The sequence below is a fragment of the Psammomys obesus genome, unplaced genomic scaffold (assembly GCF_907164565.1).
Source record: "Psammomys obesus unplaced genomic scaffold, mPsaObe1.curated_primary_1811, whole genome shotgun sequence".
NCBI lineage: Eukaryota > Metazoa > Chordata > Mammalia > Rodentia > Muridae > Psammomys > Psammomys obesus.
The window spans coordinates 8,780,859-8,852,947 of NW_026591872.1; positions in this window are offsets into that span (position 1 = coordinate 8,780,859).

Here is a 72,089-nt window from a genome sequence, read left to right on the forward strand (position 1 = left end):
TATCTATTTAAAATAGATATGGTCCTAAAACAGTTAACTACAGAATGATCGAGAATTAGAGATTATAACTTTCTGTGTTACAGGATACAGTTTAGAACAGATAACTATTCAGATATGTTGGACCTTAAGTTTGTCAGAGATCTAATGAATATAGCATCTAATGTACATAGGTTTTATTGTGACAGAGAGTCCCAAAATACTGACAGTAACTCCACAAGGACTCCGAGAAGATTTGGGCACAACAACAGAAGACTTAAACTCTGGGTTATGCTATGCTAATCACTAGGCAAGACTGCCCCAACTGGCCCAAGACTAGGGCCTAGCCTAAACTATGGACAAATCTGTGGACACCTGGAGAATCATTGTTTCACATTGCTGAAGGCAAGGTGATGTTACTCTCTCATGTTCTTTTTTCCACAGAAAAAGTCTCCCATCTGTGCCTGATGGTCAGACTGCCTCTGCTCATGATATCATGAGAAGACAGTAGCCAGGGACAACTGCCTAGGTGATAGACTAACTAGTCATCTCTGTCATTTTGATTGGTACATTTATTTAGATTATAATTTATCCTTCTCAGGTCTCTGGTCACATTGATGGTTAATAGAAGCTAATGGTAGCTTTGCAGCTAAAGAACAGACAATTAAATCCACTGTTATTTCATTGGCCAATTCATTAGCTAGTTTGAATTACTAGGTACTAGATCTCTTATTAAGAAAGGCAAAGAAGTTTATCTTACTCACAGGCTTCATGTTAATTACCTGTGTCTTGTGGTAAATAAATGGATAATAAGATGTAAAGTTAATGTAAGGATCGAAGATATGAAAGTTTAAGTTATGAGGATCTAAAAAAGTTGAGGCTCTAGGAAGATTTTTCAAAAGTGGTAAATGTAAGGAATATTGTAGGGTCTTAATAGGTATTTTAAGGTTGGTAAATGCAAGTTGTAAAGTGTTTGTTGGTCTAAGTAAGCGTTTTAAGGTATGTGAATACAAATTGTAATGATATAAAGTAATTTAAAGTATATAAAAATTGGAGATATTTCAGATTCTCCCCCCATGCTATTGTTATGCTTATGTTGTATGCTTATGATTTCAAAGGTTCAGAGTTTTTACATTGGGCAATAGAGTTCAGATAAGCTGATGGAGCACTGACTGCTTATTTTTCAGGCACAAGTTTGAGATTTTAATTTCTCTTTGGTTGTCTCCTGGAGAAAGACTTAAAAGTGCTTTTCATCATGATAAAGACATCTCTGTCTAATGTGTATATCTCTCACCCAAAATGCATAGCTTTTACTAGGTCTTAATAGCATGAGTCTAGTCCTGTTATCTTGCAGACACCTGTTACCTGCTTTTTCTAAAGTATGGATCTCAATAAAATAATGATACTAATATACTTACTTTGTAAACTAAAATTCATATGAGTTTCAGAAAATCAAAAAAAGTCAGAAGACCTGCATCTGCCATAGGTCAATTGTACAACAGATGATTTTTTTTTCTTAATGTTGGGATTCCTCACTTTTCCCATTTACTAGACAAATGTTAACTTTTGTCTCTGAATTTATCTCAGAAGAATTTCACCTGGCTGACAGAATCCATTCAGGAATCATCTGTGGACTGCAAGCTGAAATCTGGACTTGCTGAAAGCTGAAGTAAAGCAGTCCAGCCTAAGTTATGGTTCCCTGTCTCTTCAATTGGATAGCTAATTAGATGGTGCCCTGTTGCTTAGATTTTGAAAAGCTTCTCAGCCTTTCTTGGTCTCCAATATTTCCGCTCCAATGTCAGCCTGAACAAGCTACACAAGAAGAGAAATTTGAAGTCCTTTATCCTACCTAACAGGCTGAAATGCTGTTAGGGGTGCCTTGGTAAGATGAATGAATTTCTAAAATGTCAATTGCCTTTCCAGAAAATTGGGCCTTCTGGCTCTTCTAGTCATGCTATGTTCCCCTTCCATGATTATGCCTAGAGTTTAAAAATAGTCTCAATACCAGCCTTTGAACCCATCTCAAAGATTTGAGATTCCATCCAGAATGAGGGGGGAATGAAAAGACCAGCCCTGGCTCCCTTCCCTGAAAGTCATCGGTCCCAGGGGCGAGGTTTTAGGTCAAAATTTACAAGAATAAGAAAACCGTAAAATTCCCTACCCAAGGAATATTCTGGAGGCAACCACAACAATGGGACGGTATTTTATCTCAGAGTAGGGCATCTGTGCTGGGCAGACCACCGGCCTAATATTCTTGAGGCCTATAGATTGCTCACTCAATGATAGTTATGTTAGTTACCCAATCACTTTGCAACAAGATTGCCCTTGCTGAATATCATCCAGTCCTGTAACTGCTAAACTGGGAATTCCAGGTTCTTTTTCAAGCCCCAAATAAAAACCCTGCTCAGAGGTCTCCTCTCTGATCCACTGCATTTGATGATGATGACTGAACTTAAGCTGGAATATCTTTGCTCTTGTATTTGTGGTCTGGTTCATGGTGGTCTTTGAGGACACAATAGGAGATGGCTTCAAATGTGGCAAACCATCCACCCTGGTAAAGAAAATACCCTCACTTCATGACAGACAGAATTCTGCCACAAAAATGGGCAAGCTTAAATACAGGAGAAGTCAACTGCTGAATTTAGCTAAGATAGAATAACCAAGTCCTAAATCATTCCTGCTTCATATATTTGTCTGTCAAATATACTGAACAAGAAGGACGAAAATGATACTTCAATGTAAAGAGTTTTGGGTGACATTCAGGCAGCAAACTGTCAATTTTCTAATTTTTAGAAGCTGCTAACTTGCACTTCCTATTTCTTCAAGTAACTAATTTTATTCCTTCTCAAGTCCCTGGTGTGGTTAAAGACAAAATAGTTATAATTCCACAACTAAACTTAAGTCATTTAGAATTTAAGAAAATGTTTTTATATAGATACTACCAATAAGCATAAAAATTAATTTAGGTATAGAACTCTAAACTTGTTAAGGTAGGATAGATTATCAAATACTTTTTCCAAGGTGGCCAAATGCACATGGACTGGACATTGCAAATGTAAATCATACTTAATAGTTTTCATAACTGTTGTATAATTATTATTGTATTTAAAGAAAAGTAGCCTTTTATTGGACTTAAAGGGGAAAACTTTGGTATAATGTTCTTGTGGAATGTATAAAATTTACCCTTATTCATGCAACTGCTGATTTCTGTACCTCACTACGTGTTTTCAATCCAGACATTGCACTATGATGATTTTTCTAAGCATCACTTATTTCAAGATTGTGTAAACATGCTACCATTTGTTCTCTGTATTGCCAATAAAACAAAAATCCAATGCTCAGAAATAGAAAGAATAGGGTGGGAAATCCTGGTCCAGAGGGGAGGAAAAAGGAGCTGCTGGGAGGAGGGTTAGAAGAAGAGAGATCTGAGGGAGAGGACATGGAAACACCAGGAAAGAAGAACTGAACCTGTAATATGAGAAAAAAGCAAGTACAATGTCGGAAACCTGAATGGAAGAAAACTTTGCAGGCTTGGAGGTTTAGGATGGAGCAATAATTGTCTAGCATTGTGTTCTAAGTTAATGAAATAACTCCTAGTCTCTGTGTAGTAAAGGATAACCACTGTCTCACTAAAAAATTAATCGATAATTTGAACTTAATTGGAGTTAGCTCTTCTTTGAATGTTAGAATTCTGTGCTAAAACCACCTGGTCCTGGGCTTTCTTTGGAAGGGAGACTTTTGAAGATTGCTTCTATTTCCTTGGGGGAAAAGTACTATTTAATATATTTACCTGATCTTGTTTTAATTTTGGTAAATGGAATTTATCAAGAAAATTGTCCATTTCATTTAGATTTCAAATTTTGTGGCATAAAGGATTTTGTAGTAAGACCTAATGATTAGATTTTGTCAGTGTCTGTTGTTATCTTCCCCTTTTCATTTCTAATTTTGCTGATTTGGAAAGTATTTTTTATATTAATTAAAGTTTATTTAATTTGTATCCTAGCTGTACCTCCCTCCTGAATTCCTTCCCAATCCCACCCTCCCTCCCACATCTCCTCCCTGCCCCTCTCTAAATCCACTGATATGGGAGGTCCTCCTCTCCTTCCATCTGACCCTAGTTTATTAGGTCTCATCAGGACTGGTTGCAATGTCCTCCTCTGTTGCCAAGCTAGGCTGCTCCTCCCACGGGTATATGTCAGAGACAGTCCCTGTTCCCCTTACTAGGGTACCTACTTGGATACTGAGCTGCCATGGGCTACATCCAAGCAGGGGTTCTAGGTTATATCCATGGATGGTTCTTGGTTGGATAATCAGTCTCAGAAAAGACCCCTGTGTCAAGATACATTTGATCCTTATGGAGCTCCTGTCCTCTCCAGTCTTACTAATTCCTCCTTCTTTCATATGATTCCCTGCATTCTGGCCAAGTTTTAGTTAAGAGGCTCAACATCTGCTTTGATATAATGCTAGGTAGAGTCTTTCAGAAGCCCTCTGTGGTAGGCTCATGTCTTGTCTCTTGTTTACTCCTACTTCCAATGTTCATCCCATTTGTCTTGAAAAACACTTAAAGAAATGCTAAATGTCCTTAGCCACCAGAAAGGTGCAAATGAAAACGACCCTGAGATTTCACCTTACACCCATCAGAATGACTAAGATCAAAAACTCAAGTGACAACACATGCTGGAGAGGTTGTTGAGAAAGGGGAACCCTCCTCCATTGCTGGTGGGAATGTAAATTTGTACAACCACTTTGGAAATCAATCTGGCACATCCTCAGACAATTAGGAACAGTGTTTCCTCAAAATTCATCTATAGCAAGCCTAGACATATATACAAAATATGCTCAAGTACACAATAAAGACATTTTCTCAACCATGTTCATAGCAGCTCTTTTTGTAATAGCCAGAACCTGGAAACAACCCAGACTTCCCTCAACGGAGGATTGGAAACAGAGACTGTGGTACATTTACACAATTGAATACTACTCAGCAATTATAAACAAGGAAATCACAAAATTTGCAGGCAAATGGTGGCAACTAGAAAAGTTCATCCTGAGTGAGGCATCCCAGAAGCAGAAATATACACAGTATATCCCCACATATAAGTGGATACTAAACCCATAAGATAGGATATACATACTAAAATCTGTACACCTAAGGAAGATAAGCAAGAAGGAGGTCCCTGGGAAAGATGATTTGGAAAGTTTATTTCTGCCTTTTAGTTTTTTGTTTTTTTTTTTCTCTAAGGGTTTGTCTATGTTATTTATTTTCTCAAAGAATCAGCTCTCTCTTTCATTGATTCTTTTAATTGTTTTTTTGTTTGTTTGTTTGTTTCTAATTCTTTGATTTAAGCTCTGAGTTTGATCATTTCCAACTATCTATTGGTCTTGCTTGTATCTGCTTCTTTTTTTTCCCCCTAGGGCTTTTATGTGTACCTTTAAGTTGCTTTTATTAAATGTCTTAAACTTCTTTCTAGATCACTTACTGCTATGAATTTTCCTTTCTGCACTGCTTTCATTGTGTCCCATAAGTTTGTGTAAATTGTGCCTTCATTTTCATAGAATTTTAGGAAGTCTCTAATTTCTGCTTTCATTTCTTCCCTGACCTAGCTGTCATTGAGTAGAGAGTAGTTTAGTTTCTATGTGTATGTATGCTTTTTGTTATTTCTGTTGTTGCTAAGGTCTAGTTTTAGACCACTGTAGTCTGATAAGATACAAGGGATTATTTTGGTCTCATTATATCTCTTGAGGCTTGTTTTGTGCCCATCTATATGATCAGTTTTGGAGAAGGTTTCATGAGGTGCTGAAAAGAAGGTATAGTCTTTTGAGTTGGGGTGAAAAGTTCTGTAGACATCTATTAAGCCCATTTGATTCAGGTCCTCTGTAAGTGTCATTATTTCCCTATTTAGCTTCTGTCTAGATGATCTCTCCCTTGGTGTGAGAGGAGTGTTGAAGTCTATGACCAATAAGGTGTTGGGATCAATGTATGATTTAAGCTTTAATAATGTTTCATTTACAAATGCAGGTGCTCTTGTATTTGGGGACTAGATGTTCAGGAATGTGATGTCCTCCTGGCGGATTTTTCCTCTGATAAGAATGAAGTGTCCCTCCTCATCTTTTTTTTTTTTTTATTGATTTTGGTTGAAAATCTATTTCATTAAATATTAAGATAGCTACTCCAGCATGTTTTCTGGGTACTTTTGTTTCAAAAAAAATTACAGCCCTTTACTTTGTGGTAGTGTTTATCTTTATTGCAGCAGAATATTGCATCCTGTTTCTACTACCATTCTGTTAGTCTGGGTCTTTTTTATTAGAGAGTTCAGTCCATTGATTTTGATAAATTATAGTGACCAGTGATTATTAGTTCCTTTTATTGTGGAGTTGGTGGTGTTACTCACTTTCTATGTTTGTTTGTTTGTTTTTATTATTTTATTATGAAATTATCTACCTCCTGTATTTCCTTGGGTGTAGTTGATTTGTTAGTTTTGAGTTTTCCTTCTATTATCTTCTGTAGGACTGTTTTGCTGTGTAAATATTAAGTTTAGTTTTGTCATGGAATATTTCATTTTCTCCATACATGTTGACTGAAAGCTTTGCTGGGTATAGTAGTCTGGGTTGGCATCTGTGTTCTCCTAGAGTCTGCATGACACCTTCCCAAGCCCTTCTGGCTTTCATAGTTTCTGTTGAGAAATCTGGAGTGATTCTGATAGGTCTACCTCCATATTTCACTTGCCTTTTTTTCCATTGTTACTTTTAACATTTTTTATTTGTTCTGTAGATTTAGTGTTTTGATTATTATATGCCGTGAGGAGTTTCTTTTGTGGTCTACTCTATTTGGTGTTCTGTAGGCCTCTTGTAAGTTTATGGACACCTCTTTCTTTAAGTTGAGAATATTTTCTTTCTCTGATTCTCTTGAAAATATTTTCTGGACTGTGGAGCCTGGAATCTTCTTTTTCATATATTCCTATTTTCTTAGATTTCATCTTTTCATCGATTCCTTGATTTCTTGTATGTTTTGTGTTTGGAACTTTTCTTATTTTTTTCTTTTTCTTTGAGAGATATTTCAATTTCTGCAACTGTATCTTTAGCATTGAGATTCTTTCTTCCATCTCTTGTATTCTGTTGATGATGCTTACCTTTGTGGTTCCTGATATTTTCTCCATGTTCTCCAATTCCAACATTTTCTCTGTGTTTTCTTTATTTAATCTAATTATTTTTTCATGTCTTGCACCATTTCCTTCATTTGTTTGAATGTGGATTCCTGTCTTTCATGATGGCCTCTATTTTTGTTGTTGTTGTTTCCTCTCTGTATGCTTCTACTTGTGCTTCTCTTGTTTGGCTCTATTTTTACTACTTCTTTGAGAGCTTTGTTTGTTTTCTTTTTATGTGCCTTCAATAACTGGATAAGCATAGGTTTGAGATAATTTTCCTGTGTTTCCAGTGAATTAAGATGTCCTTTCATTTTTGGAGTTGCTGGTGAAGCCATGATGTCCTTTTTTTTTTTTTTTTTTTTGGATGTGTTCTAATGCCGATCTGTAGTCTTCTCTTATTGCTTACCTTCATTGTTTGTTTCTGGAGTCTGTACTACAGACTGGGTCAGTCTGTTTCTGGTTGCTGGAATATTCTTCTGGGAGATGAGAGAGGACTACCATTTTCAGAGCGGATATTGGTGTTTCAGCTGTAGCAAGGGAGGGGGTTTCCCAGAGGCATGTGTGCAAGTGTGGTCATATGCATGCATGCAAGCATAAGAGTGTGTGTGGCAGTGTGCCTTGAGGGAGAGCTTGTAGAAATTATAGATTCCTGGAAGGGTGAAGGGTAAACACACGTGTGGGTACTGGCACAGTTTGCAGGCACAGTACGCATGTGCATGTTCCCTGGATGCCTGAGTGACCGACAGTCCTATCATACTTACTTCCAGGTATTCAGATCTGTCTGTATTGCACCAGTAATTGTTTACCTGGACTCTACTGGGAGACCAACAGAACAGGACCTTTCGTGTTAAGAATGCTATTCTAAGGAACCGTATATCCCCCACAGTTAGGGTGTGGGTGGGAAAGATCTGATGTCTGACTGATGGAGTAAAGGGATCCTGGATCTGGTGCTCTGCATGCACTCTCTTGAAGGCACACCCACTTGACTTGCTAGTAGGCCAAATCAGAAAGCACAGGGTTTTTTCCTGTTTTCTGCTCTCAGATTTGGGCCAGCAGGGGCAAAGGAAATTGTAGGAGATCTGTCAACTCAGTGGTGTCCTCTTTCTGCTTTATAAGGAGACCAGTACTTGGAGCAGCAGCCTCTGTCATCTCAGTGGCAGAACATGGAGACTCCTGCTTTGGGCAGCTCCCTATGCTGTCTCAGTCACTAAGCAAAGAGTCTCATGCTTGGGGCAAATGCCACCACCTGTAGCTGCAGATCTGGGTGGCCTAGCAGCAACCTCTGCTGTTTAGCTCACAGAGCAGGGATGCTTGTGCTTGGGGCATGAGGAAGAGCAGGGGTGTCGAATATTATCTACTCCTAGGCCCTGGAGATATCCACAAGTGTCCTGGATCCAAACTTACCCAGCTCACAGGTTGTCCCCTCTCTCCCAGGAAGCCTCAACGTAGATGTTCTGGCTTCAGCTGCACCCCTCTGCCACTCGCCAGTTTCGGAGTTTCTGATCCTGTGCCCCTAAGAAATGGTGCACACTAGTCCCAGCCATCTTGGACTCAACAAATATGATATCCTTATTCTGACATTATGAGTGCAAATGTCTGTATAAGGATAGACTTTGTTAATAACATTATAAGTGCTTTGGTATGAAGTCAATAATTTGTAGAAAGTTTAAAATAAATATCATTCTACTCTTTCAGTTTGACTTCTATTTTTGTGATAAACACTATGACCAAAAGCAGCTTGTATGAAGAAAATAACTACAAAAATGCATATAAACACAAGTGTGCGCACACTTCTCCATTTATATACTGCCCGTTTTTTAGATGACAAAAAGTTATTTCTAGTTAAGATTTTTCATCCTGGGGGGGGGGCCGAGCCAGGATAGTGACTAGCACACACAGTTTCAGAGCTGTGGAAGAGCTAAACGTCTGAGTTGGTGAGTGGAAGGACCTCTGAACCCAGGAAAACAACAGTGAGGCTTTCTAAACAACAGGGAACATCGCAGGAGGTGAAAACTTTGGTCTCGGGTCACCAGGGAACTTGTTTGGAGAAGGAGAGAAACGACCCTTTGATCTCCCAGCACTCCTCTTCCCCAGACCTTCCTCCTCCTCAACACAGCGGACTCATTGAGATTCTCAGAGCAGACCTAACTGCCTGAGGTCTGCAGCCGCTGAGGCGGAGCTCCAAGCCCTTTAGCGGTAAATGCCAGCGGTACCCGTCTCGGAGTCCCAGATCCTCGGGTGGCTGCACCATCCTCCCAGGGCCCGAGTTTGCTAGACGCCATACTGGCTCTGCAGGATAGTGATCTCTGACGGTACGGCCCTGCTTCTTTGATGTGCTCTGCCAGCTCTGTGCTTCTGTCACTGCCAGGTTATGAGGTCCTACTGCAGCTGGGCCAAACCAGAGAGCAGAGAGCCCGGATATCCCGATCTCTGCCAAGTGACCTGCCTGTAAGTTAGTTCAACCTTGAGAATCTGCAAATCCCCAGAACCTGGGTCCTTCTAAACAGAAGCCAGGCATCGAACCCCTCCCACCCACATACCCACTCTGGGAAACAGAGGGTCACTTGGGACATTGAAGCACCTGCTATGTGGGTACAATTGAGGAGTTAAGGCAGTTAATCCCAGAAATTGTGCCACGACCATCACTAGCACTTGCTACATATACAGTGCAGAGCCCTTCTCACTCACTCTAGGGTTTAACATTATCTATCACTCTTTTCCCCTGAGACACACTTCCACGCACACTTCCACACACACACACACAAACATACACGAACACACACACACAAACACACACACACACACACACACAGGCACGCACGCCTGCATTTGCCCCGTTTGTGCCTGCATACTTTTCTCCCACAGGTACAGCTAGTCATGTGCTGAGGACACAGGACCTCTCTCAGCTTCCTGAAGAACTCTCCAGATGCCAGAGAGAGACAGTACCAGTCTGAACTGCAGAACCCTAAAACAAACAGGGAAGGTTTCAGATAAGCTAATGACCAGGGGTAGGCGAAAAAACACTTCCAACATAAATCAGGACAACATGACTTCAACAGCAACCCCCAAAATTGACGGATACTCCAATTCAACAGAAGCACAGGAAAATTACTTTAAATCTACGCTTACCCAACTATTTCAGGCTCCTAAAGAGGAAACAAACAGCTCTCTCAGAACAATAACCATGCAAATTCAGTCAGTTAAAGAAGAAATGAACAAATCTTTAAAAGACTTGGCCAGTCAATTAGAGGTAAAGAAAAAAGAAATAGACAAAATTCTTAAAGAAATACAGGCAAACAGAGCCAAAGAAATAGAGGCACATGTAAGATAAAATTAGTGGCATATAGGAAGGAAATGCACAAAAAAAAATAAAGACCACCATAGAGAGACAGGAATCCACATTCAAACAGATGAAGAAAACAGAATTAGACTCAATAAAGAAAACACAAACTGAGAAAACACTTGAGCTGTAGAACTTAGGTAAAAGATCAGGAACCACAAAGTTAAGCATCACCAATAGAATATAAGAGATGGAAGAGAGAATTTCTGGAGCTGAAGATATGCTCACAGAAATTGATACTTCTCTCAAAGAGAAAGTAAAATCAGAAAAGTCCCAAACACAAATTATCCAAGAAATCAAAGAGGCCATGAAAAGACAAATCTAAAAATAATTGGAATTGATAAAAATGAAGACTCCAGGCTCCAAGGTCCAGAAAAAATTTTCAAAAAAATCATATAAGAAAAATTTCCCAACTTAAAAAAGAGATGTCCATAAATATACAAAAAGCCTAGAGAACACCAAATAGACTAGACCAGAAAAGAAACACATCATATCACATCATAGTCAAAACACTAAATCTACAAAACAAAGAAAAAATATTAAAAGCAGCAAGGGAAAAAGGCCAAGTAACATATGAAGGTAGACCTATCAGAATCACACCGGACTATTCATCAGAAACTATGAAAGCCAGAAGGGCCTGCACAAGTGTCATGGAGACTCTAAGAGATCACAAATGCCAACCCAGTCTACTATACCCTGCAAAGCTTTGAATCAACATAGATGGAGAAAACAAAATATTTCATGATAAAACTAAATTTCTGCAATATCTACACAGCAAACCAACCCTACAGAAGATAATAGAAGGAAAACTCCAATCCAATGAAAACAACTTTACCCATGAAAACATGGCATACAGATAATATCCCAACAAAAATGAAAAGAAAACAAGCAATGAAAAAGGGTAAGATCACCGACTCCATTACAAAAGAAACTAACATGTATTGGTCAATATTATCTATCAATATCAATGGACTCAACTCACCAATAAAAAGACACAGACTAACAGAATGGGTGCTTAAACAGGATCCAACATTCTGCTGCATCCAAGAAACACACCTCTGCAACAAATATAAACAATACTTCAGAGTAAAAAGATGGAAAAATGTCTTTCAAGCAAACAGACCCAGAAAATAAGCTGGGGTAGCTATCATAATACCTAATAAAATAGACTTTCAACCAAAATTAATCAAAAAAGATGAGGAGGGACAATATATTCTCATCAACGGGAAAATCCACCAAGAGTACATCACAATTCTGAACATCTATGCCCCAAATACAAGAGCACCTACATTTAAAAAGAAACATAACAAAAACTTAAATCAAACATCGATCCCAACACTTTGATAGTGGGAGACTTCAACACTCCACTTTCACCAAGGGACAGATCATCTAGACAGAAACCAAATAAGGAAATTAAGGCACTTACAGAGGTCCTAAATAAAATGGACCTAATAGATGTCTACAGAACTTTCCACCCAAACATAAAAGAGAATACCTTCTTTTCAGCACCTCATGGAACCTTCTCCAAAATAGACCATATAGTTGCTCACAAAACAAGCCTCAACAGATATAAGAAGATTGAAATAATCCCCTATATTCTATCTGATCACCATGGAATAAAGCGGGACATCAACAACAATGGAATTAGAAAAAAGCCTACAAGCACATGGTGACTGAACAACTTGCTGCTCAATGATAGCTGGGTTAAGGAAGAACTAAAGAAAGAAATAAAAGACTTCCTAAAATTCAATGAAAATGAAGGTACAACATACCCTAATTTATGGGACACAAAGAAAGCAGTGCTCAGAGGAAAATTCATAGCACTAAATGCCTTCAAGAAAAAAATTTGTGACATCTCATACAAGCAACTTAATGGCCCAAATGAAAGCCCTAGAGAAAAAAGAAGCAAATGCACCCAAGAGGAGCAGACAGCTGGAAATAATCAAACTCAGGGCAGAAATCAATCAACTAGAAACAAATAAAACTATTAAGAGAATCAATGAAACCACCAGCTGGTTATTTGAAAAAATCAATAAGAAAGACAAACATTTAGCCAAACTAACCAAAAGCAGAGAGAAACTACCCAAATCAGCAAAATCAGAAATGAAAAGGGTGACATAACTACAGACACTGAGGAAAACCAAATAATCATTAGTGCGTACTACAAAAGCCTATATGCCACAAAATTCAAAAATCTAAAAGAAATGGATAATTTTTTGATAGATTCCATTTACCAAAATTAAGTCAAGATCAGGTAGAAAGATTGAATAGTCCTATTTCCCCCAAGGAAATAGAAGCAGTCATCAACAATCTCCCTTCCAAAAAAAGTCCTGGGCCAGGTGGATTCAGTGCAGAATTCTACCAGACCATCAAAAATGTGCTAACTCCAATTCTCTCCAAACTATTCCACAAATAGAAACAGAAGGAACATTACCAAATTCATTCTATGAAGCCACAGTCACATTAATACCTAAACCGCAAAAAGACCCCAAAAAAGAGAACTTCAGACCTATCTCTCTAATGAACATTGATGCAAAAATACTCAATAAAATACTTGCAAACCGAATACAAGAATACATCAAAGATATCATCCACCATGACCAAGTAGGCTTCAACTCAGGCATGCAAGGGTGGTTCAGCATACAGAAATTCATCAATGTAATCCACCACATAAACAAACTTAAGGAGAAAAACCACATGATCATCTCCTTAGATGCCAAAAAAGCATTTGACAAAGTCCAACACCCATTCATGTTTAATGTCTTGGAGAGATCAGGGATACAAGGCACATATATAAACATAGTAAAGGCAATATACAGCAAACCTATAGCCAACATCAAACACAATGGAGAGAAACTTAAATAAATCCCACTGAAATCAGGGACAAGACAAAGCTGCCCACTCTCTCCATACCTCTTCAACATAGTACTTGAAGTCCTAGCCAGAGCAATAAGAAAACTAAAGGAGATCAAGGGGATACAAATTGGAAAGGAAGAGCTCAAAGTGTCAATATTTGGGGGTGATATGATAGTATATATGAGTGACCCCAAAAGTTCAACTGAGAACTCCTCCAGCTGATGAACACCTTCAGCAAAGTGGCAGGAAACAAAATCAACTCAAAAAAATCAGAAGCCCTCCTGTACACTAAAGACAAAATGACCGAGAAAAAAAATAAGGGAAACAACACCCTTCACAATAGCCACTAATAACATAAAGTACCTTGGTGTGACACTAACCAAGCAAGTGAAAGACCTAATTGAGAAAAACTTCAAGTCCCCGAAGAAAGAAATTGAAGAAGATATAGAAGATGGAAAGATCTCCGGTGTTCATGGATTGGTAGAATAAACATTGTGAAAATGGTCATCCTGCCAAAAGCAATCTACAGATTCAATGCAATTCCCATCAAAATACCAATTCAATTCTTTACAGACCTTGAAAAAAAGATTCTCAGCTTCATATGGAGAAACAAAAAACCCAGATTCTCCAAAAATTTCCTGTATAACAACAGATTATCTGGAGGTATCTCCATCTCCGATCTCAATCTGTACTACAGAGCAATAGTAATAAAAACTGCATGTTATTAGCATAGAAACAGAAAGGAGGATCAATGGAATCGAATAGAAGATCCAGAAATAAACCCACACACCTATGAATACTTGATTTTTTACAAAGCAGACAAATCCATTCAATGGCAAAAAGACAGCATATTCAACAAATGGTGCTGGTCCAACTAGATGTCTACATGCAGAAAAATGAAAATAGATCCATATTAATCACCCTGCACAAAACTAAAGTCCAAGTGGATCAAAGACCTCAACATTAAACCAGAGACTCTAAATCACTTAGAAAAATAGTGGGGGAACAGCCTAGAACTCATTGGTACAGGAGACAACTTCCTAAACAGAACACCAACAGCACAGGTTCTAAGAGCAACAATCAATAAATGGGACCTCATGAAGCTGAAAAGCTTCTGTAAAGCAAAGGACACTGTCATCAAAACAAAACGACTGCCTACAGATTGGGAAAGAATCTTCACCAACCCTTTATCTGACAGAGGCTAATATCCAGTATACATAAAGAACTAAAGAAGGTGAAAAGCAACAAACCAAGTAATCCAATTAAAAAATGGGGAACATAGCCTAACAGAGAATTCTCGACAGAGAAATATCGAATGGCAGAGAAACACTTAAAGAAATGCTCAACCTCATTAGCCATTAGGGAAATGCAAATGAAAACGACCCTGAGATTTCACCTTACACCCATCAGAATGGCCAAGATGAAAAACTCAAGTGACAACACATGCTGGAGAGGTTGTGGAGAAAGGGGAACCCTCCTCCATGACTGGTGAGAATGTAAAATGTTAAAACCACTTTGGAAGTCAATCTGGTGCTTACTCAGACAGTTAAGGATAACGCTTCCTCAAGACCCAGCTATACCACTGCTAGGTATATACCAAAAATTTGCTCAAGTACACAAGGACATTTGCTCAACCATGTTTGTAGCAGCTTTATGTGTAATAGCCAGAACCTGTAAACAACCCAGATGTCCATCATCGGAGGAATGGATACAGAAATTGTGATATTTTTACACAATGGAATACTACTCAGCAATCAAAAATAAGGAAATCATGAAATTTGCAGGCAAATAGTGGGATCTAGAAAAGATAATTCTGAGTGAATTATCCCAGAAGGAGAAAGACAAACATGGTATATACTCGCTTATATAGACCTACAAGATATAATAACTATAATGAAGTCTATACACCTAAAGGAGATAAACAAGAAAGCAGACACGAGGTAAGATGATCAATCCTCACTTAGAAAGACAAATGAGATGTGCATTGGACATATGACAGGAGTCTTTCGCAGAAGGCATCTGAAAGATCCTACCAAGCAGCATTTCAAAACAGATACTAAGACTCATAACGAAACCTTCGGCAGAAGGGGAGTTAGTATGACAGGAAAAGGATAGGAGCCCCACAAGGGCCAAATATATCTGGGCACAAGGGTTTTTTCTGAAACTGTTTCTCCAACCAAGGACCATATATGGATATAACCTAGAACCTTTACTCGGATGAAGCTTGTGGCAGCTCAATAACCAATTGGTTTCCCATAGTAAGGGGAACAGGGACTATCTCTGACTGGAACTCAATGGCATGCTCTTTGACACCCCACCCCCCAAGGGAGGATCAGTTCTGCTAGGCCACAGAGGAGGACTTTACAGCCAGCCCTAAAGATACCTGATAAAACAGGGCCAGACGAAAGGGGAGGAGGTCCTCCCCAATCCCTGGACTTGAAATGGGGCAGGGAGAAGCTGAGGGAGGGAGAGTGGGATTGGGAGGGAATAAGGGAGTGTGATACAGCTGGGATACAGAGTTAATAAAATGTAACTAATAAAATAATTAAAAAAGGATGAAATATCAAAAAAATAGCAACATAAAGATTCGTGGATTTTTAAGCACTTTTGAGTATTTGTAAAACACATTATGACTTTGATCCTTGGGAAAAATTATGGAGTGGTGCTTTCTGCTATGAATCAACACCAGCAGCTAAAGCCAGGGTAGAATGGAGATATCTTTAGGACAAAATTTTTATCATCTATAATGTTGATTATTTGTGCACCACAGAAATGTTTCGAATTCGTAAAAAAATAAAAAAGCATATGATTTGAGAAAACTTAAAAAAAATGTTTTTTTTCATCTTAAGTTTGCTAGCATTTTTCATATACTCCCTCACTTTATCAACATATTTTGTTAAGGAGATAGTCATTGCTTGTTTTTGTGTCTAATCTAGCAGGATGATTGATCCTTGCTTAACAAAGAATTACTTTTTGTTTGTCTATGTTATTAAACATTGTCTAATTTCTCCATTTGTGATATTTTCTTGGTGCTATTTTTCTATTAGATATATTTAACATAAATTTAAAGTTCCTACCATCTCTGAAATGATGAATGTCATTATTCTATATATTGCTTCATTTTCCCTTGATTATCTTTTGTCCTAATGTGAACAATTGCACTTATAAGTTTCCAGAATAGATTTCTTTCTAGGCACTACCATTATCCTTGATCTGAAAATTATTGTTACTACCATTAAGCAGTTATATAATATCTGACTATCCAATGTGTTTTCCAAATTCCTCAGTAAAGATATGTGCTTGCCTCCATTTGGAGATGGCAGATCCTGCAAAAGATGGGGAGTAAACAGTGTAGGAGTCAGAAAGGATGGACGACTCCAGTAGAACATGGCCTACCAAATCAACTAAGCAGGGCTCACATGGTCTAAAGGAGACTATGTCTTGCATGGGTCTGTACCAGGTCCTATGTGTATTATGGCTGTTAGTTTGGTGTTTTGTGAGACCCCCAACAGAGGAAGTGCTTTATCTCTTACTCTTTCATTTCATCTGCTCTTAAGTCTCTTTTTCTGCTATTGAGCTGCCTTGCCAAGTCAATAAAAGGGCTTTTTCCTTGTCTTCCATTTTTCTTTTTTCTCCTTTTTGGCTTTTATCTCTTGGAGGCCCACTCTTTTCTTAGGAGTAAATTGAGGGGTAGTAGATCTGGCAGAGAGGGAGGCAGGAGGACCTAAGTGTCTTAGAGGGAGAAGAAACTGGGGTTGGGATGATTGTATGAGAGAAGAATCTGTTAGATAGATAGATAGATAGATAGATAGATAGATAGATAGATAGATAGATAGATAAAGATAGAGAGATAGACAGACAGATAAAAATCATGTGTGCCTCCTTCGTTTTATAGCAAGCAAGGGCATCATGGATAACAGAATATTGTTTATGTTTGGCATCATTCTAATTCAGCCACATTTAGGGAAAATATGTAGGATAACCACTCATGAATATTTTCTCCTGAAATATACAATCCTTTTTGTATTTCTTTATTTCTATAAATGATGTTCAATATGTACATTATCTTGCTCATTTATATATATTTGTTGCCCCTTAAACTTTCCAGAATATTAAGGTTCTGCTTGCTCTATTTTAATAGATGTTATTTTAGAAAAGCATTTATAAGTGACTCAAAAAGGAAACAGTTACAAGAGTTATTCTTTGTTGACTATAAATATAAAGGTTCTTCAACCTTGACATTAACTTTTAATTCCAAGTCAAATACATTACAACTAATAAACAACCTGTCTCTGAAATGTTTTTTTTAAAGAAAGTTACTTTTTTTACATTGCTTGCTTCAAATTTGCATTGCTTTCTATCACAAAATATGCACTTTCCTTATGTTATTTATTTATAAGGAGTTTTTGTTCTAGTCTGCTACTTAATAATTCTTGTTATAAATTAATTTAAACTGTAGATTACTGATGTATAAAACTATCCAAGTCACAGGAATGAAAAGAGAAAATTGTACATAACGTGAAAACATTCATAAAGAATTGGGTCAAGGATAGTGTTTTATAAATAAAAGGAGTTTTATTCTATCTATTCTACTTCTCACACTTATCTCTGGGCTTTCGAGATCTTAGTTAAAACTAAAACTCAGTTCCATTAAATACAAGGGGCATAATTATCATTAGAGAAATTTTCTGCAGTTATAGTTTTGAAGGTCTCTGACCCTCTGCACACAAACTTACTTTTAATATAAAGTGACAGCCTAATTTGGCTCGAGAAATCTCTGTGTAAGCTAATTGCATGTGGAAATTTTGCCCGAATGGAGACTGACTTGAGAGTGAATCCAATTTAACTGTAAGGACATTGTTAAAAGAGACATTTCATTGTGTGCTTAGAAGTCCCTTAAAGTGATAATTTTTCACTCAAATAACTATATTGACACAGCAAGAATTTTTCAAATTATTTAATATTTGAGAGTGATTATTTAAACTGAGAAACATAAAGACAATTTTTTTGAAAAAATTTAAGATTCTACTATATTTGCGTACTAATTTTAGCTTCTATTTTTCTCTTCTCCCTGTTCTTAAGTTATAATAGGCCCCCTTGCTCCATTAAATAACAAGTCTACATCATTAATTATATGTTCAGCTAATAACTCATGTTTGTTCAATTTATCAATCTTTCTGAATGTTTCCTTTTACAAATATAATCTCTTTTGCACTTCAATAATTACTTTTCTGAAAATCATTACATGCTAATCCTTTGTATAGGTATTGCATGCCAAGTTGATATAGGGAACTACAATACAAAATGGCTTAAGTTCTTTGAGGTGGAACTGAAACATGATTTTAAGCATAGCTATTTGATTGAAGAATACCAGGTAATAAGTTCTTTGGAGAACAGTAATTGGAATTACTATAAATTTTCTATTATACTAAAAATGTTACACATAAAATTCAATAAAAATTCTGTAAATTACAACTGTGTATTCATATTATACATAAGATAATATTGGTATTTGTACGGTGTACTAAGTTGATCATGATGCTGGCCATTTCACACCGAAGGAGGAAAAGGCATACTGTTCTGTAGAAAGCCCAATGAGTACACTAAATACTCCGAAATTCTCTTTCCTTTCAGGTTATCAGTATTCTTAGAAGCCCCTATTGCATTTTGTTCTCAAACAAAAATTGTCCTGTCACTGAAGTTCCTATGTTTTTCATAAGATTCATTTACATCTGATGACTAGTCAAGCCTGTTCATGAGTCCTCAATGCAGGAGCGACAACAAAAGAAAACAAGAAACTACATTACAGTCCAAAACTTACCTTAGGATCGACTGAAACCTCAGTTGTAACTATCCCATTGTACTCTTCTTCCTCTGCACAATACTGCTGTGCTCGTCTATCATAGGTTTTGTTGCCTCATAAACCCCTGAAAATAGCTTTGTATATCTCAGAATTTCATTCTTAGGAAACTCAAGTTAGAGCAGCTGCAAACAAGTTGAAATTCTCCTAAAAACAGATTTTAGTACGTGCTAAATAACTGATAGTATATGCACGAGTGCTTGCATCTACTAAATGTAGCTAATATGTACTACATGTATCCAGTAGAGGGAAACAGCTCCTGATTTATGATTGGTATACAATACTCAAACTTTTCATTGATCATGAGCTTCAGTAAAATACTAAAGCAAGTGGCCAACCTAAATTGTATGGTATTTCAAGGGCATGAAAACTTAGGTTGCAGGTTAATGGAGATTAATTATAAAATCTTATGAATGAGACAGCTTGATTGAGGGTCAGTACAAGCACCAGGGAAAGATGATGAAAAGCTGAGTTTGATTCATAAGCAAGATTAACTAAAATGTGAAAGCTGGGTATTGACTTTGGCAGCATTAAAAGACAATCATAGCCAAAGCAAGCAAATAAAAATGGTGGTTATTTTAATACACACCCTCAAATGACACATGAAATCTGTATTAAAGAGTCCTTTTCTTTATTAGTACCAATATTTTTTAATATTGTTGGGAAAGTTACATATATACATACATATGCACACATACATACATGCACACACACATATATGCGTGTATATATATATACATATATATATAAAGGTTTATGTAGAAAACACAAAAGCCTAGAAAATTAGATACATTTTTGAGTAAAATTATGTGAATGGTTTTTGAAATTTTGAGGCATTTCTAAACAAAATTAATATTTATTTTATTTGATAGCAATGAATAACTTTTTCTTTTGAATCTATAAAAAAAATCCAGTATTATAAAAATATCAATCATCCAAAATCCCCAAATAACTTTCTTTTTATCACATATTTTTTTTTACTTTTATTAATTGCACTTTTGTTGGTATAATGTTCTTTGAAAATATATACGCCTAATCCTTGTTAATTCAAATGCTGAATTCCCCACCCCCACTCTCTGGTTTCAATCCAGATATTGCATTGCAATACTCACTATAAGCATCCTGTCTCAACTCTTGCGTAAACAGCACAAAATAAAGCAACTAGATACAATGTTGTGCAATGGGAGGAGCCAGAGGACAGGAAAGAGGGAGGAGCTAGACAGCAGGAGGTGAGTGGGAGGAGAAGGGGCCAGAGGAGAGTGAGGAGAGTAGAGCTGGAGGAGAGAGCTTGGAGGACATGGAGCATGAATCAGACCTAAGATTTCACAAAAAGCAAGTAAAATGTGGGAAATCTAAATGTTAGGAAACTGAGGGCTTGGAAGTTTAGGAGGGAGTAAATATTGCCCAGCATTGTGTTCTAGGTTAACTAAAAACCCAGTCTCTGTGTGGTAATTTGATTATACAGCTGTTTAAGATTAACAGCAAGCTTTACCAGAAGATAAACCAATAGTAAATATTAATAGTCACCTACAACACACTTTATTCACTTGATATGCCCCCATAAAACCATTCTTCCTCCCCTCCTAATCCCACCTTTCCTCTCCTTTCTTCACACATGCCCATTCCCAAGACCACTGATAGGGGAGGTCCCCCTCTCCTTTCTTCTGATCTTAGCCTATCAAATCTCATCAAGAGTGGCTGCATTGTCATTTTCTGTGGCCTGATAAGGTCACTCCCCCCTCAAGGGAAGGTGATGAAAGAGTAGGCCAATTAGCTTATGTCAGAGGCAGCCCCTCTTCCCATTACTATGAAACCCACTTGGACACTGAACTGCCATGGGCTACATCTGTGCAGGGGTTTTAGGTTATCTCCATGCATGGTACTTGGTTGGAGTATGAGTCTCTGGGACGACCTCTTTTATTCAAATTTTCTGGTTCTGTTGCTCTCCTTGTGGAGTTCCTGTCCTCTCTAGATCTCACAATTTCCCACTACTTTCATAAGATTCCATACACTCTGCCCAACAGTTGACCAGGAGTCTCAGCATCTGCTTTGATAGTTTGCAGGACAGAGCCTTTCAGAGGCCCTATGTGGCAGGTTCCTAACTTATTTCTTCTTCTGATGTACATCCTCTTTGCTAATTAGGATGGGGATTGAGCATTTTAGTCAGAGTCCTCCCTCTTGATTAGTTTCTTTAGATGTACAGATTTTAGTAGGTTTATCCTATATTATATGTTTATATGAGTGAGTATATACCGTGCATGTCTTTCTGTTTCTGGGACAGCTCACTCAGGATACTTTCCAGTTCCCACCATTTACCTGCAAATTTCTTGATTTCCTTGTTTTTCATTGCTGAGTAATATTCCTTTGTGTAGATGTTCCACAATTTCTGTATGCATTCTTTAGTTGAGGGGCATCTGGGTTGTTTCAAGCTTCTGGCTCTTACAAATAAAGCTGATACAAACATGTTTGAGCAAATGTCCTTACTCTGTACTTGAGCTTCTTTGGATATACACCTAGGAGTGGAGTAGCTGGATCTTGAGGAAGCAGTATTCCTAGTTGTCTGAGAATATAGAGGGTTCCCCTTTCTCCACAACCTCTCCAGCATGTGTTGTCACTTGAGTTTTTCATCTTGGCCATTCTGATGGGTATAAGGTGAAATCTCAGGGTTGTTTTGACTTGCATTTCCCTGATGGCTAATGATGTTGAGCATTTCTTTAAGTGTTTCTCTGCCATTCGATATTCCTCTGTCGAGAATTCTCTGTTTAGCTCTGTTCCCCATTTTTTAATTGGATTACTTGGTTTGTTTCTTTTCACCTTCTTTAGTTCTTTATATATACTGGATATTAGCCCTCTTTCAGATAAAGGGTTGGTGAAGATTCTTTCCCAATCTGTAGGGAGTCATTTTGTTTTGATGACAGTGTCCTTTCCTTTACAGAAGCTTTTCAGTTTCATGAGGTCCCATTTGTTGATTGTTTCCCTTAGAGCCTGTGCTGTTGGTGCTCTTATCAGGAAGTTGTCTCCTGTACCAATGAGTTCTATGTTCTTCCCCAAACTTTTTCTTCTAACTTATTTAATGTGTCTGGTTTATATTGAGGTTTTTGATCCACTTGGGCATTAGTTTTGTGCAGGGTGATAAGTATGGTTCTATTTGCATTTTTCTACATGTAGACATCCAGTTAGATCAGCACCATTTGTTAAAGATACTATCTTTTTTTCCATTGTATTATTTTGGCATCTTTGTCAAAGATCAGGTATCCATAAGCGTGTGGTTTTATTTCTGGGTCTTCTATTCAGTTCCATTGATCCACCATTCTGTTTCTATGCCAGTATCATGCAGTTTTTATTACTGTTGCTGTATAGTATAGCTTAAGATCAGGGATGGAGATACCTCCAGAAGATCTTTTATTGTAGAGGATTGTTCTAGCAATTCTGGGCTTCTTGCTATTCCATATGAAGTTGAATTTTTTTCTCTCCAGGTCTGTAAAGAATTGTGTTGGTAATTTGATGGAAAGTCCATTGAATCTGTAGATTGTTTTTGGTAAGATGGCCATTTTTACTATGTTAACCCTGCCAAGCCATGAGCATGTGAGATATTTCCATCTTCTGATATTGTCTTCTAATTCTTTCTTCAGAGACTTGAAATTTTTTTCTTACAAGTCTTTGACTTGTTTGATTAGGGTTACATCAAGGTACTTTATGTCATCTGTAGCTATTGTGAAGGGTGTTTTTTCCCTAATTTCTTTCTCAGCCCTTTTGTCTTTTGTATGCAGGAGGGATACTGATTTTTTTATTGAGTTAAGTTTGTATCCGGCCAGTTTGATGAAGGTGTTTAACAGCTGTAGGTGTTTCCTGGTAGAATTTCTGGGGTCACTCAGTAGTACTATTGTATCATGTACAAATAGTGATAATTTGACTTATTCCTTTCCAATTTGTATCCCCTTGATCTCCTTCAAATGTCTTATTGCTCTAGCAAGGACTTCCAGAACTATGTTGAATAGATATTGAGAGAGTGGGCAGCCTTGTCGTGTCCCTGATTTCAGTGGGATTGTTTTAAGTTTTTCTCCACTTAGTTTGATGTTGGCTACAGGCTTGCTGTATATTACCTTTACTATGTTTAGATATGTGCCTTGTATCCCTGATCCCTCCAATACTTTAAACATGAATGGATGTTGGATTTTGTAAAATGCTTTTTCAGCATCTAAGGATATTATCATGTGGTCTTTTTCTTTCAGTTTGTTAATATGGTGGATTACATTGATGGATTTCCATATATTGAACCACCCCTGCATACCTGGGATAAAACCTACTTGGTCATAGTGGATGATATCTTTGATGTGTTCTTGAATTCAATTTGCATAATTCCAAAAAACTTCTTGATACTTATTCGTTACGTAGATGTTTCTTAGGTTGACTGTTACCAACTTTATACACTGTTACGTAGTACATATATGATATTCTGTGTTTTCGACTGTTGAGACATAGCAAATAGCTATGAGACATAAGTATTTCCTTACAAGCATATCCCATGCTTGAGCTATTTACATGATTCTAGCTTAGTAGTCTGATGAAGTTACCTAACTTCTCAATGTTTTTTCACCTTAGATTTTCATGAATAAATAAGAAATTTCTTCATTTCAGGTCCCTGTTTAAGATTGTATTTAGACTGACATATTTGAATATTATTTAGCATGATGTCATTGTCATAGTTTATTTAAATTCCAAAATTTTTATTGTGTTTACTAATGAACCTCAATAGAAAACCCAAACCTGATTTCAGAACAAACTACCTGAGACTCTGTTATGACATTGTTTTGTTTTGCTTTTTGTTTGTTCATTTATTGTTTTTTTTTGTTGTTGTTGTTACTGTTGTTTTTGCCACAGGTGAAATTCATCTTTGGTGAAGTAAACAATCAACTGTTTTTTAACACAGAATTTGTCATAGTCCAAAAATGTCTCTGAATTCACCATTTAAAATAAATGTTGATTATTCCAAAAAAAAGAATGGTGGTTATTAGACCATTTTTTAAATTGAAAATGTGTCAGAATCCCACTCCACACACTGTTGCATTCTCATCCAAGGTGTACTTTACATGCCATAGTGACGCTATAGCTTAAAAAATTGACTGTGTTTGCTTTGAAGGCTACATCAGCATATTGTTTAATGACAATATTGAAGATTTCTCTCAATGGTAGTAGCTGTCTACTCAGGAACTAGTTATAAGCATCTTGGCATTGAGACTATTAATTAGGCTCAATTGTCAATAATGAGGCAAAATGAATGAATTTCTTCCAATGAGCCAGAAGAATAGAGTAAATACTGTTATTAAACTGACCTTTTTATCAATGGATAATACAGAATTCAAGACAAGTTTAAAGTAGTTGTATTTTAATAAAATATAAAGATGAGTACATTTAAAAGAAAAAGAGTCGAAATAGAAATGTCACTTTGACAAACCTAAATTTCGTTGAGCTACAATAGAGATAAATGATCAAAAATAAACTATCACTCTGGGGAAATAGCTCCTTTATCAAGATGTTTGCTTGTGAGCCTGACAACCTCTGTTCAATTTACAAAATTCACATCAAAGTAAAGTTTGTTGATTCAAAATTGTAATCCAAGTACTGTGCAAACAGATATATTTGGATTCCTTGCGCACATTGGTCAAGCAGGGTAGCCTATTCAATGTATTCCAAATTAGAGATATTGTCTCATAAATAGAAGATGTATAGCTATTGAATCAAAACACCTAATATTGACCTGGGATCTCTACATGCATTCATCCACATGTGAACACAACACACACACACACACAAACACACACACACAAACACATATATACCATTTCAATATTTACCAAGAATTGGTAGCAGAAGAACCAAAATCTATTATAAAAAACTAGTTAAAATACAAAATAAAAAAGAAGAAAATTAGCAGATAAATTTTTCTCCAGCACCTGAGTAATTTTTTTTTTAAATTTATTATTACAGTGGAGAAACTTTCAAGTTGATAAAACTGGCATTGATTCCCTGGTTTGTGACATGTGGGCTGCAACGATGCAATACATTTTTACTTGTCTTAAATATTCCAAATATTTTAAGAAAATAAGAAAAAAAGAAAAATACAATAAAAAAGTAATTTTGCAACATGGCTTACTAACTTGTTACAACTGGGAATCATCCGCCATATCCTTAAGTACAAGTGCAGAGATAGGCCCAAAAAGCCTTTGACTTTTATAACAAAGCTATAGCCCGCTACTGGGTAGTCAAACTAGAAAGATTTATTTTTTCTCCTTCACTGACCAAAACATTTATTTGTGTCAGGTGGTTTATTATTTATTTAGCTAAATATAGAATGAAACATATTTAAACTCTTCTTGAGTTTGAGTCTAATTCATTTAATATTTGCTTTCTTGGGTAGGGAATATATTTCTGAGTGTAATTCATTTAAGCATTAGTGAAGGAGTTATACATTTAATAATTATTATTTTAGCCAAATTAAATGTATTATATCCAACAGAAAATTTAAAAGTGATTTCTCGTTATAATTGGTAGTGAAAACTATTATTTTGGATTGTAATAATGACAATAATTAATTTTATATAATAGAATTGCTTTGTTTTGAACTCATACAGAAATAATCATCCGCTAAGATGATAATGAAGAATAGCCAAAAGAGAGGAAAGAAATATCTACTTTTGACTTTAAGAAAATTATTTCACCAAATAATTAAATACAAACTAAAATCATTTGCAGATTCAAAGAAGTGCTAACACCAATTCTCCTCAAACTATTCCACAAAATAGAAACAGAAGGTACATTACAAATTCATTCTATGAAGCAACAGTCACCCCGATACCTAAACCACACAAAGACTCCCCAAAAAAATAAAAATTCAGACCTATCTCTCTTATGAACATTGACACAAAAATACTCAATAAAATACTTGCCAACCGAATACAAGAACACATCAAAGATATCATCCACCATGACCGAGTAGGCTTCATCCCAGGCATGCAAGGGTGGTTTACCATACGGATATCCATCAATGTAATCCACCACATAAACAAACTGAAGGAGAAAAACCGCATGATCATCTCCTTAGATGCTGAGAAAGCATTTGACAAAGACCAACACCCATTCATGTTTAAAGTCTTGGAGACATCAGGGATACAAGGCACATATCTAAACATAGTAAAGGCAATATGCAGCAAGCCTATAGCCAACATCAAACCCAATGGAGAGAAACTTAAATCAATCACACTGAAATCAGGAACAAGACAAGACTGCCCACTCCCTCCATACCTCTTCAAAATAGTTCTTGAAGTCCTATCCAGAGCAAAAAGAAAACTAAAGGAGATCAAGGGGATACAAATCAGAAAGGAAGTGGTCAAAGTGTCACTATTTGCAAATGATATGATAGTATATATGAGCAACCCCAAAAATTCAACCAGAGAACTCCTACAGCTGATGAACACCTTCAGCAAAGTGGCAGGATACAAAATCAACTCAAAAAAAATCAGAAGCCCTCCTGTATACCAAAGACAAAAGGGCCGAGAAAGAAATTAGAGAAACAACATCCTTCACAATAGCCACTAATAACATAAAGTACCTTGGGGTGACAATAACCAAGCAAGTGAAAGACCTGTTTGAGAAAAAGTTCAAGTCGCTGAAGAAAGAAATTGAAGAAGCTATCAGAAGATGGAAAGATCTCCCATGCTCATGGATTGGTAGGATTAACATTGTAAAAATGGCTATCCTGACAAAAGCAATCTACAGATTCAATGCAATTCCCATCAAAATACCAACTCAATTCTTTACAGACCTTGAAAAAAAGATTCTCAGCTTCATACAGAGAAACAAAAAAACCAGAACCTCCAAAAGAATCCTGTACAACAACAGATCATTTGGAGGTATCTCCATCCCCGATCTCAAGTTGTACTACAGAGCAATAGTAACAAAAACTGCATGGTATTGGCATAAAAACAGGAAGGAGGATCAATGGAACCACATAGAAGACCCAGAAATAAACCCACACACTTATGAATACTCGATTTTTGAAAAAGAAGCCAAAACCAGTCAATGGAAAAAAGACAGCATCATCAACAAATGGTGCTGGTCCATCTGGATGTCTACATGCAGGAAAATGAAAATAGATCCATATTTATCACCCTGTACAAAACTAAAGTCCAAGTGGATCAAAGACCTCAACATTAAACCAGATACTCTAAATCAGTTAGAAAAAAAAGTGGGGAACAGCCTAGAACTCATTGGCACAGGAGACAACTTCTTGAACAGAACACCAACAGCACAAGCTCTAAGAGCAACAATCAATAAATGGGACCTCATGAAACTGAAAAGTTTCTGTAAAGCAAAGGACACCGTCATCAAAATAAAACGACTGCCTACAGATTGGGAAAGTATCTTCACTAACCTTGTATCTGACAGAGGACTAATATCCAGTATATACAAAGAACTAAAAAAGCTGAAAAGCAGCAAACCAAGTAATCCAATTAAAAAATGGGGAACAGAGCTAAACAGAGAATTTTCAACAGAGGAATATCGAATGTTAGAGAAACACTTAAAGAAATGCTTAACATCATTAGCCATCAGAGAAATGCAAGTCAAAACAACCCTGAGATTTCAACTTACACCCATCAGAATGGCCAAGATGAAAAACTCAAGGGACAACACATGCTGGAGAGGTTGTGGAGAAAGGGGAACCCTCATCCTCTGCTGGTGGGAATGTAAACTGGTACAACCACTCTGGAAATCTATCTGGCGCTTTCTCAGACAATTAGGAATAGTGCTTCCTCAAGACCCAGCTATACCACAGCTAGGTATATACCCAAACTTTGCTCAAGTACACAAAAGGGATACTTGCTCAACCATGTTTATAACAGCTTTATTTGTAATAGCCAGAACCTGGAAACAACCCAGAAGTCCATCAATGGAGGAATGGGTACAGAAATTGTGGTATTTTTACACAATGGAATACTACTCAGCAATCAAAAAGGGGGAAATCATGAAATTTGCAGGCAAATGGTGGCATCTAGAAAAGATCATTCTGAGTGAAATATCCCAGGAGAAAAACAAACACGGTATATACTCACTTATATAGACCTATAAGGTATGATAAACATAATGAAATCTATGCACCTAAAAAAGATAATAAAGAGAGCAGACATGGGGTAAGATGATCAATCCTGATTTAGAAAGACAGATGGGATGTGCATTGAACGTATGACAGGAGTCTACTGAGAGCATCTGTAAGACTCTAACTAGCAGTGTTTCCAAAGCAGATACAAAGACTCATGACCAAACCTTCAGCAGAGTACAGAGAATCATATGAAAGAAGGGGAGTTAGTTTGATGGGGAAAGGATAGGAGCTCCACAAGGACCAAATATATCAGGGCACTGGGTCTTTTCTGAGACTGACATTCAACCAAGGACCATGTATGGATATAACCTAGAACCTCTGCTCAGATGTAGCCTGTGGTAGCTCAGTAACCAATTGGTTTCCCACAGTGAAGGGAACAAGGATTATTTCTAACAGGAACTCAATGGCATGCTCTTTGACCTCCCCACCCCCCATGAGAGGAGCAGTCCTATTAGGCCACAGAAGAGGGCTTTGCAGCCAGTCCTGAAGATACCTGATAAAACAGGATTGGATGAATGGGGAGGAGGTCCCCCCCCATCAGTGGACTTGGAAAGGGGCATGGTGGAGATGAGGGAGGGAGTGTGGGATTGGGAGGGAATGAAGGAGCGGGACATGGCTGGGATACAGAGTTAATAAAATGTAACTGATAAGAAAAAAATAAAATAATAATTTGCAGAATAAAATATATATGTCTCATTAAGATCAGCAACAATATGTGAGTTATTTTCCATGTCATATTCACACTTAGAATAATTTCTGATTAGACTTTTATTATATAATTTATATGACCTTTTGGAACTAAAGACCTTTTTATATGACAGGTTTAAAAAAAACTATAGTTAGTTAAGATTAAGTATTTACAATTTGATGATTTAACATGAAATATTTAAGTAGTCAATATTTGTATTGCAAAATATTTAATACCACTGAGTTTGTAGAATGATTAATTTATGTTTAATATTTCTAGTTATATATATATAAAGTCTTCATTGTTCCTCTCTGGCATCATTAGACTTAGTAATTTCAGGTCATTTTCATCTAATTGATTGAATGTTTAGCTATGTATATTCCACCTTTAATTTATAATTATAATTCCCTTGTCTCAGATGTTGAAACATAAAATGATATATTCTTCATTAATTACAGTAACATTGTATTTTTTGTTACATAAGTAGATTTAACTGGAAAATCCAATCAGGGCTTGCTACTACTTCATTACAAACCCAAAACAGAACCAGGATTTACACACTATTTGCTTTCAGAACTTTTATTTACAACATTCTCTACCATAATACTTTAAACTAAACTTTTCAAGGATTTAAATTACAAATTATTCATTTTCAATCCATTAACATTTAGAATAGAGATTTTTCAGATTTCTTTTTTTGTAAATAGAACTTTACTATGCATATAAAATATAATTTCTACATGCCACTACATAATTGTCTTCTTCTGCAAAAGAACATTACTACCAAACATAAGTGCAATTATTAACAAATGTTAATAACTAACAAATTATCTGAAGGAGAAACACATTTTACAACGTATCAGTTGATAGCCTATTATTGTTTTTGTACCAGTTTGTGTTCTAACATTTATGAGTACAAAATGGAGCTTGGTTCATTTTCTTTCTTCAAGAAGTTCATGTTCCTGTGTTAAAAGAAATAATAAGTAAAACACAAGCAGTAATGCAGTTATCCCTTATATATTTCCATAAATATATCTATGGCTTTACAATTAATTTCATGCTTAAAATTTAAATAGCTTGTATTATTTTAGGATCTATGAGCTGTCCCTTTTGTCAAATTTATTTTATTTCTTGTAAATCTAATTGTACCACTTAAGACAATTTTAGAGAATAATTAGATTGAAAGCTCTTGGCTTTAATAGAAATTCAGTAGACTAAGAACACGTGGTTTCAAGTACAGCCTTATTCTTATCACCAAGATGTATTCATACACACACACACACACACACACACACACACACACACACACACACATAGTGGGACAGGAAGGCATGGGGGAGGGGTTGTGAGGGTGGAAATGGGAGGAGCAGAGGGAGCTGTGATTAAATAATAAATAAATGAAAAAAATAAAACCGTTTATATATATGGAGGCTACTGGGAAAACCTTACCCAACAAGTCAATTGAGCAGGCTCACATTAGGTCAAAGAGACTGAAAACTCAAGCACGGTGTCTGCAAAGCATTCTGGAGGTCCTTTGCATATATATTATGGCTATTAGCTTAGGGCTTATTAGACCGCCTAACAGTGAAAGTGACGGTATCTCTGACTCTTATCTTTTTTTGAGACTCTTTCCCTCCTGTTGAGTTGCCTTATCCAGCCTCAATATGAGGGCTTTTGCTTTATCATATTGTATTTTGTTTTTGTCTTGCTTGGTTTTTGTATCTCTGAGTCCTGTTCTTTTATGAAGAAGAAGTGGAGTTAATATGAGGGAGAGGGAGGTGGATATAGCTGGGAAAAGTAGGAAAGGAAACCATGCTTAGGATGTACTGAATAAGAGAAAAGTTTATTTTCTACAGAAGAACAAAAAGGGAAAAAAAAACACATTGAGTAAGCATAGAGGAGTAGGTCAGTGAGCAGCACCCTTCCATGGCCTCTGCATCACATCCTGCCTCTAGGTTCCTGCCCTGTTTGAGTTCCTGTTATGACTTTCTTTCATGATGAACTGTAATATGGCAGTGCCGCTGGGCTCGTTTGTCTGCTCCATTCACTCTTCTGCTCACCATTCTTTTTCGGCAAAGTCTATCCTCATGGTGGGATTTTCCTTCATAAGAAAAGCATCAAGAGAGAAGAGAGCATGAAGCCACTGTATGCTAGGCAATTCACAACCTTTGGATAAACCAAGTCCATGAATAAAATCATAAATAAATTATTTTCTGAACCAAACTGAACTTCAGGCCAAGACAAATCCAGATCCCATTTGCTATTTTGTACTCATCCCTTAGGAAGACAGTTTACTTTAAATTCAAGTCTTTAGAGCTCATCCTTATTTTCTCATAAGAAATGAAAATGACATATTTTCCAATGGGGGAGAGTGAATGTTGTCTTTTCATACTTAGTCCTTTTCTGAACTAGTGTGTCACATTTGACAGTGAATATTTCTGTTTGGTCAGGAGGATGTTACTCTAGAAGAGCAGCTCTCAACCTGTGGGTCACCATTCATTTTGGGGTCAAACTATCCTTTCACAGAGTCATATATCATATATCCAGTATATCACATATTTAGATTGTGATTTTTAACAGTAGTAAAAGTTATAGTCATGAAGTAGTAATGAAAATAGTTTTATGTTTGGAGATAACCACAACATGAAAAACCATACATACATATGGTTGGAGCATGTTGAGAACTATTGCTCTGTATAAATATCTAGATTAACAATAGCAGCAACAACAATAAAAATACCCACTTGCTACCATCCAATAAGCGAAAAATTTAGTGCTATAATTTCAAGAAAGTGAAATCTACCAGTTGGGTTTGTGAATTTAAAAAAGAGCTTCATGCTTCAGATATGATTGCAATCATTTCATATCCCTAATTTCACTCTATTGAGACAGCAAGCAGAGTAAACTAAGTTAATTTGGGACCCTAACTTTTAGAAAAATCTATAAAAATTTATTTCTGTTGCTCTAACAAAAAGATTTTATCATCTCTATCACAGTAATAAAAAGGATTATTGTGTTCTGAGGAGAGAATTTGATTTAGGATGTTCATTGGTGATGATATTATTGTGTACCTTCTAAGTAGTGTTTCTTAAGCCAAAAAACAAACAAAAAAATGTTGAAAAAATCCATAGCAGTTGGTATAATGATACAGGTATTGAAGAAAAGAGAGAACTTCTCAGTGCTTCTCATTATTTAGAAATTAAGGCCCTAGGTAAAGTGCTAACCTTTAAAACTAAATTAGTTTTTGATTATTTTGTCTGTTTTGTTTATTAAGTACAAGCATAAATGATAGAAAATGGAGAAAATTACAACATGAGAGAAGAGCAAAAGCCACTTATTTGAGCCAGGGTACTAAATTTAAGTAGCTTAATCTTAAAATGCTATGTATCAAGAAATATAGTCAATCAAGAAAAGCTGGAACTAGAAGAGATGCTCTTCCCAGAGAAGAGCACACCAACTGTCTGTACAGTCCTAAAAATGCCCAGTGTCTTCATTTATACCTTGGTCCACCCCTTGTTTCCCTATTATTTTCTGTCAAAATCTCCCAATTGACTCATTTCTGGTTTATTTATGTTTTCTTTTTTTAAACCATTTCTTTATTAAATTTATTTCCATGCATGTGTGTATTTCTGTGTGTGGGCAAGTGCCCATGTCTGTAGACATCCATAAAATCCAGAAAAGGGCAAAGGACATCCTACAGCTGAAGTTACATATCATAATATGCAGCCTAAGTAGGTTAAATAATTGAACTCTGTTACTTTGGAAGAACAGCAAGCACTCTTTGTCACTTTAAATTTTAGAAACTGTACAGTTTATAATTTCTCTTACTCTGGCTATCTTCAAAGACAAGAAGGGGAATAGGCAAAATATATATTTTAGCTAATCAAAGGTGGCAATACTTACTTGTATTCTTAGAGTAGAAATGTTTTAATGATTTATTTTTTATTAATTACACTTTATTCATTTTGTATTCCCCCATAAGTCCCTCCCTCCTCCCCTCCTGGTCCCACCCTCCCCCCCTTTCTGCATGCATGCCCTTCCCCAAGTCCACTGATAGGGAAGGTCCTCCTCTCCTAACTATTAACAGTAAGAATGAAATATTTTATATATCAGAGTTAGAAAATAAATGAAATGATCTGAAGAATAGTTTTAATTTTTAATCATAGATCAAATAAAGATAATACATTAATATTAATATAAACATTTTAAAGCCTTCTAACCCAATATTCAAATAACAATAAACACTGTATTTAAAAGAAATATTAAGAGATGTAGGGAGTATTCACTTATAGTAAAAGGAAAATTGCTAACATGTATACTGTATATAACATTGTTTTAGATAATAATGTATGGATGGAATTTTATTGGAAATGTAACATTATACAATCTGAATGATGTCCAGTCATTATATTAGTTATTACTACATTTTCAAAATGTCATCATTTCAGCAAGAACTACAAATGCAATACAGTTTTAAATAGACAGTAACTGGAAAATGAAATAAAGGAGCCATTGAATAATGCACTATTTACAGGTCTTTCAATGGGCTGTTCACTGTGCATAACCAGAACTAGCTAGTTACAAATAAATAAACTCGTTGGTGTAGAATGTTCCTTTTACTTAGGGGAAAAAATTGTCAATTCACTCTGTTTCACCTAGTGATAAGGACCAATAGCAGTGATGCAATCACATATTATCAGAGAGAAATTTAAATGGTGAACACAGGCACCTATTTTACAGGAGGAAGAGACTATTTTGAGATTGAAAAGGGATACGATCTGAAACAATTATTTCATTCCTGAAGTATTGTTAGGATTGAAATGAACATATAATCTGCCTAAAATTTCATTTGTGGTTTGTGGTAGGTAATTTAGCCTAATAATCTCAATTATATGGCTGTGTTTCCAAATGCCTTTTGCAAATTTTTCTTAACACCACTGATTTTGAAATGTTCTTATATGGATATGTATACATTATCTGGAATGTGATTAGGCACCACCATAAATTTTCAAAGACAGTATTGAGTGTGAAATTTCTAATGTAAAATCAAGAGGACAGACAATGACAGCTAAGGGTTATCTCTAAACATATTTTATTTGTTTTTATTTTCTATCTTTTTTTACAACTTATTCCTTTTATATCCCTATTGTAGCCCTGTCCCTCATCTCTTTCAGATCCCACTCTCCATCCTTCTTTCCTCCTATACCCTTTCCCTAGTCCACTGATAGGGGGAGTCCTCCTTTCTTGCCATCTGACACTAGCTTATTAAGTCTTATCAGTAATACCTGGGAACTCTTCCTCTGTGGCCTGACAAGGTTGTATTGCCAGTGGGAAGAGATGAAAGAACAGGCAACCAAGTTCATGTCAGAGACTGCTACTGCTCTTTTTACTCTGGTACATATATGGAGACTGAGGTGCCAATCAGCTACATCTGAGCAGGTGGTCTAGGCACTCTTCATGTATGGTACTTGATTGGTGCATACATCTCTGCAGGGTCCCCTGGACCCATGTTTTTTTTTTGTTTTTGTTTTTTGTTTTTTTTTGGCATCATTGGTTTCTTTGTGGAGCTCCTGTCCCCTCCCTATCCTTCTATTCCTCACCCCACTTCTTCCGTAAGAATACCTATGCTCTGCCCAAAGTCTGGCTGTGAGTCTCAGCATCTGCTTCCATACTTGTTGGATGGAGCATATCAGAGGAACTCTGTGGTAGTCACTGCCCATTCCCTCTCTTCCACAACTTGTGTTTTCTATCCTGTTTGCCATTTAAGTGTCCTCCTTAGGGTACTACTCGTTGTTTAGCTTCTTTAGGTCTGTATTTTTTAATATGCTTATCCATATTATATGGCTAATACATGCTTATAAATGAGTATATACAATTTGTGTCTTTCTGGTTCTGGGTTACCTCACTCAAGATGAACTTTTCTTTTTGTCTTGTTTTGTTTTTTAATTAATTTATTTTTATTAATTATAGTTCATTCACTTTGTATCCCAGCTGTGGCTCCCTGTCTCATCCCCTCTTAATCAATCTCACTCTCTCTCCCTCATCTCCTCCCATGCCCCTCCCCAAGTCCACTGATATGGAAGGACCTCCTCCCCTTCCAACTGACGCTAGCCTATCAGATCTCATCAGGACTGGCTTCATTGTTTTCCTCTGTGGCCTGGTAAGGCTGCCTCCCTTTAAAGGGTAGGTGAACAAAGAGCCAGCCACTGAGTTCTGGTCAGAGACTGTTCTTGTTCCCATTATTAAGAAACCCAGTTGGAGATTGAGCTGTCATGGGCTACATCTTTGCAGGGGTTCTAGGTTATGTTCATGCATGGTCCGTGGTTGGAGTATCAGTCTCAGTAAAGACCTCTGGACTCAGATTTTTGGTTCTGTTGCTCTCCTTGTGGAGCTCCTGTCCCCTCCAGTTCTTTCTATCTCCTTCTTTCTTCATAAGATTCCTTACACCTTGTCCAAAGCTTGGTTATGTGTCTCAGAATCTGCTTTAATGCCCTGCTTTGTAAAGTCTTTCATTGGCCCTCTGTGGTAGGCTTCTTTCCTGTTCCCTGTTTTCTCCCTCTTTCGATGATCATCCTGTTTGCCTTTCTGAATGAGGACTGATCATCTTACCCAGAGTCCTCCTTCTTGCTTAGCTTCTTTAGGTGAATAGATTTTAGTATGTTTATCCTAAACATACTTGGATCTATCTAATATCCAAGTGAGTATATACCATGTGTGTCTTTCTGTTTCTGGGATACCTCACTCGGGATGATCTTTTCTAGTTGCTTCCATTTGCCTTCAAATTTTATGATTGCCTTGTTTTAAATTGCTGAATGGTATACCATTGTATATATGTGCCACAATTTCTGTATCCATTCTTCTGATGAGTGACATCTAGGTTGTTTCTAGATTCAGGCTATTATGACTAAAGCTGCTATGAACATAGTTGCACAAATACCATTATTGAATGGAGGAACATTTTTGAGATACATGCCCAGTACTGGTATTGCTGTATCTTGAGAATGTACTAGTCCCAATTTTCTGAGAAAGAGCCAGATTAGTTCTAAAGTGTTTGTACAAGTTTGTACTTCAGCCATAAATGGAGTAAGGGTTCCCTCTTTTCCACATTCTTTCCAACATGTGTCATCACTTGAACTTTTGGCCTTAGGCATTCTGATTGGTGTAAGATAGAATCTCAGAGTGTTTTGATTTATGTTTCCCAGATTACTAAGGATGTCGAGAACTTCTTTAAGTGTTTACTCACCATTTAATATTCCTTTGTATAGGATTCTCTGTTTAGCTCAGTACTCCACATTTTTAATTTTATTGTTTTGTTTGTTGGTGTTTACCTTCTGTGTTCTTTATATATTCTTGATGTTAGCCCTCTGTCAGATGTAAGATTAGTGAATATCCTTCCCCAGTCTGTTTTACAGAAGCCTTTTTAGTTTCATGAGGTCCCATTTACTAATTGTTGATCTTAAAGGCTCAGTTCTTGATGTTCTATTCAGGATGTTGTCTCCTATGCAATGAATTAAAGGCTGTTTCCCTCTTTTTCTTCTAAAATATTTAGTGTGTCTAGTTTTATGTTAAGGTCTTTGATCCACTTGGACTTTAATTTTCTGAAAAAGTGATAGATATGAGCTTATTTGCATTTTTGTACATGTGGATATCCATTTAGACCACTAGCATGTGTTGAAGATGCTATGTATTTTCCATTTTATGATTTTGGCTCCTTTGTCAAAAATCATATATCTGTAGGTATGTATGTATGTGGGCTTTTTTTTCTGTGTTTTCAATTTGATTATGTTGATCCACAGTCTGTTTCTTTGCAAGTATCCTGATGTTTTTATTACTGTTGCTCTGTAGTACAGCTTGAGACCAGGGATAGAGATTCCTCCAGAAGATCTTTTATTTTGCAGGTTTGTTTTAGCAATTCTTGATTTTTTTTTGTTTCTTTTTCCATATGAAGTTGAGAATTTTTCTTTCAAGATATGTAAAGAATTGTGTTCATATTTTGATTAGAATTGCATTGAATTTGTAGATTGCTTTTGATAGGATTACCATTTTTACTATGCTAACCCTACTGATCCATGAGCATGAGAGATCTTGCCATCTTCTGATATCTTCTTCAATTTCTTTCTTTTTCCCCAACATGCATGTGTGGTGCTATATAGAGAAATCCATCACTGTAATCCACCATATAAACAAAATGGAAAAAAAAAATGACCATCTCCTTAGATGCCAAAAAAAAAAAAAAAAACATTTGATAAAATCCAACACCCATTCATGTTTAAAGTCTTGTAGTGATCAGGGATACAAGGAATATACCTAAGCATAGTAAAGGTAATATACAGCAAGTCTATAGCCAACATCAAACTAAATGGAGAGAAACTTAAATCGAATCGACTAAAGTCAGGGACAAGGCAAGGCTGCCCACGCTCTCCATCTCTCTCTCTTTTTCACTTATAATTCCTGTGAGTTTTTTCTTTTTTAATTTAATTTTATTTATATATTTATTTATTATAATGTATTCACTTTGTATCCTCACTGTAGACTTCTCCCTCATCTCCTCCCAGTCCCATCCACCTTCTTTCTTCTCCCCCTATGCCCTTTTCCTACTCCTCTAAGAGGGGAAGATCTCTTCCCAGTCTATCTGACCCTAACATATCAGATCTCATCAAGGCTGGCTGCATCATCTTCCTCTGTGGCCTGACATATCTCTTTAACATATTAGGTGAAGTGCTAGGTATAGCAATGAGAAAACTAAAGGAGATCAAGGCAATACAAAATGGAAAAGAAAAAAATCAAAGTATCACTATTTGTAGATGATATGATAGTATACATGAGTGACTTCAAAAATGCTACAAGAACAGTCCTACAGATTATAAACACCTTCAGCAATGTGGCTGGATACAAAATTAATTAAAAAGTCTGAAGCCCTTTTGTATACAAAAGACAAACAAGCTGCATAATAAATTATGGAAACAACACCCTTCACAATAGCCACAAATAACATAAAGTACTTTGGTGTAACTCTAACCAAGCAAGTTAAAATCTTCTATATAAAAACAAAACAAAACAAAAACTTCTAAACAGATTTTGATACCTTTCTATTTTAATTCTTCCTTATCCACATGGGAAGAACATGTGACGTTTTCTTCAAATTTGAGTTCTTGTAAAGCAAGAAATAAATTGTGACTTGGTCACATAAGATTAAGTTTTTTTTTTCTTTCTAAGTATTCAGTTGTGGAGTGAAAAAAATCTCATTCAGAAATTCAATTATCATATTTGAAGATGGATTTACAATCAACATTTTAAAATTTTGAAGCTATTTAAAAAATGTTTGCCTGTCATAGTCTTCTGATAAAGAAAATTATAAAATGATTTAATAGTTTTAAGGAGTGAGAATGGGTAGTAGGTGTGGATATAATCAAGATACACTGTATTAAGTTGAATTGAAAAGTTGAATAAATAAAGATGTTTTCTATAAACAATATATTGAATTAACTAAAGAAGCTACACTCACTAGTCACTTACTCTAGATACTTGATCAGTTTTACATCTTTTATTAAACATTATCCATGCCAAAGAAAATCTTCTATAAGTCTGAGAGCAACATTAATGAATGAATAAAACATAGGTGTTTACATATTGCCATTGTTGTTATTGATTGTTATTTTACTCAAGACGTTTGGGATCAGTTCAGGTCCTGATTTCTGGATTTGCTTTTGTTATATCAGTATTTTTTTTCTCTTGGTTTCTGTTTCTTCTCTGGATTTTCAAAGTGTGATGACCTGTTTTCTTGGCTTACTCCACTTGTGTGTTTATACGGAATGCTTGCTGGTGTTGAAGGCTGGGATACTTCGATGATTTAGGGAAGGAAGGTTGTAAGAGAGGGTCTTTGTGATCCCTTGGGGATGGGTTCAGAGAGGAAATGGAAACCACAGCAGGTACGCTGCTACAGAGTCTTGGGGAATAGTGGGAGAAGAGAGAAAAGGACCCTGACGTGACAGGAACTCCACAAGAAGACCAACAGAACTAAAAAACCAGGGCCTAGAGGGGTTTGTTGAGACTGAAGTATCAACCAAGGACCATGCATGAACTAGGCTTAGGCACCCTACAAACCCAGATGGGCACCTTAGGCTTCAAATATGTACTCTAGTAAGGGAAGTGGGGATTACATCAGACACAGCCTATCTTGATAACTTTTAGGTCACTTTGCCCTGGCGGGACACAAGAGAAGAGGACATGTTCAGTCTTCTGAGAGGCTTAACACAGCAGCTGATGGAAATTAATTCAGATACAATTGTCAAAAAACAGGCAGAGCTCAAGGAATCTGGTGGAGGTAGGAGGAAGGATTGAAGCAGCAGGAGGGTTCAAGGATACCACAAGAAGATCTATTTAAATGGCAAACTAACCGGGGCTCAAGGAGGTTCATAGAGTGAACTACTCACCAAAGAAAATGCATAGAGTAGTCCTAGGCCTTTCACACATATTAAACTGATGGTCTTCTTAGTACTCAAGTGGGTCCCCTAACAATTGGAGGGGGAAGGGATGTCTCTGACTTGGACTCTGTTGCCTCCCTCTGTATCCTGTTTCCCTAGAAAGGCTGACTTGTCTTGATCTAGTAGGTTGGTATAGGACAGAGGATATGGGGAAAGTGATTTGGAGGATGGGACTGGGAGGAGATAGTGGGGTTTTAATTGGTATCTATAATAAAATAAATAAGGTAATGAAGAAAAATAAATTAATAATTAAATATCCTCAAGTCAATCTTCCTACTTCCTGTTTACTCCATGGAGCTGATTTCTTGTACTGCCTATTGTCCTAGAGGTGACTTTATTTAATCCTGTTTATAGATAGCTCTTGGATTAAAGGTGTGTCCTAAGTGTGAGCCATACCACAACTACTTGTTTACAGTGAACAGCTCTAGGATCAAAGACTGAGCCATATCACAGTTTGAAGCAGGTTTTTCCAGTTTATATTTTCAGGATTCACAATGGGATTAAGTATCATTCAAGAGTTATGGCAGTAATTTTGTAGATTCCAAAATGTAAAGCATGGCCTGCCATTTCATGTAAGTCAATAAACTAAAAAGTACAAAATTGAGCTAAATTATTTGTATTCAAGGTTTTTTTTTTTCTGGTGTTTGTACTTTTTAAAATATGATAATAAAAAGTCTTCACTCTTTTGTAGTACTTGGAAGAAAAACTTGAATTGATAAAAATTTGAATTGTGGAATATTTTAAAAGAATCAATTCTATGTTTTCATGTAGTGAATTTCATTAGAAATTTACTTCTGAAAGAAGGTGTTTACAGAAAGTGTGGTACATCTACACAATGGAATATTACTCAGCAATAAAAATAAGGAAATCATGAAATTAGCAGGCAAATGGTGGGAACTAGAAGTGATCATCCTGAGTGAGGTATCCCAGGAGAAAGATGACACACAGGGTATATACTCACTCATAAGTGGATATGAGACATATAATATAGGATAAACATAGTAAAATCTGTATACCTGAGGAAGCTATTCAAGAAGGAAGATTCTGGATAAAATTCTCAATCCCATTCAGAAAGGCAAAGAGGATGCACAACAGAAGAGGCACAAAACAAGGACTACAGGATGCAAGCCTACCACAGAGGGCCTCTGAAAGGCTCTACCCTGCAGGGTATCAGAGCAGATACTGAGACTAATAGCCAAATTTGGGCAGAGTGCAGGGAATCTTATGAAAGAAGTAGGAGATAGTAAGACCTAGAGGGGAGAGGAGCTCCACAAGGAGAGCAACAAAACCAAAAATCTGGGTCCAGGGGTCTTTATTGAGACTGATACTTCAACCAAGGACCATGAATGGAGATAAACTAGAACCCCTGCACAGATGTAGCCTACGGCAGTTCAGTGTCCAACTGGGTTCCATAGTAATGGGAACAGGGACTATCTCTGACATGAACTGATTGGCCTGCTCTTTTATCATCTCACCCTGAGGGGGAAGCAAACTTAACAGGCTACAAAAGAAGAAAATGCAGTCACTCCTAATGAGACCAGATAGACTAGGATCAGAAGGAAGGAGAGGAAGACCTCCCATAACAGTGGACTGGGGGAGGGACATGGGTAGAGAAGGGGGAGGGAGTGTGGTATTGAGAGGGAGGTGGGAGGGAGCTACAGGAGGATACAAAGTGAATAAACTGTAGTTAATAAAAAAAGATAAAAGATAAAAAAGAAGCTATCAGTTTTTAAATGATTAGTTTGGGAATATTATGAAAAGAAACATTTTAAAATATACTGTATGAGCTACTTATATGGAAATTAATATTAAACAATGGTTGGCAGAGTGTTTTATAGAAAAGCAGTTTAAACATTCATAATGTCTAGTAAATTAGCTAATAAGTTATACTGTACATATATAAAATCTCAAAATCTGATAACTTTCAATAGAACTTAAAGCCAAACCATGGATATTCCAGATGTAGAATCACACACACATACATATTGTTGTTCACAAATCACAACTCCCCAAAAGGCCACCACCAGGAGCCAAGTCAGTTGCAAAACACATGAGGATCTTTTTATTATAAATTACAAGCTGCAGCTTGGGCTCACACTCCCTTACCACCAAAGTGGTAAGAGCTGAGAGCCCAGGGCTCAGATTAGTTGGGTGATTTAAAGACTCTGGCCCCGCCCAGCATGCTCAATGCAGGACAAATTCCTGCCTGGCAAGCATCTATTAGTCAAAACGCTGCATTTTAAATTTATTGGCTATAGAAAGGTACCCAAACCATTAATTATCTGGTGTCCCTCCCTAGGGGGAAGGGCCAGTTTTCTAGCAACTGTATCTCTAGTGAGTGGGGAAAGAATGCAGTAAGGGAAGTTCTTCCCTTCAGGGTATTACTGGACCTCTCCACCCAGCTAGTTCAGGCCTTAAATATTAAAAATAATAGCCACCAATATTTTTAATTGTTTTTATTAATTACACTTTATTCATTTTGTATCCCCCCATAAGCTCCTCCCTCCTCCCCTCCCAGTCCCACCCTCCTTCCCCCCTTTCTGCATGCATGCCCCTCCCCAAGTCCACTGGTAGGAGAGGTCCTCCTCTCCTTCTTTCTGATCTTAGTCTATCAGTTCTCATTAGAAGTGGCTGCATTGTCAGGGTTCTAGGTGATCTCCATGGATAGTCCTTGGTTGGAGTATGAGTCTCTGGGAAGTTCCCTGTGTTCAAATTTTCTTGTTCTGTTGCTCTCCTTTTGGAGGTCCTGTCCTCTCCAGCTCTTACTATTTCCCATTTCTTACATAAAATTCCATTCACTCTGCCCATCAGTTGGCCATCAGGCTCAGCATCTGCTTTGACAGTCTATACTGCAGAGGCTTTCAGAGGCCCTCTGTGGCAGGTTCAGAGGTTGTTTCCTGTTCTCCTTTTCTACTGATGTCCATCCTCTTTGCCTTTCAGGATGGGGATTGAACATTTTAGTTAAGGTCCTCTCTTTTGCTTAGATGTACAGATTTTAGTGGGTTTATTCTATGTTGTATGTTTATATGAGTGAGTATATACCGTGTGTGTCTTTTTGCATCTGGGACAACGCTCTCAGGATGATCCTTTCCAGGTCCCACCTTTTACCTGCAAATTTCATGATTTCCCTATTTTTCATTGCTGAGTAATATTCCATTGTATAGATGTACCACAGTTTCTGCATCCATTCTTCAGTTGAGGGGCATCTGGGCTGTTTCCAGCTTCTGGCTATTAAAAATAAAACTGCTACAAACATGATTGAGCAAATGTTCTTTTTGTGTACTTGAGCCTCTTTTGGGTATATGCCTAGGAGTGGTATGGCTGGATCTTGAAGAAGCTCTATTCCTAGTTGTCTGAGAAAGTGCCAGATTGATTTCCAGAGTGGTTGTAAAAGTTTGCATTCTCACCAGAAGTGGAGAAGGGTTCCCCTTTCTCCACAACCTCTCCAGCATGTATTGTCACTTGAGTTTTTTTATCTTGGCCATTCTGATGGGTGTAAGGTGATATCTCAGGGTTGTTTTGATCTGCATTTCCCTAATGGCTAATGAGGTTGAGCATTTCTTTAAGTGTTGCTCTGCCATTCAATATTCCTCTACAGAGAATTCTTAGTTAAGGTCTGTTCCTCATTTTTTAAGTGGATTATTTGGTTTGTTGCTTTTCAGCTTCTTTAGTTCTTTATATATACTGGATATGAGTCCATTGTCAGATAAAGGGTTGGTGATGATTCTTTCCCAATCTGTAGGCAGTCCCTTTGTTTTGATGACAGTGTACTTTGGTTTACAGAAGCTTTTCTTGAGGTCCCATTTATTGATTGTTGCTCTTAGAGCCTGTGCTGTTGGTGTTCTGTTCAGGAAGTTTTCTCCTGTACCAATGAGTTCTAGGGTATTCCCCACTTTTTTTTTCTAGCCGATTTAATGTACCTGGTTTAATGTTGAGGTGTTTGATCCACTTGGACTTCAGTTTTGTGCAGGGTGATAAGTATGGATCTATTTTCATTTTTCTACATGTAGATATCCAGTTGAACCAGCACCATTTGTTGAAGATGCTATCATTTTTCCATTGTATGGTTTTGGCATCTTTGTCAAAAATCAGGTGTCCATAAGTGTGTGGGTTTATTTCGGGATCTTCTGTTCAGTTCCATTGATTTACCATTCTGTTTCTATGCCAGTACCATGCAGTTTTTATAACTGTTGCTCTATAGTACAGCTTGAGATCAAGGATGGAGATACCTCCAGAAGATCTTTTATTGTAGAGGATTGTTTTAGCAATTCTCGGTTTGTTGTTATTCCATACGAAGTTGAGAGTTTTTCTTTCCAGGTCTGTAAAGAATTGTGTTGGCAATTTGATGGGAATTGCATTAAATCTGTAGATTGCTTTTGGTAAAATGGCCATTTTTACTATGTTCATCCTGCCAAGCCATGAGCATGGGAGATCTTTCCAACTTCTCATATCTTCTTCTAATTTTTTCTTCAGAGAATTGAATTTTTTTTTTCATACAAGTCTTTGACTTGCTTGGTTGGGGTTACACCAAGGTACTTTACGTCATTTGTGGCTATTGTGAAGGGTGTTGTTTCTCTAATTTCTTTCTCAGCCCTTTTGTCTTTTGTATACAGGAGTGCTACTGATTTTTTTGAGGTAATTTTGTATCCGGCAACTTTGCTGAAGGTGTTTATCAGCTGTAGGAGTTCTCTGGTAGAGTTTTTGGGGTCACTCATGTATACTATCATATCATCTGCAAATAGTGATAATTTGAATCTTCCTTTCCCATCTATATTCCCATCATCTCCTTCAAATGTCTTATTGCTCTAGCAAGGATTCCAGCACTATGTTGAAGAGATATGGAGAGAGTGGGTAGCCTTGTCTTGTCCCTGATTTCAGTGGGATTGCTTAAAGTTTCTCTCCGTTCAGTTTGATGTTGGCTATAGGCTTGCTGTATATCACCTTTACTATGTTTACATATGTGCCTAGTATCCCTGATCTCTCCAATACTTTAAACATGAATGGATGTTGGATTTTGTCAAATGCTTTTTCAGCATCTTTGGAGATTATCATGTTTTTTTTTTCTTTCATTTTGTTAATATGGTGGATCACATTGATGGATTTCCGTATATTGAACCACCCCTGCATACCTGGGATGAAGCTTACTTGGTCATAGTGGATAATATCTTTGATGTGTTCTTGTATTTGGTTTGCAAGTATTTTGTTAAGTATTTTTGCATCAATGTTCATGAGGGAGATGGGCGTGAAATTCTCTTTCTTGGTTGAGTCTTTGTGAGGTTTAGGTACCAAGGTGACTGTGGCTTCATAGAATGAGTTTGGTAATGTTCCTTTTGTTTCTATTTTGTGGAATAGTTTGAGGAGAATTAGAGTTAGCTCTTCTTTGAAGGTCTAATAGAATTCTGTGCTGAAGCCATCTGGTCAAGGGATTTTTTTGATGGGAGATTTTGATGACTGCTTCTATTTCTTTGGGGGATATAGGACTATTTAATTGATTTATCTGGTCCTGATTCAGCTTTGGTAAGTCAAATTGTTCAAGAAAATTGTCCATTTCATTTAGATTTTCAAATTTAGTGGCATATAGACATTTGAAGTAAGTCCTAATGATTGTTTGGATAGCCTCAGTGTATGTAGTTATGTCCCCCTTTTCATTTGTGATTTTGTTGATTTGGGTGGTGTCTTTTAGTTAGTTTGGCTAAGGGTTTGTCGATCTTGTTGATTTTCTCAAAGAACCAGCTCTTGGTTTCATTGATTCTTTGAATTGTTGTATTTGTTTCTAATTGATTGACTTCAGCCCTGAGTTTGATTATTTCCAGCCGTCTACTCCTTTTTGGTGTGTCTGCTTCTTCTTTTTCTAGGGTTTTTTTTTTTTTTTTCTTTTTAGTTACATTTTCTTAACTCCGTGTCCCAGCTGTATCCCGCTCCCTCATTCCCTCCCCAACCCCACACTCCCTCCCTGGTCTCCTCCCTGCCCCTTTCCAAGTCCCCTGATAGGGGAGGACCTCCTCCCCTTTCATCTGTCCCTGTTTTATCAGGTATCTTCAGGGCTGGCTGCAAAGTCCTCCTCTGTGGCCTAACAGACTGCTCCTCCCCTGGGGGGAGGTGTCAAACAGCCTGCCCTTGAGATCCTGTTAGAAATAGTCCGTGTCCCCCTTACTTTGGAAAACTACTTGGTTACTGAGCTACCACAGGCCACATCCGAGCAGAAGTTCTAGGTTATATCCATAGATGGTCCTTGGTTGAGTTTCAGTCTCAGAAAAGACCCTGTGCCCAGATATATTTGGTCCTTGTAGAGCTCCTATCCTTGAACTTATGACAGGAGTCTACCACAAAAGGCATCTGAAAGACTCTACCTAGCAGTGTTTCAAAGCAGACACTAAGACTCATAACCAAACCCTCGGCAGAGTGCAGGGAATCATATGAAAGAAGGGAAGTTAGTATGATATGGAAAGGATAGGAGTTTTTCTAGGGTTTTTAAGTGGGCCATTAAGTTGCTTGAATGAGCTCTCTCGAATTTCTTCTTGAAGGCACTTAGTGCTATGAACTTTCCTCTTAGCACTGCTTTCATTGTGTCCCACAAGTTTGGGTATGTTGTGTCTTCATTTTCATTGAGTTCTAAAAAGGCTTTAATTTCTTTCTTTATTTCTTCCCTGACCCAGCTGTCATTTAGTAACAAGTTTTTCAGTTTCCATGTGTGTGTAGGCTTTTTGCTATTTCTGTTGTTGTTGAAGTCCAGCTTTATTCCATGGTGATCAGACAAGATACAAGGGATTATTTCAATCTTCTTTTTTTATGTTGAGGCTTGCTTTGTGACCAACTATATGGTCTATTTTGGAGAAGTTTCCATGAGGTGCTGAGAAGAAGGTAAATTATTTTGTGTTTGGGTGTAAAGTTCTGTAAATATCTGTGAGGTCCATTTGATTCATGACATTTGTCAGAGATATTGTTTCTTTGATTAATTTCTGTTTTGTTGACCTGTCCTTTGTTGAGAGTGGGGTGTTGAAGTCTCCCAACATTAATGTGTGGGGATCTATATGTGGTTTAAATTTTATCAATGTTTCTTTTACAAATGTTGGTGCTCTTGTATTTGGGGCATAGATGTTCAGGATTGTGATGTCTTCTTGGTGGAATTTTCCCTTGATGAGTATGAAGTGTCCTTCCCCATCTCTTTTTATTAATTTTGTTTGAAAGTCTATTTTATCAGATATTAGAATGGCTACTCCTGCTTGTTTCTTGGCTCCACTTGCTTGGAAAGTTGTCTTTCAACCTTTTACCCTCAGGTATCGTCTATCTTTGTGCCTTAGGTGTGTTTCTTGTATGCAACAGATTGCTGGGTTTTGTTTACATATCCATTCTGTTAATCTGTTTCTTTTTACTGGAGAAATGAGTTCATTGGTGTTGAGAGAGATTAATGACCAGTGGCTGTTAGATCCTTTGTTTTTGATGTTGGCTGTGGTCATAATGCTGTGTGCTTGGTTGCTTTTTTTTTTTTTTACTGTAGGAATGTTAATTATTTCCTGTGTTTTCTTGACAGAAGCTAATTTTCTTGGGTTGTATTTTCCCTTCCAATGTCTTCTGTAATGCTAGATTTGTGTGTAGGTATTGTTGAAATTTGTTTTTGTCATTGAATATCTTGTTTTCTCCATCTATGAGGACTGAGAGTTTTGCAGGGTATAGTAGCCTGGGTTGACATCTATGTTCTCTTAGGGTCTGCATGATATCTGTCCAGGCCCTTCTGGCTTTCATAGTCTCTGTTGAAAAGTCAGGTGTGATACTAATGGGTTTGCCATTATATGTTACTTGGCCTTTTTCCCTTGCAGCTTTTAGTATTTTTTCTTTGTTCTGTTCTGTATACTTACTGTTTTGATTATTATGTGGCGGGAGGATTTTCTTTTCTGGTCAAATTTGTTGGGTGTTCTATAGGCCTCATGTATTCTTATTGGCTTCTCTTAACTTGGGGAAATTTTCTTCAATGATTTTGTTGAAAATATTTTCTGGGCCTTGGAGAAGGGAGTCTTCTTTTTCCTCTATACCTATTATTCTTAGGTTTTGTCTTATCTTATTGTCTTGGATTTCTTGGATGGTCTGTGTCAGGAATTTTTTGGATTTAACATTTTCTTTGACAGATACATCGATTTCTTCCATTGTATCTTCTACACCTGAGATTCTTTCTTCCATCTCTTGTAGTCTGTGGGTTATGCTTATCTCTGTAGTTCCTGTTTTCTTCCCTAAATTCTTCCTCTCCATTATTTCCTCCATTTGTGTTATCTTTAATTTTTCCAGTTCTGTCTTCAGGTCTTGAGTTGTTTTGTTTATTTCCTTCACCTGTCTGATTGTATTTTCCTCTTTTTCTTTTAGTTCTTTTAACTCTGTTTCTTTTATTTCTTTCATTGATTTAATTATTTCTTCTCTGAACACCACAAACTGTGTGGCTGCATCTTCTTGTATTTCTTCTAGGATGGCCATAATCTGCTTGTCTTTAACTTCCTCCATTTCTTTGCGGATAGCCATGATCTGTTTGGTTTTATCTTCCTCTAATTCTTTACGTATTTTATTTGTTTCCTCTATTATCCTCTTCATCAGCCCAAGGAACCTGAGTCTTTTCCAGGGATGTCTGGGTGACCCTAGTTTGGTCCCAATTGTTTCCTGCTCTGTGGGGTTATCTCTCGACTGGAAAATCCAGTCTGTGATGTTGTGGGCCCACAGTTCAGTCTGGGACAGTGACTAGATCAAGATGGCATCTAGCTCTGTGCTGGCGACCAAGCGCCTGGCGGTCCAGACTGAGGCACCCAGCTTTCAGACCAGAGTGGAGCCCTCAGTTACCAGCCTAGCCACTGATTTTTAATCTTTTGGTCTTTCAACATATATTTAAAAATTTCTTGTCTTCTTCAATACATGTATTAGCTAAAATTAATGCCCTGAGATTCTTTTTTTTAAAGTTAGTTTTACTTAATTTTTGAAAACTTCATATATTAGCATTAAGTTTTTATCATTCCCACACATCCCTATGCCCACAAATTCCTTCTTTGTCCCCTCTCTCAAAGTCATATCATCTGTATATATATTTACACACACAGACACATACAGGTATGCATATGCAGATTACTGAGGCCATTTATCATTGTTGTGCCCAGTTCTGACCTCTCAGGATTAGGCATCCTATATAGTATAGAAACTTGTCCATGGAAGAAACTGATTCTCCCTATCATAACAGTCATGGACCATCCACAGTTCTTCATCTATGGGTGGGACCCTGTGCCATCTGTTATCATTACACTAGTCTATCTAGGCAACCATATTGTTGAGATTTCATGGGTGCACTTTCCTTGTCATTTCTAGGGGATACTAACTAGCAATAGTATCTTTGGCTTTAAGAATCTTCCCACCCAATCTTCTGCAATTATTTTTCCCATGAAACTAAGCTCTATTACAGATGTATCAATGTGGATGGGCATACCATGATATCATTTTGATGTTGTGGATTTTTTTTTTCAGTTTTAATCCTATTTCAATTTTGTTTTGAGTTTTGAAATTTATTTTAAATTCAAAATCTTCTTTATTTACATTGAACAATAAGTTGTTTTTCTTCAATATTTCTGTTATTTAAAGGGTTAATCAAACTAATTAATGTTCACCAAACCACCATTTCAATGGTTTATGGTCAGAACATTAAAAGTCTCTTTTTGTGAGTTATAATATATAATACTATGTCATATTATATATCATTTTATAATGAGGATCACTTGACAACTCCAGAGTGCGAGGATTAAAGGCCTGCACCAGGTTACCCAGCAGGTTTATGGCTTTAGTAAAAGAAAAAGAGACATCAAAAAGGCTGGATATGGAAGGATGTGTATCTGGGAAGAATTTTGAGAGGAGACGTACATAGGATCGAAATACATTTCATGAAATTCTCAAAGAAATAATAAAGTATTATAATTGTTGTTGATTGTAATGTTTTTCTGTTTTTCTTGAAAATAGATAATTTTTTTCATATAATATATTCTAGTGTCAGTTTCTTGTCCTCCAACTTCTCCAAGTTGCTATTTCCTTCCCTTCCCATCTAAATCCATACACTTTCTGTCTCTACATACAAAACAAACAGGCAAAACAAAACGACAACAACAAAATCACAAAAACTGGAAGCCATAGTGTATACACAAATAATCTGTAAGAAGAAAAAAAATCACAGATATAACATTATACAGAAAAGAACTCCAAAGATGTTGTTGAATTTGTTTTGTGTTGGTCATTTACTGCTAGGCATGGGACCTAGGCTTAAGTGTGGTTTGTTTCTCCAGTGAGATACATTTTTGTTTCTTTTTTTATTTTCCCATTTGCTATTTGTTATCAATTGGAGATAGTTTCTGGCTTAGAGATGGAGGTGACTGTGGGGGATTGGCATTTACCTCTCCTCTCAGGTTTAGGACCACATGATTTGCAAATATCTGCAGGCAAATATCTGTCATGAATGCATTATGGATTCAAATGTTCATTAGTCCTGCTGTGTTCAGAAGGCTTCTTTTCTTGGTTTCCTTCTGTCTCTAACTCTTTCTGCTTCCTCTTCAGCAGAGTTCCTTGATCTCTGAGGGGAAGGATTTAATGGAGACATCTCATTTAGGGGTCAAATGTTATAAGGTCTCTCATTCTTGTGCATTATCTGGCTAGGACTCTGTATACTTGTTCCCATCTTCTGCATTACAAAGTTTCTCTGATGACTAATGAATATGTCACTGTTCTATGAATACTGCACAATGTCATTAGGACCAATTTTGTTTGCTATCTTCCTTTAGCAAAACAGTAGTATTTAATTATCCTCTAGGTGCCTGACCTATTAAGTCTCAAATTTTTATGACCCCAATCAGTGTCTGAAATGTGTTCCATCTCATGTGGTGCTTAAATTAAATCAGATATTGGTTGGTTGCTCCCACAAGCTTTCTGCTGATATTGTACCAGCATATTTTGTAGGCAAGTCACTCTTCTAGATAAAGTGGTTTGTAGTTCAGTTCGTGCTTACCTTTCTCCTTCAGTAGAATATAGAGTATCTTTCAATATCATGATTCCATAGAGATGAAGGATCTGGGTAGGCACTAACAGACTCTTTGATCCATGAGTTGCATAGATGTTGTCTTCAGCAATAAGGTGTTACTGTCAGTTTATGGAGAGCAACCAATAGCCTTGGCAATAGCCTGGATTTTGGGAAAGGTTTCCCATTGTACTCTTTGGTCTACAGCTGAAATAATAGTAACACATTCCTGGATATTGAAGCTTAATTTTACTAGGGCTGGGGATACATTTCTTCAGTGATTTGACACCTTTATTTAGATAATCTTCATATATGTATATACTTTAGGAAATTACTACTTTGGCAGGCTTTCCTAAGACTCCTCAAATGGCTCTTGGTTTCAGCTGCTTTTCTTCGTATTTCCTTCTTCTCCTCTAATTTCCCCCTCCTCATTTGATCACGGTGGTGGTTCAAATAGGAATGACGCTTATATAGTTATATACTAAAATTCTTTATCATTAAAGTATGGCACTATTTGACAGGGATCAGGAGGTTTGGCCTTGTTGGTGGTGTTGTGGCTTTGTTGCAGAAAGTGTCTCACTATGGGTAGAAATTAGGGTTTTAAATGTTCACTCCAAACCCAATGTATCTTTCTTCCTGTTGCTGCTGATATGTATGTAGAACCTCAGCTAACATTAACTAAGGCAATTGTCCTGTTCCAATCCCCTTTTGTCCAACAATTACTATTTATTCTATTTCCCTATATGTTGTTCGTGTCCTTTTATTCTATACTCAGCTTCTGCAGTTATACAAATTATAGCATGCTTATTAATGATTTAACAGTTAACACCTACATATAAGTGAAAACATACTATATTTGTCTTTCTGGATCAGTTACCTTACTCAGAATAATTTTTGTAGGTCCATCTATTTACATGAGACTTTCATGATTCCATTTGTTTTAGCAGCTGAGTAGTATTTTATTGTATAAATGGGCCATATTTTTCATCTATTCAACATTTGACAAACATGTAAGTTGTTTTCAGTTTTGGGCTATTATGAATAAAGTAGCAATGAACATGTTTGAACAAGTGTTTCTGTAGTAGGAGCAAGTGTCCTATGAGGATATTTTCCAAAATGGTATAGATGAAACTTGAAGTATATCTATTAGCAGCTTCTTGAGTAACCACACACCAGTTTCCATTATGGCTCTGTGAGATTGCATTTCTATCAGCATTGGATGAGGGTTCCCTTACTACACATCATCACCAACATGTAATTATGAATTTTTGTAATAGCCTCTATCAATTGCAAAAAACCTTTGATAAGGTTTGAAAGCTACATTTATCTGTAGAATAAGGGTGAATTCTGAATACATAGTTCTAAATTATTTTGGCATAAGAATATGACACTACTAGGTTCTCCTTTCTGGTCTATGTTTTCATCCATGGGTAGTTGACTATATTTATAGTACCAGGCATAAATGATAAACTCCACGGAGAACCATGTACTGTCTAGCACAAAGCCCAGTGCCAGCCATGATAGACCTGCCTGTAGTTAGTTGAAAGAATACAAGAGTTTCACTTAAGTATAGAAGCTAATGTATTTATCTTCCTAAACTTGAAGTTTAGAACATACGCTGAAGATACTAACAGCTTTCACCAAGAGCTTGAAAAAAATACAACTGGCACAGTCCTAGAATTCTCCTCAATTAGGACTAGCTCTCATAGTACTGGAATTTGCTATTTAAGTTGGCAATGAGAAATTGTTAGTTCTACCCAGCTAAAAGGCTCTGAAACATAAGAATACTGAATTATCCTCCAACAGAGGCACTTTCTCAGGTAAACAACAGCTGTCTAATAAGACTTAAGGCTTTCTCAGCAGGCAGCAATATAGTCTCTTCTTTAATACAGGGAATTGATAGTTAAAGTTACATATGAGGCTGCTTTTCTTGTTTATTTTAAAGTAATGAAGAAAAACAGTCATAAAATCAAACATACTAAAATGTTAAATTATCGTATTAGCATCATTAATATAGAAATACATTTTAATACCCAGTGTCCTTAAGTAAAGGCACAGATTATTATTTCCTGAAATAAATAACTACATTTATTTTTATTTTGTAATTTTACTTTTTTATTATTGAAATAAAAATATAGCTACATCGTTTTCCTCTTCTTTTTCTCTCAACATGACTAAGACACCAGTAGACATCCTAACGTAGAAGGGAAAATTCTAGTAAAGCCCCCAAGTCCAGGAAAAAAATAAAACCTTCGGGCAAATAAAAGAACACTGAGAATGAAATAACAAAAATCAAATAACAAAACATTCTTCACCTACAAACAAAATTTTACTTGAAGATTAAAAATAAAATTAAGTGGTTTGCAATGTGCTGCATGCTAAGTCATCCAAATTAAATATTTTAAAATATAAGTAATATGTGGCCTCCTTGTTAGACATGTTTTCTACATTGATTTCTAAATTGTTAACACTTTAATTTACTAATTTTTTAATAAATTACAGTTTATTCACTTTGTATCCCAGCTATAACCCCCTCCTTACCCCCTCCAAATCTCATCCTCTGTCCCTAATCTCCTGCCATGCCCTGTGGTCTCTTAGATTCTGCATGACATCTACCCAGCCCCTTCTGGCTTTCTTAGTTTCTGCTGAGAAATCTTGTATGATTCTGGTAGGTCTACCATTATATGTTACTTGGCCTTTTTCCCTTGCTTCTTTTAATATTTTTTCTTTGTTCTGTAGATTTAGTGTTTTGCCTATGATGTGATGTGAGGAGTTTCTTTTCTGGACTAGTCTATTTGGTGTTCTGTAGGCTTCATGTATGTTAATGGCCATCTCTTTTTTTATGTTGGGAAAATTATCTTCTATGATTTCTTGAAAATATTTTATGGAACTTGGAGCCTAAAATATTCTTTTTCTTCTATTCTTCTTATTATTAGATTTTGTCTTTTCATGGTGTCCTTGATTTCTTGGGTGTTTTATGTTTGAAACTTTTCTGATTTTACTTTTCACTTGAGAGATATATCAATTTCTGCTATTGTATCTACAGCCCCTGAGATTCTCTCTTCCATCTCTTGTATTCTGTTGCTGATGCTTACTTTGTGGTTCCAGATCTTTTCTCTAAGTTCTCCAGCTCCAGGGTTTTCTCTGTTCGTGTTTTCTTTATTGATTCTATTTCTGTTTTCATGCCTTGCAACATTTCCTTCACCTGTATGAATGTGGATTACTGTTTTTCCATGATGGCCTCTATTTTTTTTTTCCTCTCTATATGACACTACTTGTTCCTCTTATCTGTGCCTCTATTTGTTTGGCTGTTTGCCTGTATTTCTTTGAAAGTTTTGTTTGTTTTCTCTAGCCTCTAATAACTGGATAAGCATAGCTTTAAAATCATTTTCCTGTGTTTCTGATGAATTTAAATACCCATTGATTTTGGGGGTTGCTGGTGAAGCCATGATGTCCTGATTTTGTTGGATGTGTTCTTATGCTGATCTCTAACCATCTGCTTATCTGTAACCCTTACTGTTTGTTTCTGGAGTCTGTCTATCTCTGTTTTCTGGAGTATTCTTTAGGAAAATGAGAGTGGTCCACCGCTTTGAGAGTGGATCTTGTGGTTTCAGCTGTAGCTAAGGGAGGAAGATTCAGGCACATATGCTGAAGTGAGGGCATGTGTGTGGCAGTGTGCATTGAGGGAGAGGGTGCTTGAGCGTGTAGATGCCTGGAAGCATGGCTTAAGTGCAGGAGGGTTTCAGGGGCATGGAGCTGTTCACTGCTGCAATGCAAATGAGCAGGTGCCCTGAATACCTCAGTGGCCTACAGGCCTGCTGTACTGTCCTCCTGGTATTCAGACCTGTCTGGGCTCAATAAATTTTTTGCATGGATTATACTAGTAGACCCACAGATCATGGGCTTCAAAGTTGAGAATGCTGTCGCAAGGATCCCTATGTTGCCCAAGGTGGGGGTGTGGGTGGGAGAGATCTGTTGTCTGGCTGTTAGCACAGAGGGACCCTGGATCTGGGGCTCTGCCAGCACTCACTTAAGGGCACACTCATTTACTTGCTGGCTTAACCAGAAAGCACAGGGGTTCCCCCTGTTCTCTATTCTCAGATTTGATCATGCAGGGGCAAATGAGAGTGTAGAAGATCCATCAGCTCCATGAAGTCCACTGTTTGGCTACGGGAAAGGGAGAATTGTACTTGGGGTAGCTGCCTCTGCATTGTCAGTTACAGAGCATGGAGGTTTCTGCGTGGACTTGTCACAACCCTGCTGCAGCAGCAGCTCTGGGAGTGCTGCCTGTGCCCTTTGGACTAGTGATGGCTCTGCTACAGCTGCACTTTGAGGGCTGCCTGTTCTGGTTTAGTCCCTGAGTGTGGGAGCTCATTCTTGGGGCAATCACTGAGGCCTCAGCATAGCAGGAAGGCCCTTGCTTATGGCAGAGGCCACTGCAGGCTGCCTCTGCCAAGCAGGGAGACCTGTGCTTGGGGCAAGGGGAAGTGCAGAGGGGTTGAATATTCGCTACTTTCTATCCCCAGAGACATCCAAGGGTGACCTGGATCCAAACTGTCCCAGCTCATGGGTTGTCCCTTCTGGCCCAGGAAGCCTCAACGTTCCTGCTTTAGCTGTCCCTCTACGTGGTAATTTCAGAATTTCAAATCCGGTGCACCTCAGATATGGTGTGTGCTGGTCACTGCCATTTTGGATTGCCCAACAACTATATTTCAAGGTAGCTAAAATGATGGTAAGTGCTATGTCCTGAATCTACCAAAATTCTTATATTTTTAATGGCTAATGTATCAGCTTGGCACAATCTAGAACCACCTACATTGAGAGTGTCAATAAAAGACTATCTAGATCTTATCACCCTGTCCCAATGCCTGGGGGGGGTTCTTCATTATGTTAATTAAGGAAGGAAGGCCTACCCACTCCCCAAACAAGAATCTTGAATTTTACTAAAGTGGAGACATTGAACTGAGCACTAGCACAAAAGCATTAATTTCTTCTTCTCTGTACTTGACTGAGGGTTTGATGAAAACCAACCAGTTGAATCAAGTTCCTACTGCTTTGACTTCCCCACAATAACCTCTAACTCAGTATTGTGGGTCTAATAAACCCTTTATGTTGCTTATTATCAGACAATTTCATAACAGCAACTGGAAAGAAAATTAGGCAGTTCCCAGTGTAACAGTGTGGTGAAGATTGGGCCTTTTGAATGGTGTTGAAGTCCAGAGGCATCTACTCTTGCATGAGTATGTTAATTTCATTATAATAACGAAAGACTCAAGGGGCTTGCTAATTCTAATCCATAAAATACTTTCCACAGAAACATTCATTATCTCTATCTTATCCAGGATGCCACATGGCAATGCCATTTAGAAACAGTAACTTATTATTCTATTTACATTAGCCACATTAAGATACTTAGTTTGGGTCATTGACTAAAATGAAGTTTTTATATGAATTACAATAATTATTTTAGTTTCAAGATAGGAAAACTAATCCTTTATATTCTCACTCAAAAATATGAAACCAGGTGTAAGGCTTCCTTGCCTAACTGGTTTTGAAAACTGAAGAAGCAAAAATATATAAATAAATAAGTAAGTAAGTAAGTAAGTAAGTAAATAAATAAATAAATAAATAAATAAATAAAACAAAAATAAAAATATAAGAGAGGAACATGGCAAGCCAGTATGTTAAACATATATGAATATTTAATATAATGATATAGTGTGATGATAATATATAGACCTCATTATTTGTAATAGCTACTGTTATTTGTGCAAATGATGCATAACTCAGTATATGTCAGAATTACCTGGAGTGATTCTTTTTTTCTGTTTTTTATTAATTTATTTTTTATTTGTTACAATTTATTCACTTTGTATCCTACCTATGGACACCTCCCTCATACCATCCCAATCCCACTCTCCATCCCTTTTCTCCTCCCATGACCCTTCCACAGACCACTGACAGGGGATGTCTTCCTGCCCTTCAATCTGACCCTAGTTTATCATGTCTTATCAGGACTGGCTGCACTATCTTCCTCAGTGGCCTGGTAAGGCTGCTTCCACTTCAGGGAGAGGTGATCAAAGAACCACCCACTGAGTTCACATCAGAGACAGCCTCTGTTCCACTTGTTAAGGAACCCATTTGGAGGCTGAGATGCCATGAGCTACAACTGTACAAGGGTTCTAGGTTATCTCCATGCATGGTCCTTAGTTGGAATATCAGTCTCTGAAAAAAACCCTGTGTCCAGATTTTTTGGTTCTTTTGCTCTCCTGGTAGAGCTCCTGTCCTCTCTAGGTCTTTCTGTCTCCCCCTTCTTTCATAAGATTCCCTGCACTCTGCCCGAAGTTAGGTCATGAGTCTCAGCATCTACTTTAATATCCTACTGGGTATTTCAGAAGCCCTCTGTGGTAGGCACCAGTCCTATTCCCTGTTTTCTCCCTCTTCTAATCCCATTCACCTTTATGAATGAGAAATGATCATCTTACCCAGGGTCCTCCTTCTTTCTTAGCTTCTTTGGGTATACAGGTTTTATTATGTTTATCATATATTATATATCTAATGTCCACTTATAAATGAGTAAATACCATATTTGTCTTTCTGCTTCTGAGATATTTTACTCAGGATTGTTTTTAGTATATAAAGAACTCAAGAAGTTAAAAAAGCAACAAATGAAGTAATCCAAAAAATGTTGTACAGAGCTAAACATAGAATTCTCATAAAGGACTATTGAATGGCAGAGAAACATTTAAATAAATGCTCAACGTTCTTAGTCTTCAGGGAAATGTAAAACAAAATGATCTTTAGATATCACCTTACACCCATCAGAATGGCTATGATCAAAAACTCAAGTTACATCACATGCTGGAGAGGATGTGGAGAAATGGGAGCAGTCCTCCATTGCTGGTGGGAATGTAAACTTTTACAACCACTTTGGATATCAATCTGGCACTTTCTCAGAAAATTAGGAATAATGCTACCTCAAGATCCAGCTCCACAACTCCTAGGTATATATCCAAATCATGCTCAAGTATACAAGGACATTCTCTCAACCATGTTTGTAGTAACTTTATTCATAATAGGTAGAATCTGGACACAACACAGATGTCCCTCAACTGAGAAATGGATATAGAAATTGTAGTACATTTACACAATGGAATACTACTCAGGAATTAAAAACAAGAAAATCATTAAATTTGCAGGCAAATGGTAGGAACTAGAAAAGATCATCCTGGTGTGTTTCTTAATAAAAAATGCTATCCCACACAATTGGGCCTGAACAACAGTAATAGCTGCTAGTGCTGTATCTTAGACGAAGCTTCAATAACAGTGATTCAGATCAATGGCTTTAAATAATATACCATACAAAATTATGGGACCATTGGCATATTGATTGATATGTAAGTCTTTACTTAGTCATATGTAAGTATATTACATTTTGTGTGGATTTATCACAAAAAGAAACTGATATAAAGCAGCTATGTGCATGATGTCTATTGCACCTCGTGAATAATTGCTGTCATGATTATCAGTATCACAGTTTTTTAAATATTTAGAATCACCAGGTACACATATCACTGCAGATCAAGTGTATCCTACTAAGGTTCTTAGGGAATTTTATTTAATAATAGAAAGAATAGAGGTTTTATTGTTTTATTTGTACAGAAATAGTTATTCATTTCTACTTCTAAGTACTGAAATGGTTTCATAAAGTAAAGCTGTTGACTACATCCACTTTATACCTTAACATAATATACTTTTAGTTTGGTGGCAAAATTCTTCTTTTCTTTCAGAAGGTAAGTAGTATATATTGCTATCAATTTGAGTTAACAAGGTCTGAATTGATGATGTGTTACTGAATGCAACATGAGTGGTAGTAGATTTTTTGCTGTTGTTGTTTGGGAGATGGTATTTTGGAGGTCAAATGCACATACTTTTTTTTTTGGAACAAAATCTCTTCAAATGCAAATTATTTCTGTCTGGAGGTAAATAATCTCCAGAATATTTAAGAACACACAGAGGGGGAAAAAAGAGAAAAAGAAAAACAAAACAAAACTCCACCTCTTTTTTTTTCTTTGTATCCTTTTACTTTTTTTAATTAACTTTTTATTTTTTAATATTCATTACAGTTTACTAATTTTGTATCTCAGCTGTATCCTGCTCCCTCATTCCCTCCCATTCCCACCCTTCCTCCCTCATCTTAATTCCTTAAATGGCAGGCAACTGGTTAAAATAATTCTGTTGAATGCATTCAGGAGGAAAGACATTTTTTCCCTGAGCTCCCTTTACTATTATGCCACTCACTCTGCATTCTAGGGCTTGCCTCTTGGCAAATTGTTTCATTATACAGTAGTATCATTAACCTTTTTTATTAGCACCTTAAAATAAACAAACAATGATTTTTGTTATAATTGACACAAGTGTTACATTTTAATTTTACTGTAGGCTTATATCATTGACTTTAAAAAAAACTACAATAATTCAGGTTGAAATACTGCACTCAATTCTTAACAATCTGAAAACACTCTTCAGATGTGTAGAAATATAATGGCATCTGTTATGCATATTAAATGAAGCAAGCTATTTTTGCATCCTCCACATGGAGCTTTGGATTAACTAGGAAAGTTGATATTAATTACTCCTGAAAAATGAAAACTTGTCACTCTATTTTGTACTCTCTATGAAGCTTGCTATAAAATTGAATTTATACTTCATGATATGCTCTCCTTCCAACCATTTCACAAACCTCACTTAGAAAAGAATGGTATATGGTTTAGTTAAATGATAAGATACATATCAAAAACTAGTAAATAAAAAACAAAATTACACTTGATTTTAATACATGGTATAATTATCACCTTTTTATTGTTACATTATGTGTGGTGTGTGTGTGTGTGTGTGTGTGTGTGTGTGTGTTACAGAACCTCCGGTTTTCTATTTCCCTCTCTGGAAACGACCACAAATTAATTCATCTACTTCTAGACAAACACATAATAAGAGAGAACACTGTATCCTCAAAGTCCTTACACAGACTTGAGTTTTTTCACTGCCAATTGCTACTATGAGGAAGCCTGGCACCCCTGATCTCTAGTCAATGTGTAGCATTTAATTATTAGTTTGTTTTTACTAGTACTTTTCTGACTTCAGGCACTTATGCCAACCTAGGCTAGGTCATGAAGTATGAAACTTACCACCCAACCCTCTAAAAGCCTGTTTTTGTGTTCTGAAGGAAACTGAGTAAGTTAGAGTTTCCCACATATATATCCCTTTGGCTCATCTTATATCTTATAACCACAATGCTATATTTTCTAATATTCTACCACTTGAAGGTACAATTATGGCTTCCAAATGTCGTAATATTTTAGCCCTTGATAAAGACCATCTGAAGTTTAACTTTGTGCCTGCTCCTTTCATTGGTTCTTTGAATTGTATTATTTGATTGATTTCAGCCCTGAGTTTGATTATTTCCAGCCTTCTACTCCTTTTTGGTGTGTCTGCTTCTTCTTTTTCTAGGGTTTTTAAGTGGGCCATTAAGTTGCTTGAATGAGCTGTCTCGAATTTCTTCTTGAAGGCAATTAGTGCTATGAACTTTCCTTTTAGCACTGCTTTCATTGTCTCCCATAAGTTTGGGTATGTTGTGCCTTCATTTTCACTGAATTCCAGGAGGTCTTTATTTTCTTTCTTAACTCCCTAACACAGTTGTCATTTAGTAGCGAGTTGTTCAGTTTCAATGTGTGTGTTGGCTTTTTGCTATTTCTGTTGTTGTGGAGGTCCAATTTTATTCCATGGTGATCAGATAGGATACAAGGGATTATTTCAATCTTCTTGTATTTGTGGAGGCTCACTTTGTGACCAACTGCATGGTCAATTTTGTTTCCATGAGGTGCTGAGAAGAAGGTAAATTCTTTTGTGTTTGGGTGTAAGGTTCTGTAAATGTCTGTTAGGTCAATTTGATTCATGACCTCTGTTAAAGAAATTGTTTCTTTGTTTAATTTCAGGTTTTTTTTTTTTTTTTTTTTTTTTTTTTTTTTTTTTTTTTTTTTTTTTGTTTTTTTTTTTTTTTTTTTTTTTTTTTTTTTTTTTTTTTTTTTTTTTTACCGGTCTTTTCTTGAGAGTGGGATGTTGAAGTCTCCCACTATTACTGTGCAGTGATCTATGTGTAGTTTAAGTTTTATTAATGTTTCTTTTTAAAATGTTGGTGCCCTTGTATTTGGGGCATAGATGTTCAGGATTGTGATGTCTTCCTGGTGCAATTTTCCCTTGATGAGTATGAAGTGTCATTCTCCATCTCTTTTGATTAATTTTGGTTAATCTATTTTATCAGATATTAGAATGGCTACTGCTTCTTGCTTCTTGTGTCCATTTGCTTGGAAAACCGTCTTCCAGCCCTTTGCCCTCAGGTAATATCTATCTTTGTGACTTAAGTGTGTTTCTTCTATTCAACAGATTTTTGGGTCTTGTTTATGCATCCATTCTTTTGGTCTGTCTTTTTATTGGAGAATTGAGTCCATTGATATTGAGAGAGATTAATGACCAGTGGCTGTTAGATCCTTTAATTTTGATGTTGGCTTTGGTAGTAAGTTTGTGTGCTTGGTTACTTTTTCTTTTGCTGTAGTAAGATTAATTATTTCCTGTGTTTTCTTGAAAATAGTTTTCTTGGGTTGTATTTTTCCTTCTAGTGTCTTCTATAACACTGGATTTGTATGTAGGTATTGTTGAAATTTGTTGTTTTTTTTTTTTTTTCATTGAATATCTTGTTTTCTCTCTCTATGAAGACTAATAATTTTGCTGGGTTTAGTAGCCTGGGCTGACATCTGTGTTCTCTTAGGGTCTGCATTATATCTGTCAAGGCCCTTCTGGCTTTCATAGAAAACCAGAGAATTCAGGTATAATTCTGATGGGTTTGCCATTATAAGTTACTTGACCTTTTTCCCTTGCAGCTTTTAGTATTTTTTCTTTGTTCTGTATACTTACTATTTTGATTATTATATGGCAGGAGGATGTTCTTTTCTGGCCCAATTTATTAGGTGTTCTGTAGGCTTCTTTTTTTCTTTTTTCCTCTCCTTTAAGTTGGGGAAACTTTCTTCTATGATTTTGTTGAAAATATTTTCTGGGCCTTGGAGGAAGAAATCTTCTTTTTATCTCTATTCCTATTCTTATGTTTTGTCTTTTTATGTTGTCTTGGATTTCTTGAACAGTCTGTGTCAATGATTTTCTTAGATTTAACATTTTCTTTGACGTATACATCAATTTCTTCCATTGTATCTTCCACACCTGAGATTCTTTCTTCCATCTCTTGTAGTTTATAGGTTATGTTTACCTTTGTATTTCTTGTTTTCTTGACTAAGTTCTTTCTCTTCACAATTTCCTCCATTTGTGTTTTCTTTAATTTTTCGAATTTTATCTTCATATCTTGAGCCGTTTTGTTGATTTCCTTCACCTGTCTGACTGTATTTTCCTTCAATTCCTTCAGCTGTTTGTTTGAACAATCCTCTGTTTCTTTCATTTCTTTCAGTGATTTAAGTATTTCCTCTCTAAAGGACACAAACTGTTTGGCTGCAATGTTCTGTATTTCTTTACAGATGGCCATTATCTTTCTTCATCTTCCTCTATTTCTTCATGGATGGCCATAATCTGTTTGACTTTATGTTCTTCTAGTTCTTTATGCGTTTTACTTGTTTCCTCTATTATCGTCTTCATAAGCATAGATGTTAGGTGATCTTCTTGAATTTCAATTATGCTGGCATGTCCAGGGCTGCTTGCCCCTGGATAACTGGGTTCTGGAGATGCCATATTGCTCTATCTTTTGTTGGTTGAGCTTTTATGCTGGTCTCTACCTATTGGACTATCTTAGGTGTTGAGTGTTAGTTTCTGGTGGTTCCTGGAATCCTGTGTAGAGAGAATCCCCTTGGCAGGGAGATGATTTTTTTCCTGAAGGAAGCCTCCTCAGATTCTTGGGTATGGTCACTGAATGGCCATTGTTTTTCAGGAATTGCACAGTTCACCTCGGGCGTACAGATCTGAGTGTTAACTGCAGGCCCTATTAGTCAAGAGGGCTCTCCTTTCACCTGGAGAATTCCTGGAGACAGCTGCCCAGCTTCTGGGTTTCTTGTTGTAAATTTGGTGAGCTCTTGCTGTAACCTGGGTGCCCTGTGGTTTGGTCAGTTTAATTAGGGATAACTGGTTGCCCCTTGGAGCAGTATCTGAAGGTTGATCTTGGGGATCCCAAGCTTCTGTAGGTCTGAGGTTGGGGTTCTGTGCCCCAGTACCCAAGTGGTAGTCAGGGGCAGGTGAGCTCTGCTCTCATGAGTGCAGCTGGGGGCTAGAGTCAGGAGCCTGTGGATATCCAGAAACTTTTCTGGAGCTAGATGTCCTGAGGTAAGGCCAGATGTTTCCCCAACCTTGGGGTTTTCTCCCAACAGGAAGGCCCAGCCTTTGGTGTTTGGGGTGGCACATAGAGCATACAGGTGCTTGCAGGTGGTGGTTCCCAGCTGGTGACTGGGCAAGAACCTGAGACCTTTTCCCCAGAACTTTCCCATATGTGCTGGTTGGGGGGAGGGTCGGCTGAGTGCTCTAAGATTTTTCCCTCCCTGTGGGATTTTCTCCCTACAGGGACTCCCAGCCTCTGATGCCCTGGGGTGCACAGTTCTGTCTGTGAAGGACAGTTGGTTGCACAACAGGTATCTGGGCTCCTGGCTGGAGCCCAGCTCAGGGCTGGCACCTTGGGCTCACCGTTCTGGGGGACCTTTTTTCAGGGATAGACAGGGTGACCTGAGGTCAGTCTCATTTCCTTCCTTCCCTGTGGATTTTTCTCATGACTGGGACTCCCAGTCTTTGGTGTTTCCCACCGTTCATCCTGGGAAGGTGATCAGGACAGGCTGGCTTGTGGCTCTGGTCTGGAGACCCAGTGCCTGCACGAAGCGGGATATCTTCTGGGTTCTGGTTAGGTGACCTGAGAGTGGACCTGACTAATTCCCACACCGTGGAGTTTCCTCTCACCTGGGAAACATGTCACTGTTGTTTTAGGGTCCTGAGTTCAGTCTCTTGGTTGTTGTATTGACATTGCTGTCCTGCTCCTCAGATGCAGTGTCCTCCTGCCACTGCTATTGTGGATCTCCTCCAATAAAAATATTTTAATGTCATAGGAATTAACTGAAATAACTAACAAACTAAATTAATTAATAAATAGTAATAGACATCATAATTATGACCAGAAATTATCTCAGGACACAAAATTACTATCAATTTTAATTAAGTTACTATAAGATATAGACGTAAGTAAACATATATTAAGAGAAAGACAGTTTAAGTACAATATAAAGGAATTAAAGTAAAGTATAGAGAAAGTGGGATGGAGAGATAAAACCAGCTCAAGTACTTTTTAAAAAATAACTTTATTTAGCCTTAAGTTTCAAGAATCAGCTTTTTTCTTGTTTCTTTTCTTTTGTATGTAGTCTTTTGTTACACTGTGAGTAAATGACAATATATGATAACATGTGAATTTCCAAAAATAAAATTGGTGTACCAAACTTGATTTTATAGAAAGTGGTGAAAAAATAAGGGAGCATTAGGAGAAACTGAATATATGAAATGTGAATTAGAACAAGAATCATCGTTATAAAAATAATCAAACAAATAATTGTTCATACTTACAAATATGCAGAATGAGGTTTCAAGACAGGGTAGACAAAGATAACTAAACAATACAAAGTATTACCATCTGCCAAACTAATGTCTCTGTGTGTTATATATTCATACTTGTTAGAATACTTACACTGGTAGGCAAGTGGGTAGCCACAGGATTCAGATTTAGTAGTATGAGTACATTCTAATACACTCATATGTCATTGTAAAACTCACAACGCTCTTTGTTAATCTTTTTATACATAAAAACAAATTATGAGAATTAAATTCAATAATGTATATAAAGAAGAGCTCATTTACAATATTGGGACTATGGAAAGTTGTGAATATTGTGCCTCTAAACTGGTACATTACTGGTATATTACTCAGCAATAAAAAAGCAAGGAAATCATGAAATTTGCAGGTAAATAGTGGGAACTGGAAAAAAGTATCCTGACTGAGGTATCTCAAAAGCAGAAAGACAGAAAGGGTATATACTCATTCATAAGTGGATATTAGATATATAATACAGGATAAACCTACTAAAATATGTACACCTAAAGAAACTAATCAAGAGGGAGGCCACTGGCTAAGATGCTCAATCCCCATTTAGAAAGGCAAAGAGGATGGATATCAGAAGAGGGAGAAAAGAGGGAACAAGACAGGAGTCTACCACAGAGGGCCTCTGAAAGCTCCACCCTACAGAGTATCAGAGCAGATGCTGAGACTTATATCCAAATTTTGGGCAGAGTGCAGGGAATCTTATAAGAGAAGTGAGAGGTAGTAAGACCTGGAAAGGACAGGAGCTCCAAAGGAGAGCAAGAGAACCAAAAACTCTTGGCACAGGGATCTTTTCTGAGACTGATACTCCAACCAAGGACCATTTGTGAAGATAACCTAGAACCCCTGCATAGAGGTAGCCCATGGCATTTCAGTGTCCAAGTGGGTTCCATAGTAATGGGAACGGGGACTGTCTCTGATATGAACTAATTGACCTGCTCTTTGATCACCTCCCCCAGAGGAGGGGCGTATCCTTTCCAGGTCACAGAGAAAGACAATGCAGACACTCCTGATGAGACCTCATAAGCTAGGGTGAGTAGGAAGGAAAGGAGGACCTCCCCTATCAGTGGACTTGAGGAGTAGGGAGGGAGCTATAGTGGGGATACAAAGTGAATAAAATGTAATTAATTCAAAAAACTGTTTATAGCACTAGATTCTATCTGCCATCTCTTGAAAGCAACCTCTGCATCCAATTACTAATTTTCTGACTGCATTAGATACTTTAAATTAAGTACAAATATCTGATTGTGCAAAAGTAATAGCTACAAATGAGAGAAAATTTGAAATATTTGTATTGCTGGTTTTGTGTTACCTCACTCAGAATGATTGTTTTCAGATTCACTCATTTACCTGAATATTTCATGATTCTATTCTTCTTAACTGAGGACTAATATTCCATTGTATTAATTTACCATGTTTTCATTAATTAGTCATTTGTTGATGAACATTTAAGCTATTTTTAAGTCCTGGATATTATGGATAGAGCAGAAAATGATATGGATGGACAAGTCAGTCTGTAATAGCATATAGAACTCTTTTCAGTCTATGCAGTAGAATTGTATAGAAGGATTATAGAGATTGTCATTTTTTTAGCCTTTTAAAGAATCTCCAAATTGATTGCCAGAGTGGCAGTACCTATTTGCATTGTCACTAACAGTAAATAAACATTCTGTTTTCTTTCTATCTATACCAGCAATTTTAATAATTTAATATGTTTATTTGTTTGCTTGCTTGTTTGATTGGTTGATATTTCTTTTAGATATTCTGACTGGGGTTAGACAAAATCTAAAACTAGTTTTAACGTGCATTTCCCTGATGGCTAAAGATGTTAAATCATAAAAATTTTAATCAACAACTTGATTTTTATTTTATGAGAAATCTTCTGTTCAATTTTTGTCCCATTTTTAAGTTTGTTTTCTTGATAATTAGTGTTTTGAGTTATTTATATATTCTATGTACTAACATTCTTTCAGGTAAATAACTGAAAGAACTGATTATTTCCAATTTTGTATGCTGCCTCTTCATTTAGATGAGGGTATTCTTTGCTGTACTGAAGCTTTCTGTTTTCATAGTGTTACACTTATCAGTTGCTGGTGGTCTTTACACATGTGTTAATAGATAACCATGCTACAATCCACAACCTCAAAGAAGCTAAGTAACAAGGAGAGCTCAAGGCAGCGGGTAGGGTTGTGAATCTCCCTGGGAATGGAAAAAAATAATCTACATCATGTGTAGATTGGAGGCAGTTGGAAACTGGGATGGAAGAGATCAGGACAGGGGAGGATAGAAGCTGAGAGTACTGGCAGAGGCAACTGGAACTGGTTGGCATTTCAATGATGAGCTAGAAATCTAGTACAATCTAAACTCCAAAGAATCTATAAGGGTAACGCTAGCTAAGATGCCTAGCAATGAGAGATATGGAGCCTGAAATGGCCATCTCCTGTAACTTGACAAGACTTCCATTAGAGAGATTTTTCGACACCAACCCAGCCAAAAAAACCTTAGACCTACAAAGTTTCCTACTATGAGATGTGCTGGGATAAAGATGGTGAAGAAATTGTAGGAGTAGCCAACCAATAACTGGTTGAGCTTGAGACTCATACCATGAAAGGTATTCCACCCCTGACACTGCCTGGAGGGCTAGGACTCAGAGATTGGGTAGCCTAGAGATCTAAGATAGAATCAAACACTACTGGCAAGAAAGAAAAGGAAAGAGAAGAGAAGAGAAGAGAAGAGAAGAGAAGAGAAGAGAAGAGAAGAGAAGAGAAGAGAAGAGAAACAAAGTAAAAAAAGTCAATCAAATGATTCCTCATGATATTCTGCTTTATTCATAGATTGTGCCTAGGTCACTTGTTATCACAGCATCCAGCAACTGATGAAAACAGTTGTACAGACCTACAGCCAAACACTTGGCAGAGCTCAGAGAAAACTGTGAAAAGGAAGAAGAAGCATTGTAGGATCCAGAGGGCTCAAGGAAACCACAAGAAAACCCACAGAATCAACTAATTTGGGCTCATATGGGCTTATAGAGACTGCACGAATCTTAAAAAAGCCTTTGGCCATTTGTTACAGTTGTCTAGTTTGGCCTTATTATGGGACTCAAAAATGTGGGAGCAGTGGCTGTATTTTTCTCTTTTGCCTGTTTGGGGGAGCCTTTTATTTCTCCTGGTTTGCCACGTAAGCCTAAATAAGAGGAGAGGTGTCTAGTCTTACTGCCACTTGAGATGCTCTTATTGGTTGATATTCATGGGTAGTCTTCATTTCTGAAGAGAAAAGGAAGCTTAGTGGATCTGAGGGAGAGGAGAGGTTGGGGAAGAGACTGGGAGAAGAAGAGGGAAAGGAAACTGCATTTAGGTTGTAATCTATAACAGAACAATAGATAAAAGGTTTTTTCTTAAGACAACTTTATGGTACCTTTTTGATAAAATTCTGGTGTGTTTTGAGTCTTTAAAATATTATGATAATATACATTTACCATTTTTTACTCAAATACTTTAAATATTAAATTATGTTATATGTATATACATACATATAACATAATTTAATATTCATATGTGTATATATATATATATATATATATATATATACATATATATGTGTGTGTGTATCTTATTCACCTAAACATGTATTTCATACTCTAATCTTATTGCCTGGCACACACTCTCTGTTTTGTCTGTCTACTCATTTCTCTCTAAAAGACACACACACATACATCTGTAATATGTAATGTTATATAATATGTACAACATATATGATAATATGTAATATAATGTAATGTGTAATATGCAATATGTTATAAAATGCAAAATTTCACTTTAATAGAAACATAGGGAATAATTAGTCTTAATTTGTAAGGTGTCCCCAATTGGCCGTCACTTCTATCAACTGTGCAAATACAGAGTCAGACTTTTCACAACTAAGAACAAAAGCACAGGAACTGTCTCTCACATGAACTCATTGGCTGCTCTTTGACCACCTCCCCCTAATGGTGAAGCAGCCTGGCCAGGGCACAGAGAAGGACAATGCAGCCAGTCCTGATGAGACCTGATAAGCTAGGGTCAGATGTAAGGGTAAGAAGACCTCTCCTATCATTTGACTTAGAGAGGGGCATGGGAGGAGATGAGGGACGGAGGGTGGGATTGTGAGGGAATGAGAGAGGAGGCTTCAGCAAGGATACAAAGTGAATAAACTGTAATTAATATAAAAATTAAATATTTAATTAAAAAAAGAACTTTTTTCTGTAAAAGCTTTGTTAAACATGCACACACACACACACACACACACACACACACACACACACACACCATCATTCCCACTCTGAAGGTCCAGGACTTATTATGGAGGGAGCTGTCAGAAAAGCTGTAAAAACTGGAGACAATAGATGTTTATATAATGTGGTGTTCTTTAGACACAAAGGGCACTTTTACATATGAATTCACAGAGGTTGAGACAGCATGCATAAGACCTATATAATATTAAGACAGATCAAATCCCACCATGAAAGGAATAGGGTGGCATAAAGCCTCCATTCTAATTAAGGATTTATTGACAGTTGGCAGCTTTTGGGGACTGAGAGTCCTTTTTCTTTATGGGCATGACCCCTGGTGAGGTCATGCTCCAGTGCAAGGCAAAACATCCAATAATATATAGGCAGAACAATGTGGACTCAATTGATAGGAAAAAAAATTAGTTAAGAATTAAGTTAAACAGAAGAGGACACAAAATTGGGTGAATAGGCAAGGGCAATAGATAAAGAGGAGTTGAAGTAGGATTTGAAGATACTAACATTCTATGACTTTCTTCCAAAGATAAAATAAAACAAAAGAGAATTGAAAGAAGAGAAACAATAGTCCTAAAAAGAAATTAAAAATTCACTATTGGTGGGATTTTAACCTGGTACAGACACATGGGAAATCAGTATTGAGAATTCTCAAAGAACCAAAAGTATATACACTGTATGACTGAATGTGGTTTTATTGAGACTGGAATGCATAGGCTCATATATTTGAATACTTGGTTACTGGGTGTTGGAACTGTTTGGGAAATATTATGCAGTTTGGCCATATCGGTGGAATTGTGTCACTCAGAGAAGGTTTTGTGGTATCAACGGCCCACTCAATTAGCAGTTATATCTCTCAGGTTTGTGCTTGTGCATTAGATACAAGCTCTCAGCTGATGCTCCAGTACCATACATTAATGCCAGTCATCATGCTTCCTAAAATGATAATCATGGACTAATTCTCTGAAGCTGTTAAGCACGTTCCCAAGAACTTGTATAAGCAACCTTTGTTATGGTGACTTATCACAAAAATAAAAAAATAGTAACTATAATTACTATATGATGCCATGACATATGCCCCCCAAGAAAACCTAATATCTTACTCTGCATACATGTCTCAAAACACTCTTATTGTCAACTCATTCATATTAGCTAGGAAATGATAACTTTAATGTCCTTCAACTGATTAATGGATACTGAACATGTGGTATATATTTACAATTCTTTACATATTTACAATATGTAAATATGTAAAGAAATTTAAATAATAAAAAATAAATGGATTTAAATGCAAAATAGTATACTGAGTGAGGTAAGCTACTTGGGATGCTAATGCTTACCCCCAAAGTTATAGAATTTCTAATGAAATCCCCATTACCAGTCATGAAAAATCTCCTTTTGAATTGTTGGTCAAAGGAGCATAGAGAATTCTCAAATACATGTTACTGTCGTTATCCTTGACTTTTTCCCAGTAGTTAAAGACATGTTCCTATTGGTGGAGATTTCAAACAGTTTAGAAACAGGCCTTAGAGGAATCCTGAAGGAACTGCCCTAGATACCAGCTTCTTGAGGACTAGATATAATAATAATGGAAGGTGCTATGCAAACAATGGAGGAAAACAATCAGTAGTCCTATCAAAATGTGATGTCTATGAAGCACACATATACCCTGCATGGCAAAATATCCTTAAAGGTATAATGGGGACATTTATATCTTGAATGCAACCAACAACTTTCTTGTTAGATTTAAAGCTTGATTAAAAATCACTCTGCTACTAGAAACATAGCCAAATGTCAGAGATACTGAGGCCATATATCTGTTGAATACCAGACTTTTTCTGGGAAATTATGAACAAAATTCTATTTTTTCATATGGTATGAATATAACCAAAGTCCAGCTTAAATAATTAATGATTTTTTATTAGGGTTTTAAAATAGAAATCTGGGTTATTCCTATAAATTAAGAGTCAAAATGAATAAAACAAACAAACAAGCAAACAAAAAAACAAACCACTGCATCTCCAAAACCAACTCTAGCCAGAGTGACATCTCATGAAATCAGGAAATTTGGAGCATATTGCATGACCTGCAGGCAGCTCAGCATGTCTGAGAGTGCCCTTTCCTGTTAGCCCAATTGATGGGAGATGCTTCCAAACAACTTTTAGTAGTTTGACATTCTTTCAATCAGCTCCTCCAGTATCTATTTCTTCCAGTCAACTTGGATTATCTGAAAATCTCATCTTATATAAAATTTATTATTTCAGTGAGTTCAGCTTATTTAAAAACATCTTTCAACAGTCTGTACTGCTTACATATGCTTTAGGAGGAAGAAGCCAAATTTATCAGGTAAGTTTCAGGGACTTCCTGAAACCTTTATGTCATTTCCTGAGTTCATGGAATTTTTCTGAATGATATTCTGTATCTTAAGTAATTTCCCTATGAAATGGAAGTTTATGCCCAAGTAAATTAATACATAATATTTCTACTAAGGCTACTCATGTTCCAGTAGATGGTTCTATGCTTATGTACATACATGCAGAAACTTAGTGGATTTTTTGGGGGTTTTACTTTGTTTTGTCTTATAGAGAATCATATGAAGTTAGGAATGAAAAGTAATGGAAATATAAGCAAAGAATCAGATGAGACTGAATTGGATGGGTCTAATTAAAACACATTCCATTCATTACAAAATTCATTTAGAAGTGCAATGAATAAAATAGATTTACCTCAGAAAGAAAGAATATAGGATATACTTGGAAAAAAATTCAGTGTGAAGTCAAAAATTGCAGAGAATAAAAAAGATACTGCAACAACGGCAAGATTTATTTTTATTTTATTTTATTTTTTTTTACCAAAAAAGCCCTTATAACCTTTCTAAACGCAAATATACAATAGAATCTCTTAATCTGTGGGATGCTTAGTCTTAATTGTCAGCTTGCTCAGCTTGAGAATTCTTGAGAGATTAGTAAAATAAACTTTTTGGTATGTCTGTGAGGGCATTCCAAGAAAAGATTAATGAGGGGTGAAGAACTCTCCTTTAAAGTAAATGACTAAACTCTATCATTTGAAAGTTGGATGGAATTAAATGGAAATTCTTTCATTCTTAACCACCATAATCTCAGATGCTTTCCTCCATCATACCTTAAGTGAAGTTGTGAATTCATTATGATTTCCCTAAATATCAATGACACTATCATTCCGAATTTAAAAAGATACTCTGCATTAATGTACTTATTCCTCCCTCAACACATATATTCATGGTGCATTAGCTTCTATAGTATGTTCTTGATATTTTTTACCAAAATAATTGAATAACACAAATAATTGTAACATTGGTATATTCCTAAAATATATTTCTATTTGAAAAATCAAACATAAGTAGTCAAATAACATAAATTTATAAACTGAGAAGTCTCTTGGGGCTGTTTCTTATGTATACTCTCCTTTTTGTAATGTATTTCTTTCTTTTTTTTAATTTTTCATTAATTACACTTTATTAATTTTGTATCCCCCCATAAGCCCCTCCCTCCTCCCCTCCCGATCCCACCCTCCCTCCCCTTTCTGCATGCATGTCACTTCCCAAGTCCACTGATAGGGGAGC